This window comes from Parasteatoda tepidariorum, chromosome X1 (genome assembly GCF_043381705.1).
Source record: "Parasteatoda tepidariorum isolate YZ-2023 chromosome X1, CAS_Ptep_4.0, whole genome shotgun sequence".
NCBI classification, from domain to species: domain Eukaryota; kingdom Metazoa; phylum Arthropoda; class Arachnida; order Araneae; family Theridiidae; genus Parasteatoda; species Parasteatoda tepidariorum.
This window is the reverse complement of record NC_092214.1, coordinates 69,964,507-70,036,595: the sequence shown is the minus strand read 5'-3', so window position 1 is coordinate 70,036,595 and position 72,089 is coordinate 69,964,507. Positions and strand designations below refer to the sequence as shown.

At 29.0% G+C, this 72,089-nt stretch overlaps 2 protein-coding genes across 7 annotated transcripts; one reads left to right on the top strand and one right to left on the bottom strand.

The window, feature by feature from the left end:
- Positions 1-17,444: 17,444 nt before the first annotated feature.
- Positions 17,445-43,124, bottom strand: LOC107451028 (tyrosine-protein kinase Src42A). The gene is made up of 8 exons (XM_016066995.4): positions 42,354-43,124; positions 35,488-35,609; positions 34,805-34,968; positions 33,107-33,275; positions 31,948-32,106; positions 31,614-31,792; positions 25,067-25,223; positions 17,445-19,987 (listed from the first exon to the last, which is right to left on the bottom strand). Exons 1-8 carry the CDS (start codon positions 42,770-42,772, stop codon positions 19,776-19,778), a joined length of 1,581 nt encoding a protein of 526 aa, XP_015922481.1. The 5' UTR covers positions 42,773-43,124; the 3' UTR covers positions 17,445-19,775.
- On the top strand, positions 43,080-63,036 carry LOC107451034 (uncharacterized). 6 transcript variants are annotated; one of them, XM_043041102.2, is made up of 5 exons: positions 43,080-43,383; positions 50,102-50,160; positions 51,513-51,671; positions 52,251-52,553; positions 61,608-63,036. In XM_043041102.2, exons 4-5 carry the CDS (start codon positions 52,272-52,274, stop codon positions 61,797-61,799), a joined length of 474 nt encoding a protein of 157 aa, XP_042897036.1. In that variant the 5' UTR covers positions 43,080-43,383; positions 50,102-50,160; positions 51,513-51,671; positions 52,251-52,271; the 3' UTR covers positions 61,800-63,036. The 6 variants fall into 6 exon arrangements, with proteins under 6 accessions (XP_042897036.1, XP_015922489.2, XP_015922488.2 ...); XM_071187243.1 differs by having other exon boundaries at positions 43,354-43,951; XM_016067002.3 differs by lacking the exon at positions 50,102-50,160 and having other exon boundaries at positions 43,270-43,383.
- Positions 63,037-72,089: the final 9,053 nt, after the last annotated feature.

Genomic DNA, 72,089 nt, shown 5'->3' with positions numbered 1-72,089 from the left:
TAATATTTATTATGCACAGTGGTAAGGATAGACATTTTTTAAATAAAAATACGCAAGTCTATGAAAATAAAAAAGAGTAATGTAACTTTGTTTTATAAGCTCTTATTTATTTAATTATATTCAGAAACAATAAAGTTCTATAAATATATTCAATTTCTTCCTTTTAAACCCACATCTTGGAAGATTTCTATCAAAATTTAAAAAAGTGTTTAGTCGGTATTTAATAGTATTTCTGATTAAATTTTACATGCCAAATCGAAATTTTTACATGCCCCGGGCATCTCGGACAACATAATTTCGAGCCTTGGTAGGAATTAAGTTTCATTTTTAGTTGTTTAATTATTTTAGTTAATCAGAAACAAATCACTGTCCTTCACCGGAATGACTTGTTAACGTAATCAACATCCAACAAATCATTATTGAGGGTGAATTAAATTAATTCTTTAGTCAGTGAAGCCGTGGCTTAGAGATGCTAATAACACAGCATTCCCCCACGCGCTTGGTGTAGTGCTATTATTTGCTAATTTAAAAAGTTTATTTTCATTTTAATAAAATACTAGCCGCCTACGGCGACACCTGGTTCACCATCAAAACTCACCGTTTCTTGGCTCCACATTGTTTTTTTACCCGGTATACACTCATGTTGTCAATTCATGGGAACATGTTATTTAATATTACAGTCAATTAGGATAATTATCCCGATAATTGCAAAATATCGAAACGGATCTTTTTTTCATTCTTCATTTCTCATAAAGAACACTTTGCAAATTTGAGACTTTTATCTTGATAAAAACGTGTTATTAAGCAATGCTGTCAGTTACGTTAATTACCCCTCATTACTAAGATTATTATTACAATTACTCAGGTCAGATTACTATCCTGATAATAATAAAATATTGAAATGAAACTATTTTTAGTTTTTCTATTTATTTCATAATGAGCACGTGATTTAATTTGAGACTTCAATTATGGTAAAAACTTTCTATTTAGAGTTGCTGTCAATTAGGCTAATTAACCCGACATTTACAAACATCGAAATGAAACGTTTCAGTTGGTCCATATACACAACCTGGCCGCTTCGCAATTCCACATAATCGCCAACTTACACGAACTCCCCTCTTTCCGAGTCACGTGAACAAGAGCCAGAATGAGTTAAGCTGCAGTAAACGCTTGGTGAGAATGAGGGATTAAAAGAAAAGTCTCATCCTATTCAGAATTGCTTTCTTTCAAATCAAAAATTTAAAAAAAAAAAATTAAGCTGAATATCAAAACAGATAAATTGTTGAAACATTTTTAGTCTTTCGATTTATTCCGAATTTTGATTTCTTTAAAATAATCAGCTTCAAAGCTTATCTAAATTTAAATGATTAATAATCATATATTTTTATCTCTTTAAATATATTTTTAATATATTTTACTAAGAGAAAGAAACTAATTTATTTTTCTTCTTCCTTATTTTTTTTCAATTTTCTTTCTTTTCCAATTTTTGGAACCTTTTACCATAGTAGAGCAGTTTTTAGGTCTGGGCCTATCAGGCACAGACTCATGGCTTGAAGTTCTTAAGGGGTATCAAAAAATCCAAAATTTGTGCCTTAAGCATTAACCCTTTGACGCAAATAGGACACCGGTGTCCCTTTTTTATATACTTTTTTTCTGACGCTCTAATTACAAACAAAAATATATATATTGGTTTTCTTTAATTATAAAAAACAGTCTAATAGATACAAAAGCAAATCTGTTACACTATCGGAATTGTATTTGTACTAAAATATAAAATCCAAAAAAAAGTAGTTGAATGTTTTTTTAAAATTAATATTCAAAAATTTATAAATAATAGATTTTGTAAAATTAAAGAAATTTCAATAATGAATAACAGTTTCTCTTAAACCTAAATAAGTGCAATTTTGAAAAATTATGGTTTGAAAGTGAGCCGTATTTGGAAGGTTTTACCTTTAACGCAGAAAAAGACACCGGTGTTCCGTGCTGTATTTCATAGCTATACATTATTAAAAGGCTACATGTAATATTTCCCCCTTATTTAGACCTAAATTAATGCAACATACTGAAAAAAAATCTGAAAAATATATATAACAAAAATTTTGCGTCAAAAGGTTAAGTAAAATAAAATACGATTGTTAAAAAGTGAGAACAGTAAACAGTAAGCGTGCACTTTACAGAATGAAAATCCAACCAACAGTTCAGAATTTATGCGTAAACTCTTTTTTTCCCCGACTGCACACTTTATGAATACAATATTGAAACGCATTTATTACAAAAAATAGCGTATTATCTATGTTTATTAAAAACCATTTTCAGTTCATGAATACGCTTTACTACGCTCAATTTTTTTAGTGAAATTTTAAATTATTTCTATAGAGCTATATCTATATCTAGTGCTAAATAAAATAAGCACCAGATATAGATGGGTTGATAAAACTGTTTAATAAAGTAAAATCAAGGTAAATTAATATTTTTATTCATTCACTGTCATGTATGATAATAACAAAAAGCAATAGCAATTAGAAATTTTCTGAATCAAATCATTTTGAGTGAAATTCATTTTCTGTTAAAAGTAGAGCCGAAAATATTTCACAAATTTCGTATGTCCTACCAGGCACATTAATCTCTTTAATACATGCCCAAACGAAACTTTTACACAACCAAAAATATTTTTCGAATGCGTATGAACGCGCTACCAACGTTATTAATCTGTAAATAAATTAAAAATTAAGTCAACGACATTCAATAATTAAAAAATTAAATTAACAACATTCAACGCATTTATTTTAAATATAAATCATAAATATTAAGTATTATTAACAAAGAGGTATAAGATACTATTAACAAGTATTAAGCACGAATAACCATTGATGAAGCTATTTTGCATTGCTAATTAATTGTTTAGCATGAATATGCATAGATGGTAAAAACTGCAGAGCACTTATTAGGAACGATTAGTAAAAAATTTAATTTAAAACAAAAAAATCACCTGCTCTGAAATAGTGGGATTTCATTCAATATTAGAAGCAGATGTTCAGAGACAGTTATAAAAACGATGCTTTATGTTTACTTTTACTGTGCTATATCAACATTTATATTTATTAATATTTATTATGCACAGTGGTAAGGATAGACATTTTTTAAATAAAAATACGCAAGTCTATGAAAATAAAAAAGAGTAATGTAACTTTGTTTTATAAGCTCTTATTTATTTAATTATATTCAGAAACAATAAAGTTCTATAAATATATTCAATTTCTTCCTTTTAAACCCACATCTTGGAAGATTTCTATCAAAATTTAAAAAAGTGTTTAGTCGGTATTTAATAGTATTTCTGATTAAATTTTACATGCCAAATCGAAATTTTTATATGCCCCGGGCATCTCGGACAACATAATTTCGAGCCTTGGTAGGAATTAAGTTTCATTTTTAGTTGTTTAATTATTTTAGTTAATCAGAAACAAATCACTGTCCTTCACCGGAATGACTTGTTAACGTAATCAACATCCAACAAATCATTATTGAGGGTGAATTAAATTAATTCTTTAGTCAGTGAAGCCGTGGCTTAGAGATGCTAATAACACAGCATTCCCCCACGCGCTTGGTGTAGTGCTATTATTTGCTAATTTAAAAAGTTTATTTTCATTTTAATAAAATACTAGCCGCCTACGGCGACACCTGGTTCACCATCAAAACTCACCGTTTCTTGGCTCCACATTGTTTTTTTACCCGGTATACACTCATGTTGTCAATTCATGGGAACATGTTATTTAATATTACAGTCAATTAGGATAATTATCCCGATAATTGCAAAATATCGAAACGGATCTTTTTTTCATTCTTCATTTCTCATAAAGAACACTTTGCAAATTTGAGACTTTTATCTTGATAAAAACGTGTTATTAAGCAATGCTGTCAGTTACGTTAATTACCCCTCATTACTAAGATTATTATTACAATTACTCAGGTCAGATTACTATCCTGATAATAATAAAATATTGAAATGAAACTATTTTTAGTTTTTCTATTTATTTCATAATGAGCACGTGATTTAATTTGAGACTTCAATTATGGTAAAAACTTTCTATTTAGAGTTGCTGTCAATTAGGCTAATTAACCCGACATTTACAAACATCGAAATGAAACGTTTCAGTTGGTCCATATACACAACCTGGCCGCTTCGCAATTCCACATAATCGCCAACTTACACGAACTCCCCTCTTTCCGAGTCACGTGAACAAGAGCCAGAATGAGTTAAGCTGCAATAAACGCTTGGTGAGAATGAGTTATTTAGCACCTCCGATAAATACAAAATAGGGAAATGTAACCTTTTTTAAATTTTATCTGGAGCACATAGTCCAAATTTGATACTTCTATCTTGTTAAAAACGGGAAAATTAGCATTACTGTCAATTAGGCTAATTACCCTGATAATTACAAATATTGAAATGAATCTTATTTAGTTTTTTTTTTTATTTATTGAAAACACGTGGTCTTATATGAGATTTTTGTTTTAGTAAAAACTTCCATATCGAGATTCTCTTGGTATTCTATCCTGTTATTTAGCATTTTAGTGCATTACTGTTGAGGGATATCATTTTTTCAACACTTCATGATAAATGACATTTGCCGCAAGTCTGTCTATCCAGTTGATTATCCATCTGGTTGGTGATCCATAAATTGTACGACGAGCTAACTCTGGAATAGGCTGCGTACAACGTCCGTGAAAGAAACTATCTTCTCTCAGCAGATCCATTCTGATTTATAGAAGAGATTGTCCTTGAGCCTTGTTAACCCTTATGAAAATTTAAGGTATATTTAAGGTTGATTTGAGGTATTTTTGAGGTATTAAGGTTGTTTTGAGGTATATTTGAGGTNTTACTGGAAACTAGTTTTTTTAAACTAAAATGACAAATATGGAATCTTAGGAATAAAGGCTGTTTCTCCTTTTCCACAACCGTTAAATATCACAACTTCAACTTTGTTTTTTTTTTTGCAAAATAATAGTAGCATTAACAATCAGAATCTGGTTATGTGGTTGTGGTAGCATGCCAGGTAGATTAAGCGTATCGAATAATTCGATAAGGTAATTTATCGTCTTTTCCAATTCGATTACAAAGTCGATCGACTTATATGTTTCAATTTGGTTTGGTTAACTGTTTCAAAAGTATGTTGTTAATTTCCGCTACCATGTCGTTTTCGGGAGTTAGAATTATTCTTTCGCTGAATCACTTTTTTCCGTTTTGTTCTTAAGATGAGGGTAAAGTAATTCCGAAGGGCTTTTTAAATCTGATACCCCTGAAGATAACCCTCGATAACCCCTTACAAGTACACCCTCGTGTTCACTCGCAAAGACAAAACAATTACCTTCTTGGGACATAAGTAAGAGGATTTCAAACAAGCCTTGCCTCATTAGCTCGAGTACCACGGGCACGAGATACTCTACTGGCCAGAGTTGGACAAAAATGTAATCGATTAAATTTTTTGATTACAGTAATCAATTACTTGTAATCATGATTACAAGATACCTTGATTTTGATTACAACTGTAATCGTGATCACAACAAACAATTACAGTAATCAATTAATTGTAATCGTGATTACAACTTTGATTACAGCTGTAATCGTGATTACAATAGTCGATTACAGTAATCAATTAATTGTAATCGTGATTACAACTTTGATTACAGCTGTAATCGTGATTACAATGGTCGATTACAGTAATCAATTACTTGTAATCGTCATTACAACTTTCAAAAATTTTGATTACAGCTGTAATCATGATTACAATACTGATTACAGTAATCAATTACTTATAATCTTTATTACGTCTGTAATCAAAATTTTGATTACAATTATAATCATGATTCCAAGCAATTGCGATTACAAGTAATCACAACAAAAACGATTACGAGTAATCATGATTACTAGTAATCAAAATATATGATTACATGCAATCATGATTACATGTAATCTTAATTACAAGTAATTGTGATTACTTGTAATCATATTACACTATTACAAGTAATTACAATTGCATACTACATGCAAATACATTATGTAAGTATGTATGGGGATACATATTTTTATGTGCATAGAATGTACGCACTCATGTACGTACAATTTGTGATTCGTATATATAAATATACAATGAATGCGCAAACGTTGTTTGTAAGCACAATATACATAATTATATTGAAATATACATAATACAATAAGTATATGCTTATGCTTAGTACACATAATTATGCATTTATGATGCATGTACGTTTTTTTTGTATGCGAATGCAATATTTTGTATATTTGTATACATAGACAACATATGTATGAAAGTACGCGAAAAAATTTCCATACGTATGCATGCATTTATGTACGTAAGTGTAATAAATTTGCGATAATAGCACGTATATACAATGTATGTATGTAAATACACTGTACGTATTTACGTACAATATGTAAGAATGTTTATAGGTACATAATTTGTACACAGCTGCGTAAATAAAATGCATGCATGTATGCATGTACATTTACATGTACATAGATATATGGTTTGTACACACAACATATGTACTTATATAACTATATACTTTGCTAATATATATGTACATGTAATGTATGGATGCACAAAAAATGGTTGGATGCACAATGTCCGTATGTACATACAACGTATACATAAACGTAATTACATTTAATGTATAAATACATGCGTACATTTAAATATATGTACTTTCAATGTACACATACATTGTGCATGCATTAAAAAAAATTATAACAGTAAAGTTATTAAAGTTCATTTTAAAATTTATTCTAAGACATATACAACTCAAACTCTTGTTTTTTGGAAAGCAAACTATAATCTTATTTTAAATTCCTAAATATTATTTCCACATATAAAATTAACCGTTTTTTTCCCCATCTAAAAACTTTTATGAACTATGTATGCATTATGTTATAACAAAATAAATTCGTAGCATCAAACATTTTAAGAAAATACTTGAAAATTATATTATATTCAAACATTTTTAAAATGATATAGAACAATTAAAGCTGAAACCTAAACTTAAATATCGTTTGATTTTGTCATTGAGCTTGCTTTGAGTCGTTATCAGCTAACTTACATTTTATTTATTGCTTTGCACATATATTTAGACATAAATGTATTGTACATAATGTATGTAAGTATGTACAATGCATGTACATACATTCATACATAGTACATATGAATATGCATAGATGAAACATACATGTATTGTAATATGTGGATACATTTATTGGACACATAAACATTGTACATATTGCATGTATTGGGATAACATGTATGTACACAAGTAAAATTTGTACGAATGATTTATATCCAATATATGTATGCACATATGTACAATATATGTACCCATGTACAATATATTACCCATGTACATATGCACATATGTATAATATATGTACGCACATATATATAATATAGGTACATATGTATGCACATATGTACAATTCGTTCATATGTACATTATAAGAAAATTATATGCATATTGCATCATATGTACATTATATGAATGCACATCTGTACACTATACGAATATACATCTGTACAATATATGCATGTCGAATACATGTATGTGTAAAATATAAATACGCCCAATGTACGTATGTAAATGTATTATGCATATTTGGATACATGCATTGAACATGAACACTTCGTGTATATGTACATGCATACATTATACATACATATTTCGTACGTATNATATATATATATATATATATATATATATATTGTTCATAAATAAATCGTACATGCATGCTTGGGACATACATTGTGCAAACAATATATGTATGTTCGTGCAATCAACAAGTATATACATTCGTACATAAACATGGATATACATTTTCTGTACACAAGTAACATTTGCATAAAATGCATGCATTCATTGTGTATAAATGTGCATGTCTACATTGTTTGCACATGCATACGCAATTATTAGCTATATACATACGTACATATATTTTATACATACAATATAATTGTATGCATACGAGTGTATAACTAAAATGTCTGTACATATATATTTATCTACATATGCATTAGATAAATACATATGTACATACATTTTTGTTATATTCATTCGTACATATGCAGTATGTAAATACGTACAAAATTTATCACTATACGGTACATTATACTATGTAAAATATAATCATGTATAAGTAAACAATAGTCCTGTAATCATAAATTTAGATTACATGCAATCATATATTTTGATTACTTGTAATCACGATTACAAGTAATTGATTACAGTAATTGGTTATGTAATCACGATAACAGTTGTAATCAAAATTAAGAATGTTTGTAATCATCATTACAAGTAATTGATTACTGTAAGTGAAAATGTAATCGATTAAATTTTTGCTCTACTCTGATGTAATAAAAAATTATAAATACTTGTAATCATGATTACATGTAATCGTGATTACAAGTAATTGATTAGATAGCAGTAATTATCTGCAATCAATTGCAGTTGTAATCGATTACTGTAATAGACGGCCAACTCTGCACTGGCAAAGTCTGTCTACAGACTTCTGCGACAAGACTCCGCCCATAAGCCTGTCTCTACTTCTGAGGTCTTGCAGGGCTCTGTCTAAAGCCTCGACTGCCCCTTGCATGAATTCAACCGTTTGTGAATTTACATTGGTACCCGCTGTCTTCGGCAGCATCGCTCTGAATCAGCTGCATTAGAATTTTACGTGCAATAGACAACAAGCCAATTTTCATTTTGTGACGTAGGAATGTTAACTTTTAACAGAGGTTAAAGATAAAACGTAATTATTTTGCTTTATCCAGACCTCATCTGAATGTAAGCACAAAACCCGTTTCTGAAGCGTGCGAAGAGGTTTTTCCTTTTTCTACACAAAAAATATAGCTTGTTATGCTATAGAACCGGTTGAACTTCTGACTTCGAAGATCACTTAAATATTACTATGAGGCAAATATTTATATTGAAAGCCTAATAGTAAAGAGACTCCGCCCAATTCTAGTTGTGTATAGAGCGAATCCCAGTTAGTACGCTTACACAAACTCACCGTTTCGCAGTTGCAAAAAAATTTTTTTTGTATACCTTATTGTATAGTAGTCGTCCATCTGCACGAAATCACTCGTTTAACAACATAAGAATCGACAATGCCGAACCAAATATTGGGCGGAAATTAGAGAGAAAGGGTTATTTAGCATTACTGTCTATTGGATTAATTACCACGATTATTATCAAATATCGAAATAACCTTTTTCAGTTTATCTTTTTAATTTGATACATGGAATATATGATTCAAGTTTGCAGCTTCTATTTTGGTTGGAAAGCGTTACTTTGCATTACTGCCAATAATGGTGATTACTCCGATCTTTGAAAAATATCAAAATTAAATTTTTTCTAGTTTTTTCCTTTATCTGATAAGAAACACAGAGTCGAAATTTAAGATTTCTATCTTTGTAGCAAATTTTTATTTAGCGAAACTATAAATCGAGGTACCTCTATAATTAAAAAATATCGAAATGAAACTTTTTAGTTTTTTTTATTTATCTCATAAAGAACGCACGGTCCATATTGGGATTTAAACAAAATAGCAACGTGTTATTTGGCATCAGTGTCTTAATTGACACTGATTATCCCCAATAACCAGGATAATTAGAAAATATCTAAAGGAAAATTTTCAGTCTTTCCTGCTTTCTAATAAAGAACACTTAGTTAAAATTTGAGGCTTCTATTTTTGTGGCAACCGTTTATTTTGCGTAACTTTTAATTGAGATAATTACAAAATACAGAACAAAAACTTTTTAGTTTTTCTATTTGTTTGATCACGTAGTCGAAATGCGAGATTTCTGTCTTTGTGGCAAACTCTAATTTAGCGTAACTTTTAATTGGGGTGATTATCCAGAAAATTATAAATTAACGTAATGAAACTTCATCCCAGAAAGCATGTAACCTTATGGCAACCTTGTGTCAGAATTTTCTTCTTGCTGTTCCGAAAATGTTTGTACTAAAAACCTTTTTTCAATAAAGCAAAAATATTGTAGTTTTAAACCTTTCATCCCAAAAGGAATAAAAAATATTTTTTAAAGCTTTTTTTTAAAAGTATTGTCACTAAGGTCCATAATGACGTCACACTAGCGATAGATCAAATAGCATTGTCCATTAAAATTTCATGACAAGGTGAATTTTAGCTGAACATGCAAGACTTTGCGAAAAGAAACCTTATAATTACCTAGATTTATAATTATTTTCACCTTGAGACTAGCTTTAGTAAAGGATTTTTTCCACGATTGAAAACCCTAAGTCAACCTCGATTTAAAGTTTCTATATAGAAGGTTGTTTTCCAAGGTTTTAGATTATGGCAATGTGCGTAGAATAAAGTAGATTGTCGCTGATCTCGTTTTAAGGTTAGAAGGTTTACACGTAAACCGTGTTACAACCCTCTTTAGGTTTACATTAAAAGGTTTTTGCTGAGTGAAAATAAACCTTATTTCGCTATCTGAGATAGTTTTTCTATTTCTCTTACGAAGAAGCCGACCTAATTATGAATTCGCTCATGCCTATCAATGTTCAACTCCTAAGCCTTGTAATTTTAAACCCAACCCAGGAGACAAGGGAGCTCCTGGGTTAAGAATTTGGGCAAACAAGCATTCGTGGAAGCTTTCTTAGTGGAACTAACCTTGATTTGCATTACATGGAAAGGAAAACCCCGAAAACCTCCCATGCCCAACAGCAAGGAATTTTGACCCATAATCTGTTTACCACAGAGGACATTTTACGTCAGCACTGTGATCGGTGCGTGCCAGGTGCAGAATTCATATGTACCAGCTATTGCTAGGATTCGAGCCCGGGTCACCCCATTATGAGTCAAACGCTCGCAGAATATTTTTACATTTTGATTTTTAACGCTTTTTTTTTTCTTTCTTTTATTTTCCTTTTTATAAACGTTTCTTTACAAGACCCATTACAATTTTAAAACTGTCATATGCACCCAATATTTTAAAATTCCGCAATGTTTCTAAAAAATCAAAACACTCATTTTAAAATGTCCAAATGCACGTGAAATGCAATTTTTATTTAATCTACTTGCACATTTTTATTTATTAAACACGGTAGTAAAGTAACAAAATAAGATGATATTGGTATGGTAACATTAGTTTTATAAGCTAACAAAAAAATTAGTTTTGGTGCCAAAATTCCCAAAATTGTTAGCGTCTGTTTTTCCCCTACGTTTGCAATGATAAAAAAGTAAACGTTCAGTAAGTTATATATGTAGGAAAAAACCAAAATTTTTTTTTCTTCTTTCTGATAACATTGTTCTATGGACATCAAGAAATACGTATGATAAAAAAATATAAATAATTTTTAAAAAAAAAATATTTAAACTTTTTTCTTCTATTCAGTTGTGAGACGACTTCTGAGCTTTTAATTGTAAAGAAATCTCCTTATATTTTTGAACGAGTAAGATCTTGTAACTATTTTTCTGAGCTTCAAAGTTTTGATACGTTTTTATCAAACACTCTGAATTTTATTGTTATTTTTAGAAAGTGATAATGGATGTTCTAATTTTAAAATAGATGGTACTATTTTAAGTATGGACTCTCATAGAAATGAGTTGCGTCGTGTAATTATGTTATTAAAAAAATAAAAAATTTTTTTTATAGAAATACCTGTAATTTTTAATGTCTTTTAATTTATTTGTGTTAAACTTTAAAAAAGGGTAGAAAATATTTATGTATTAAAAATATAGGTCAGGTGTAGTAAAGTTGGAATATTAAATTCAAAAGTACCCCATAAAATTGATTAATATGATACCTCATTAAAATTAATATGGTAGAAAATAATTTGTTCTAAAAATTTAGATTTCCCAGTACAAATTCATGACATTAATTTTTTAAATTGGCCCTTGTAAAATTTTATACAGGTTTCAATAAAAAAAATAAAATAAAAACTTTATTAGTGCCATTTTCTGTAATTGTAACTTAAATAAAAAATATTAAAATGTATGACATGATTTTAAACATTGATACTCGTACAAAATATTAATATACTACTTGTAACATTAAAATCATTTAAAGTGAAATAACAAAAAACTATTATTATTGTTTGCAAAGTTTAAGTACAAAATAAAAGCCAAAATGTGAAAGAATTACATTTAAACAATTGTAATTTTGTAATGAAAAACTAATAATCAAAATTTTTTTTTCTCAACATAAATTTTAAAAATAGTTATTGACACACAGTGGTCAGAGTCAAAAAATAAAGTTGACCAAAATTGTAAAAATAAATATTTTTTTTCTTAATCATAATTACTTTTTGATGTCCATAGAACAATACAATCACAAAGGAAAAATTTAGTGTTGGTTTCTTTGTACTGAAATAACAGGCTGAACTATCTTTTGACAACAAAAAAAATATATATATATATATATATATTTCTGTACTTAAATATTGTCTTTCGCAAATGCAATAAATGTAAGTACAATAAAAATCGCATTTTATTTGCTCACATAGATTTTTTAAAAACATGTGTATAAATTTCTTATTTTTCAGAAACATATGAATTTGTTGGTCATGTGCAACAGTTTTAAAACTGTCCTTGTAGAGAAACGTTTATACAATGAAAAACAAAATAATTAGCTGAGCGTATTTGCACCAACAAAAGTTAAACATCAAAATATAAATGCAATATTATACGTATGCTTATGTAATACTTTTGTAGAAAATTTCCTTTGTGTTGGTAAACATTGTTACAATTAACCTACAGGGGGCGTACTTAACTCTGAATGGAAAAACAGCTGACCAAATGGAAAAAAGAAGCTAAAAAACGTTATTTAGAACAATATAATCTCTAGGAAAAAAAATATATAGTTTTTTTTTCTTAACAGGATGGTTTATTATTATTAATAACAATAATATCGAAAATTAAATATAATTAACTTATTTGAAAATTTTAACAACTAAAGATTTTTTCACCTTGTTAAAATATTTTGTTTTATGAATGCAAATATCATTTAATTTGTTTGTTTAGACATTTTTTAAAGCATGTATTTCAATTTCTGATTTTTTAGAAACTTCTTTGAAATCAAAAATTTTCCTCCTGTGGGCAAGGTGTCTCTCTTTGTTTAGATTTTTTCATTTTTTAATTAACTTCAATTTTATTAATCCTGCTCCCGTTCTCCTCAGGTATAACTATCTTGCCGACTTCTAAGGGTGGCAGACGTGTAAGCAGGACAAACAAGCACGTGATTTTAAAAAAAGCAAATTAATTTAATTTAACCATCATAATCATAAAATGAATATCTAGGTGACACATAAATCGAAGTACTCCCAGAAAAAATTTAGGGAAAATCTTAGTTCCATCGATTGAATTTTCATTTCATTAGATTTGTCATAAAAAATATACATGAAACAATGCCTCACTTGACTATATAGCAATATCAAACATGTAAATAGGTATAAGTTCAAAATTGTAATTTTGATACGTAAAAACTTCACTAACTTTTTAACTATTAGTCTCAACAGCTTAAACTTTATCTATTCGATTCAGCATAAAAAAATTTATAGAAAATAATACTTCTTTTTGTCTAGATAACAATATCATGTATGCAAATATGTATAAATACAAAATTTTACTTTTTGTACATAAAATCTTGCTACTAAACTTTAGTTCTATCGAATTTAGTTTGATATCATTCAATTTTACAACAGAAATAATGCCTCACTTTTCTATGTAGTAATGGTATAGTTACTCCTTCACTCTAGAATATGTAAAATAGACATTTTTCTCCATATATTCAATCCCAGATAGTGAAAAATCCTTATGTGACTGAAATCAGTTCATAAAATAAAATAAAAATCAGTCATTAGACTGTAATTGCTTTTCATGACTCAAGTTTTGCAGGCCTGTGTTCTTGTGTAAGAATATTTGTCAATAAAAATAATTAATTAAAACTTGCTTACAAATCATCAGAAAGCAAACAAAAAAATTTTATTATTATTTAAGAGGTAGTATAACAATGTCAGTTATTTTAAATTTTCTTCTATGAATAATCCATTCATACAATTTTGAAAAGACCCACAATAAAGATTAAGAAATATGAAACAGATATTACAAAGAACAGATAAACGGTTAATCAAAACTAGATGTTTCTAGAACCTTTTCTTAAAACAATAAGGTCCTTAAAGCTTTTTGAAGATAAACTTTAAACTTTGGTTCACAAAGAATAGTTGAATTACCAAGTAGAACCCGGACTGGCGCTATCTTAAAATTTCATATATTAACTTTTCTTTTTTGCAAGCATGAGTTAGATTTTTTCTTTTGTATAAGTGATTAAATAAGAGTACCTTCACTGATGCTTGTTAAAATCACAAAAGTGAAGTAACAATGCTGAAGTTTAAAAAAATTTAGTAACTTTTGTTATGGACTGTAACCTTGAAGATAAACTAGTGGTAGATGCAAAATGCATAAGTCAACAATACTAAGTCGTTTTCAGTGACAAAATTTATTTATTTTACTTACTAAAATCAATACACAAATTGTTTTATAATTCATGGGTTATATGAACAATGAATAAATTAAAATAATGAAATTGGGAGTTTAAAAATAGAACTATATACATAAAGAAAAGCAACCTACTCACAAAATGACGAACATTAGACAGTAAATTAGCAAACAATACTTATTACTCTAGGAATTAGGATAAATATAAGTAAATCCTGGTAAAAAGGAATGAGTTGTGGATGAAATGACCATTTCTAAATAAGGGAAAACTAATAGCCACTTTTTAAAATGCAATTTAGCTGTAAATTTCAATTATGATTTAGATATAAGTTAAAATATGTGACACTAGATGAGATACTGTAATTCAAAATATGTGAATAGGTATAAATTATTTTACTCTTTATTTATAATTAAACCATAAATACTAGAATATAATTTTACTCTTTAATACGTATAAAATGCCATTTGCATTCTTATTCCTTTTTTTTTCGATTGCAACAACCCCCATATTTTGAGTATGAAGAAACTGAATTTGTCGAAAAAAAGGTATGTTTATTCAGGCAAAACGTTTTTGTATTCGATTTCATAACTTAAAATACTAACTTGTATTAATTTACATTTACTTCAAATATATATTGAGTAACAACTAAATCTTCAAAACTTGAGTCGATAATATCTTGATGTAGTCGAATATTAAAAAAATTCCAGGCAATAAGAAAAATATTTATAGTAGTTTCCACAATTATGTTTAATAAGCAAGTTAGAAGGAAAGTTGTTCTCATATTAACTACATAAATAAATGCAATTTAACAGAGTAATTCCATGATCAAAATACTGTGAATATGAAACAGTAGAGCAGATAAAGAAAAATATAAAATTAGATAATGTATAAAATTAGAACAGGATTAAAGATTTTGAGCATTAAAAAAATTAAGCATCTGTAATAATTGACCAGAATTTATTTTTCATGAGTCAGTACTAAAATGTTCAGATATTACTTAAAAGGAAAAATAAATGTTTCAACATTCACTCTCTAAAATAATTTTAATAAGGAATGTAAAATAAATTTAACTATTGGAACACATTAAAAAGTGGTTAAAAGTTTAACTTCCATATAATTCAAATTGATAGAACAATTAGTTTCTATGTTTATATTAAAAATATCAGTCAAACATAATGAATAATAGACCATTATTATGAAAATTACTAATAAATGCTTGAGGTCTATTATTGAAACACACACAGTAACAAAAATTTAAAGACCACACAAGACAAACATTTAAGCCACTGTGAGAGTAAAAACAATTTTTAAAATGAAAACTATAAAAAATAGTTAATTAAATAGAAAACTGTCAGTTTGTTATAATGGCTATTAAACATACAAGTTAAATAAATAAAAATTCAAATGGGAAGTATGTAAAATGAATTTAATTTCTATCAAGAGGCACAGCAGTATTTGGATATGCACAATGATGAAATTGAATCATAAGGCAATGTGGATGACATGGCCCCTTTATAAATTTACTGCTCTAACCTCCTTGAGTATCTTAAGTATAATTTTAAAGTAATGATACATTCATACAAAGTCTCTACTTACAATATTTATCGAGCTAATGTAAATGAAAGTACGTTTAATTTTTATCTAAACATACAACAGAATGGCATAGTGATGCATACTTATTCATTTAAAGTAGAAAAAAATATTTGCAAAGTAAAATTACTATGGTAAACAAATATGTATATATATATTTGCTGATAAAGTTAAAAATTTGTTCAAATTTAATAAGAGATCGAAATTTGTAAACCTTAGTCAGGACACAATAGAGGGCAAATAGAGTGATAGATTTTATATTCTAAAGTCTACAAAAAAATTAAACAGAAAACTAATTTAGGGTGTTGATCTTGCAGGAAAGTACAAGACCATATAAAATTTCAAATGATTACCTCTTTGCTTATACATCATGTAAAAATTTGGTTGTTAACATGATTCTCATCCTGAAACCTCAGAAAAGAGCAATCACCTTCGTCCTAATTTCTTTTAGAGATATTAATTATAAAGATAATATCTCTAAAATACAGAGAAAAAAAATAAAGAGATAAAATGTATAATAACTCCTCTTCCAATCTGTAAATTGATATTTTGTCAAAATTTGCACAATAGCACCAAAGAAAAATTAAGAGAATTAGAAGCACTGTTAAACGATAGATGCATGTTTAAAAAAAAAAGGAAAGGAGAAACAATGGCTACACAAAATAGTTTGATGTCGACAAGTCTGAGAAAAATATTATACAGGATATATTTAGACGAAAATTAAATAAGTAAAAATAAATATTTCATTTATACATCAAAATTTTGCGGAAGTAACTTACCAAAGTTGAATAATTCATAAACAGAAGATTAAAAACCAAAGAACTACAGAATAGCTAAAACATTTTGAAAGATAGTAGAACAAAGATTCTAAAATGACCCCTAAAATTTAACCAATTGTAAGCATATTATTATAAGGATATTTGGAGAGTAATCCTTTTTCAGGATCAACACCAGCATATAGACATGTGCTTACAAAGGTAAAAATACGTTTAAACATATCAACTGATGAATCCTTAGGATAGCAATATTCAACCAATTTTTTGAGTTGGTCTGAAAAACAAAACATTCACTTTTTTACATGTCTATCTGACATCACGCAACTGAATTATGACTAGACAATTGCTATAATTCATAGTGTTAAAGGAGAAAATAATATGTAATATGTAAGTAAGAAATCTAATAACTAACATATTTATAGATATTTACCAATTTTATAGCATCTTCCCAAGGTAATCATTATTCAATATCCACAAGAAAGCATATGTATCTAATTAATTCCTCAAACTTTGATTCTTTCCTAAGAGTCTTTAAAATTTTCTTTTTATATTCCAGTTTTCAAGGACTTGTTTTTGTTTTAACCAACATTTATGAACATGTAGTGACCAATCAATTAACTATGATGTCATGAAGCTTTAGTTGCTAAATGGCAATGTCAAAATGAAAACAGTTCATATGTCAGCCACAAGCTAAAATGTAGCTCGTTGTTAATAAATATAACATTACTCATTTGAACATGTTCTTTTAATTTTACAGTCCTGAGGACTGATCAATTAAACATTATGTTAGAAATTAGATTACAGCTCAACACTTTTAGCAGAAATTTTTTTTTTTTCCATCTTGCACAGAAAATTTACTGACTTAGCAATTTTTGTGAGCATTCTTAAAGAGTATTTTAAAAAAAATTACTTATTTACATAAGATAAGAAAAAAATACTAAAAAAAAAATAAATATATCTAAATAAAATCATATAAATGAATAACAGATGTGAGTCAAATGTTATATCAAAATTGCACAGAGAATTCATTTTTGCAATTCAAAAATATACCCTTTCACCTTTTTTTAAATTAAGAAAAAAAAAGGTAAAAATATTCATCAATATTTTTACAAACAGATACTACAGGTTTCCAATGTTTTATAAATAGGGTAAAGTAATAGCAGTTCATTTCCCCACTGATGATCAATCAATCATTTTCACAGAAATATCTGACAAAAAGGCAGTATAAAACAATAAACACTGAATGAATAACAAAAAAAAAAAAAGATATAACAAATAAATACTACCATTCTGATAAAGGTGATTGAAAAAAAGTAAGCTGTTAAAAAGAGCTTTGCCATCAATGTTATAAATAATGTCCATAGCAAAATATGTGTCAATACTTGAAATAAGTTTAGTAAAAGTGCATTTCAGCTTTTAAATAAAATATACTTTGATCCAATTTCTTTTTAAATTGGAATTAAGTGATCTAAAAAACCAGTCATGTCAAGAAATGCATGTCTTATTTTTTAAATTAATATAATTGGTTTTTAATAATTAAAATCACCTAAATAAATGCCAAATGTTGATTGTGATTTTAAATGCAGTTCACATATGAATACAATCGATGGCAATGGATTCAAGAAGATATTGAATGAGTTTTCCAATTTTCGGCTGCTTCCAACAGATTGGTGAAAACATATCAACGAAACAAAACTGGATTCATTCTTAAAACTGGGTATGCACCCAGATGATTAAAACTGGTTTGAGGAAAATTAGTGAACTGAAGATGTAGCAGCAATAAACAGTATTCCATTCAAATTTAGATGGTATGAAGAATTTAACCTTCCTGGAGAATATTTGACAAATTTGTTGGTAGCATATAATTTTCTACGAGGATAAAAAAAATATTGGTTTGTAATACGAAAAGAGCAGACAAGGAGAGATTTGCAAAAAAAATAAATAAATAAATAAATAAACTAATATTCAGAAGGTTAACTTACACTTTTTAGGTGTGATCAAATAGGTAGTAGCTATCTTCAATAAAACTGAATTGGTAACTAGTAAATAGCATGCTTAAACTACTTTGAAAAACAATTATTTGATAAGTACATCTATTTAAGCAAATTGTAGACATGCATATAAACAGGCAGGTGTGCCTTATTTTTTCAACCTTAAGGTGTATGTATGTATGTACATATATATACACACATACTTACCTTTAAGTGTCTGTATACAAACACACCACATATATGTATTTGAATATATATACCTTAACACTGATGTAAAACTGTCAGATATTATAAAAAACTTTTGACAATAACACTAAGAATGAATTATACAAGGTCAGTATATAAAATAATATACTATTGAGATTATTAGAAAAGCTAAGTTTAAGAAATTAGTCTAGTAGACATAGATCAGATGTCAAGACTTTACACAAAAGCAGTTAGAAAATATAAAACAGCCACATAATTACATCATCACAGATAAAATTGAATATAATTCATCGATTGTTATTTCATTATTAAATGCTCAAGTAAATTGCTACATACTTGTATAGAATTGAATGGCTTAATCACTAGAACATTAAGGCGGATAGAAATTCCTATCAAATAAACTAAGAGCTCTTAAATTCCACACACTGTAATCATCACATTAAAAATATGTTGAATTAACAGGCATGAAATACTTTTTAATGGAAATAAAAACTGAAGGGAATAAAAGTTCACTTCATTTCAGTGTTTCATTATTTTTGTTACTGGAGTAAACAGCCAATTACTTTAACTGTTACTACTGTCTTGTTTCTACAAGCTTTCTTTTAACCATTGAGATCATAGTGAGGAATCAAGATATTCCTGCTGTACTGTGGCACACCCCATTCATATCTAGGGCGTGGAGGTAGTTGTCAGTAAGCTAAGGATGCTTCTTTATATTCAGACCCTTCCATAGTAAAGAAATCCTCCAGTTTCCACTGCAGTGTTTCAAATGTTGGGCGTTTCATTGGATCTTTATGCCAGCATTCTAGCATAATTTCATATAGTGCAGGAGGGCATCCAGGCGGACATGGCATTCTGTAGCCATGCTCAACTTGATGCAACACTTCAGCATTTGTCATACCTAAAAAGTTCAAATAAAGAAAATTGTCACTTCTTTTAAACACTAGTAATGAATGTGGCATAAAAAACTTTAAAAGCTACCCAAGGAATAAGGCAAAAACTAAAGACCAACAAATTAAGCAAACAAAGTTAAGATATCCTTATCATTAATACAATTATATTAATAAAACAGGTCTCAGTTCATCAAATGTTTAATCATTTACGCCTTAACTGTTTTTTAGATCAAATATTCTTAATGTGGATAAAATAAGAAATTGTTTTTTTAATATTTGTATACTACTTAGAGGAGAAAACAAGTTGATGGTGCTTAACACAAGGCACATCAAACACAAGGCATGTCATACTCAACAAATCAGAAAGTGCAGGACACTACCTGCACCAAAGCATAGTGCATAAAGTAGAAATAAAATAATTAGAAAAATGTTTTAATTCAAAATATTAAATTTACTTTCGTTTCATTATAAAACTTTAATTCCTCTTCAATTTTTTTAAAAATGATAAATTTTAAATATTTATACATTTTTTAACAATATATACTAAAATCTTTTTTTTTTTAATGAAATTATTTTAAATAAAATAATTCAACTGAACCACCAGTTTAGATTTAATCATAACATGGTGTTTATTTTTTTAAAAACAAAAGTCAAAACATTTTTGAAACAGTCTACACATACCAAACTACTTTTAAATATAGCAAATAACTAAAAAAAGACAGGGATGGCAAACTTCACAAGTCCAACAAAAGTCCCCTCAGAAGAAATATGTCTTTTCATATCATATCCATGTAAATAACTCTTTTTCAAAATTAAACAATTATTATTTTTATAATTAAATTGTAAGAAATAAATATAAAAATTAAAACATTTTTTTAAAAACAGTTTATGATTGAAATCTAGTATAAATAATAATTCTAAAGGTATTTAATATATCACTTCTAAATAAGTCTAAAAAACAAAAATTAAAAAGAAAAATAAATTTAACAAATTTCTTAAAAAATTAAAATTGCAATTTTTTAAATATTTTATGTGAATTAGTATAACAAAATCTAATGTTTTAATTGTATAAAAAAAGTTCAATTCTTTAAAACTGCTAAATTGACAGTTGACATACTAAACACATACACTACTACAAATCGAGTATTGAATTCATAATAGCATCATAATTTTTACAACTAAATGATGTCAAAAATTTGAAAAATTGTAATTTTTTGATACAAAAAAACTATTAAATTTTTGATACAGGAACCAATAGTTTGGCAGCATCTATAAACTGGCACAAGCTACAATTTTAGAAAACTTTTGAATTGTCAGTTTGTGCACTTAGTTCATCAAAATATCCTTCCTTAGTAGTAATTTTTGATAGATATGCCATGGCTTATTTTTTACTTAAAACTTAAAAAACATGTGTGGTGTACGCTGCAATTTATCTAGTGATTTCATTTTTTCGTGGACTTATGACAATTCACCAATCAACATGGATTTAATAAAAAATAAATGTTAACAAAAGATATTCTAAGATACCGGACTAATACTAATTTGCTCAGAAAATTGTATATTCAGGGTAGCCACAGAAAAAAATGAACAAAATAGTTGCATTTAGTAGCCGAAAACTATGAAAATAGTTGCCTAAATAAGAACTAAAATTCAGCAAAAACAAGACTAAAATGTTATTAAATGACTTAATTGTCATATACCATGATCCATTTAGTCAAGTTGGTGGCAAATATGATAATTTTTATATAAATGTCAGTGTTCTAGCGCTAAATTTTTATATATAAAAAAAATCAGCATATTTGCAGAAAATTAAATACTTTTAATTACTAGAATTCAAAGAGTACTTTTTCATTAAAAAAAAAAAAAACACTTTTTCTAAGAAATTTTCCCTTTTATCAATAATTGAAACTGATTTACAAATATATTTATATATATATTGTGAAAAGTGATTACGCAGATTCAAAATTCATGCATTGTAATATCGTATTAAAAATTAGGTTTTTTAAAATCATGCAGAATTTCAAAGCAATAACTGTTAAAAAGGCGATCAAGAAACGAAAGACTTACGATAGAATCTGTGCAAATTGAACGCATTAAAAAGTGATGACTCAAATTTGTAATCTAAATTTTTTTATTATTTTTTAATTTTTAAGAAAAGAAATTCAGTGTGTTCAGAAGAATTTGCGGGTCGTATGTTTTCAATCCAGTTTATGCTAAAAAAAATTGCTAGGAGTACAGAAAAGTCTCCTTTTCCTGAAAATAGTCGCTTTTTTAGCCTTTTCAAGAAAAAAAAGTTGCCATAGTCGTCTCATGCTGAAAATAGTTGCATTTTAGTCGCCTGTGGCAACCCTGTATATTTTACTCATTCTCAACTATTATTTTTTTAAAAAAAAATATGGCAGGGTAAAAGAAGTGCTTGATTGATGATAGACTGAACAAATGTGTAACTAATTCCAATTTACAAAATGAGAATAATAACATGCCTGTCTGCATTCTGAGGATTCCGGAGAAATGTTTTTTTTTGGTTAAAACAATCTCACAAAGCAAAAAAACATGAAGCCCGAGTGGAAATTCAAATTTACATCTGCAAGAGACAGTTCTCGGGAATGTATAGGTGGGTGGAGGTTTGTGAAGAAGAGCAAATAAGAAGGAGAAAAAAATTTCTTGCCACGCCTATTGATGAGGTCATCCCATGATCAGCTCATGGTATTTTACTCCAAACTCTCCTCTGTTCGACTACACCCAGTTAGCAGTTTCAACTTTCTTTTTACACCATGATATTTATGAGTCTAATATTGAACAGGAGATTTTGAGTTGACGCATTTTATGATTGAAAGTTTTTTAGTTCATTTTCATTTGCATAGCCGCCAACTCCCGGAAGATTTTATTTTCCTATTTAAAGTGCTAGAGTATTTTGAATTATAATAATTTTGAATTATAACTTTTTGAATTATAATAATTTTAAATGAGTTTGACCACCACTACATATAAAAAATTACAACAAATATATAAAAGCATATTAGTCCATACGATAGCGAATTTCAACTTGATTAAAATATAAATATATTTTTGAGGAAGATAGTTTTTCGGTAATTGTTTTACTACCACTTGAAAAATCCATTCTCGAAAAGAGTGAATGTTGGCAGGTATGCATTTGTGATATGCCACTGCCAAAATTATTTTCTTTCTTTTTGTGCTTAAATTCACAAATAAATAAAATAGCCAAAGGACAGATCGAAGAATGGATGGATGTAGATGCCAATGAACCTTTTGTTCCTCATTTTACAAAGGATAAATTTATTTTCATCCGTGCGAAACTAAAATGATGGTGGCAAAGTATCAGATTCTGAAACACCACTAAAAAATACAATGGATGAATACATAAGGCTCGCTCAGCAGTTTTCAAAGATTTAGAAAAATAAAAATTTCTGAGGAGGGACAAAGGGACAATCAACCAAAAAAAAAAAAAATAAAATAAAAAGAATGACACTGACTAATACTTTAAATAAAATATGCAGTGATTTTTTCGCACACTTATACATTAGCCATTAATTTCTTACTTTTACATTTCCATATCTTGGCCTTTTTTGACCTTTCCAAACTTCATTCATAATCCGGAAAAATTGGTAATTCGAAAACGAGTAAATCCCATCGATATTGGATTATCGATGCTTTCCAGTACTATATTAAATTTGATTTGTTCAAATTTTAGCTATAATATTTATTGCTAAATAATCAAAATACTTATTGCTAAATAATTGTATTGGTCCTTTTTAGTTTAGTCTTTTCAATTGCATCAGCTTTTTTCCACATTCTTCCAGTGTTGTGGAAGAAATGCGTTTTTTTCCCCTTCAAAGTACCAACCTTGACTGGGAAATTTTATTGCAAAAGAATATAATATTTTCAATTCAGAAATATTTTGTTCAGAATAGAAAGTTTTCCCAGTTACTAGTATGATTTTAAGAATGAAGCACTGAAAAACTCATTATAGTTTGAAATCAACATACAGAAAATTTTTATAGTCCTAATGCATTAAAAATTGTCCAGTTTCAATTAATTCTTTTATAAAAATATTTAATTAAAATTTGTACGCTAGTAAGACATACTTAATCGAACAATGTTAATTTAATAGATTACCATTGATTCACAATTAAAAAGAATTCTATAATATGATTGAAATCTATGTTTTTTAAAATTAGATGGAAGGGGCAAATCAATTATTGTAAAACTGCAAAATTCCACCATATAAGATTTGTTACTACATTTGCTAAAAATAATAAAAAAACATGTGACCCTTGAATTCCTCCCCTATAAAATTTGATTATGTAAAATACCCGAATTTGCAAAAATGTTTAAAGCACTGGATCATACAGGTAGGGTTATATGTTAAACCATTATTATTGAATGGTCTCTAAGTTTGAACTATCAAATTTTGTTATTTTTAAGAGCATTATTAAAATAAAAAGTTCCAGCATTAAATATATAAATTGTTTGATACTTGATATTGATTACTTGATCTAATTTGATTAATCTGTATTTGAATTAGTAAAAAAATAGGATGTTTAAAACAAACAAAATTGAGGACTAATAAAGAATACATTTTTATCAGGAAAATCTGGAAATAGAAAAAAATTCTTTCATATAAATTGATTCATTTTAAACTTTTAGCAAAGAACAAATTTATACAATCATATTATAATATTCTACTGAATCCTAAGTTGAATAATTATGTAATAATCAGTGAGTTAACTCTTATTACAGTTTACTTGATGTTATCTTCAGCATACAAATTTTAAATAAGAAATGTTAACTTGCTATTTTAACTTACTAATGTTAACTATTCTGAAAAACAATTTCGAAGGAAAAAAAAAAACCAACATAGTTTTGATTGAATGAAGATAATACCTATAGTTAAGAATAGAAATGCCATAATTAGCTGCAACATATTTTATTAGAGTATTAAAATAAAGTTTTTATATTTTGGTTGACTGTAATTATAAAAAAAGTTTGGTTTAAATTAAAAAAAAAAAAAATGCTTTTTTACACTCATAAAAATTACCTTAACTTCATTGATAAAGATAACTTACCAGGATAAGGAATTCTTCCATAAGTTACCAATTCAGTAAGCATAATACCAAAACTCCAGACATCAGACTTTATTGAAAATTTACTATAATTTGCTGCTTCAGGTGCAGTCCATTTGATTGGAAATCTTGCCCCAACTCTAGCTTCATATTCATCCTCCTAAAGTAACATAATTTCTATTAGTATATCATATCAAAAATAGGAATACTAATTATCATTTTTAACCAACCAAAAATTTAGTTTGTTTTTAGAAAGGACTCTGATAGAAGTTTTATAACATAATTACTTTAATAGGCTATTTTATAAGTACTTCAATAGACAAATTATTAGTTGGGATAATAAGTTGGGATTTAGGCAGAGTATGAATAGCTGAAGTTTGTCCCTTCCCCCAAAATGAACTTTAATGTTGCCATTTTAAATTTTTTGATGAGGGAATTGAACTAAAAAATTGATATCTAGACAAGTGAGGTATTATTTCGCATGTATTTCTCTATGTTTCATGAATCAAATGAAACTAAACACAGGTCTACAAAACTAAGAGGATAGAAGTTATTAGGGTTTTATGCAGAATGAGTACAAATTTTGATGTCTGTCATTATTTAGGCATATCAAAAAATTTTCTTATGCTGAATTGAATATAACTTAAACAAATTTGGTAAGACTAATACCGTATATAATAGGGTATAAGGTGACCATTGAAAAAGTTTACCCGTGGCATAAGTTGATCCCCTAGTTTTGACTAAGTGTTTGCAAATTTTTGGCACGTCTGTCATATAAGTCAACTGCCTAAAACACAATGTAATTCTTATCATTGAAATATTTAAACATAACAAAGTTTTTCTGCTTTTCAGTCTCGAAGTAATTTTATAGTTTGAACTGAACTAATCAAAAATTAGAAAATATTCGTTCAAGTCCAGCTATCAAAAGAGAAGGAATGAATGATTAAATAATTAGAAAAAATATTTTGGTTTTTAACTGATATTCTAAATTATTATTTTCTGCCAATTTAGGGGTTCACTATTCTAAACTTTATTTTTTAACCCAGATTCTTTTAACAAAATGTACGTACAGTAGATGGAGACATGCTCATAGTAAAAATTTTAAAATTAAATGGCGGATATTTTGTTTTAGTCTTTTCAAATACTCATTACTGACATTTTTTTAATCGAAGAACTTCTACATTTTTTATCTAAAAATATATCATAATCATTTTGAAATATAGGACTGCTAACATATACATCCATTGATGTACAGTAGAGAACCAATTATCCGGGATGCTCGGGACCGTCGCTATCCTGAATGTCTGAATTTCCCGGATCGACGAAAAAGGGACGTTAATCAATATTTTATTGAACTCGAATTACAAGGAAAACGTGTAACGCATAAAGTAATAGAAAAAAGAAAGGCACTCCTAAATTTAAAAAGAAAAAAACAAGAGACAACACAGTAGAGAACCAATTATCCGGATGCTCGGGACCATCGCTATCCCGAATGTCTGAATTTCCCGGTTTTCCGGATCGACGAAAAAGGGACGTTAATCAATATTTTATTGAACTCGAATTGCAAGGAAAAAGCGTACCGCATAAAGTAAGAGAAAAAAGAAAGGCACTCCTAAATTTAAAAAGAAAAAAAAATGGTAGAAAAATAACATTTAAAAGAATAAAAAAAAATTGCAAGATTAGACAAGAAAAACAAGTTTAAAAATTACAAAATTCCATATTTAATTTTTAAAAATAATTAAAATTCCTAAATTAACTAATATAAACAAAACCAATGACTAAATAACGCAATATAATTCACACCTAATTATAGGGGGGGGGGAAACGATAATAAAATAAAAGGAAAACTTATTAATTTAAATAAAAACACCTGAAAATTATTGAATCAAAACGATAGTTAAAAAGGGCACTAGCATAAATATTAAAACCCGGGACAAAGCAAGATCAACGGAATTTTAAAAAAAAACCTAATGACAAAATTTATGTATAAAAAGAATTTATTTATTGAGTGTGAAATTTATCATGAAAAGAAAAAAAAATCAAACGTAGTGGAATCAGAAAAACAAAACTGCAATCTGTTTCATAAAATAATCCTATGTCTAAATTACTAAACAATTCTTTTTTTTGTTGTTGTTGATAAAACATGGTTTTTAATTACAGCAGATGTGATTCCACATCAAGAAAAACTTGCAAATGATACCGCACCTCCAAAGAATCAGAATTTATTCAAAAGAAAAAGATTTTATTTTTATTAATCGATGTCAAATAGATAACATATTTTTCTCGTTCATCTTCTGTTCACTGATATGCATGCAATGCAATTTACCCACCTCTCTCGTAAATCAAACAGAAAACGAAATCAGCATGCCACACCCTTGAGTTTGATTGACGGCCTAAAGGAGAAAATAAAACATTCCTCTCTTCCCTGCCTCCTCTCGATTTTCAAGGTCACGAAGGAAATGATTTTTCTTGGGTAAACGGGGAAAAAAATTCTCCACTTCCTTATATTTTCCTCTACTCAACTTCAAGGATGAGTCCAATTTCAGCTTTTTTTTCATAATCGTTCTAGTTTAAAATGACGGGAAAACCGAGCAAAAATTTTTCACGGTTTTCTGGATACCGGATAAATGGTTCTCTACTGTATTTTAGAGCCCTGCAAGCTATACAATCTAAATAAATTATACAATGAGTGCAATGTGAACGCATATAACACAAAGTTTTATAGATAAATAATTTACCATCATTTAGCAATATATATATATATATTAATTGTGTACTTTATTCTTTCATATATTTGTATTTTTCCCCCATTTTTAGCGAAATTCTGATTACTGCAATGTAAATTGTTACGATTTAGTATAAAAGTTACAAAGTTAAATTTATAAAACATTAAGATGATAATTTGAAACAAAAATTATTGGAAATGATATAATGTGAAAAAAAAACTCCATTTGGTGGGCATAAAGATGTGAGAAGTTTTCAAGTGGGACCACCTTGACGAAACCTGTTGAAATATGATACTGAATCATGTAAACACTAAAATAAGCTTCATATTGAATTGTGAAAAGATTATACACTGGTTATCATAAATTAAGGAAAATTCACAAAAATCGCGATAACTCAAGAAATTACACATGGAATTTTATGAAACTTACCCACAATATACAACACATAGTAAGGTATTAAACAACATAAAAAGAAATTATCAGACATTAATAGTAGTATAGAAATTAGCACATGTATAAAATAAACAAATTGGAAGTATCGGTTTGCAATAGAAAAAGTACCTTTAATATGGAATATGATTGCCTCTAGAAGCAATACAGCACAAACAGCGATGTGTGATGCTTTCAATTATGCGGTCTATCAGTTCAATAGGAAGTGAGAGCCATTGCTCTTGTAAAGCAGTTGCAAGCGTGGCAAGGGTCTGAGGGGGCGGATTGATGGCAGATACACGCCTCCCTAGAGCATCCCAAACGTGCTCGATAGGATTCAAGTCCGGGGATCGAGCTGGCCACTCCATGCGAGTAATTGTTTCCTGTTGAAGATAATCATCAACAATGCGAGCTCTGTGTGGTCTTGCATTATCGTCCTGTAACAGGAAGCAATCACCAATTGCCCCGGCATATGGGCGCACATAAGCATCAAGGATGTTGTCTCGATAAACCTGAGCATTCACGGTTCCCCTTGGAAAGACATGGAGGTATGTGCGCCCTCCTAAGGATATGCCTCCCCAAACACAGACACTGCCTCTTCCGTATGCATCTCTTTCACGGATGTTTGATGGATGATAACGGGTCCCAGGTTCTCTCCATATCAAATAACGTCTACTGTCACTTTCTAGACTAAACCTGGACTCATCCGTAAAGAGAACAGGCCTCCATTGATCTGACGTCCAGTGGACATGTTGTCGGGCCCACTGCAAACGGTCTCTCCTATGGCGTGATGTGAGCGGCACGCAAATGGCTGGTCGTCTCGCATACAGACCACCTTCGTGGAGCCTTCTGCGCACAGTTGACGTTGACACCAACCTTCCGGTGGCTGCAGCAAGAGAGGATCTAAGATGTGTCGGAGTAGCGGTTCTATTCCTGCGTGCACTTAATGTCAAATATCGGTCATCGGCACTGGTCGTAACAGTTGGCCGTCCTTGACTGAACCTCCTAGATGCCGAATCTGTGGTTTGAAATTGCCTCCAAAGTCTATGAACCACAGATGGACTCACATTTAGCCATCTGGCCACTTCTGATTGACTCTGCCCTGCCTCTAGTCTCCCGATGGCTCTCCATCGTAGTTCTTCAGGCAAATGATGCCTAGAGGTCATTATTACGAATTGGCTATCTCAGATTTTCAATGTCGCAATCACAGTAAAATTTGTGTGCTTTCTCTCAAACTTGGACTTTTATGCTCCAGGCAGATGACGTAAGCCGAGTGCAGCGCCACTAATTTGCATATTGCAATTTTACTCAGCTACTCTTAGTGGACAACATATGCAAATTTTGCACGGTTTGGCTTACTTTTGAAAGAGTTATCGCTATTTTTGTGATTTTTCCTTAATTTATGATAACCAGTGTATATTAAATAGTGTAGATAAGATAAGACATCGAAATGAATTAATGACATACACATTTATATCAGAACTGAGTAAAAAGAAGAAAAAAAACTACAATAAACATACGACTGTATATTAAATTGAATTCCAAAAATGCTAAAAGTGAGAAGAATAAATTATCATTCTAAATTTAGAGCAACATATAAGAAAAAAATTACGTAGACAAAATAATTAAATACATTTAGTTCAGCTGCTACATATCAAGACCTAAGTGTTTAAGTCTGTAATTTCAGATATTCAGTTTTATAATTTTGTAATCTTATGTAATTTTAACAAATACACTGAAGAGCCAAAAAAACTGGTATACCTGCCTAATATCTTGTAGGGCCCCCGCGAGCACATAGAAGTGCCGCAACACGACATGGCATGGATTCGATCAAAGTGTAAAGTAGTGCTGGAGATAATTGACACCATGAATTCTGCAGGGCTGTCCATAAGCCAGAGGGAGTAAGAGGGGGTGGGGATATCTTCTGAACATCACGTCGCAAGGCACCCCAAATATGTTCATGTTCGGGGATTTTGGTGGCCAGCGGAAGTGTCTAAATACAGAAGAGTGCTCTTGGATCCACTCTGTAGTAATTCTGGACGTGTGGGGTGTCGCATTGTCCTGCTGAAATTGCCCAAGTCCGTCAGAATGCACAATGGGCATGAATGGGTGCAGATGATCAGACAAGATTCTTACGTACCCGTCACCTGTCAGATTCTTATCTAAACGTATCAGGGGTCCCATATCACGCCAACTGCAAACACCCCATACCATCACAGAGCCTCCACTAGCTTGAACAGTCCCCTGTTGACATGTAGGGTCCATGGATTCATGAGGTTGTCTCCATACCCGTACACATCCATCAGCTCGATACAACTGGAAACAAGACTCGTCAGACCAAGCAACGTTTTTCCAATCGTCAACAGTCCAGTGTCTGTATTGACTGGCCCAGGCAAAGTGTAAAGCTTTGGCTCGTGAAGTCAACAAGGGTACACGTGTGGGCCTTCAGCTCCAAAAGCCCATATCGATGATGTTTATTTGAATAGTTTGCACGCTGACACTTGTTGATGGCCCAGCATTGAAATCTGTTGCAATTTGTGGAAGGGTTGCACGTCTGTCACACTTAATGATTCTCGTCAATCGTCGTTGATCCTGTTCTTGCATGATCTTTTTCCAACAGCAGCGATGTCGTAGATTTGATGTTTTACCGGATTTCCGATACTCGCGGTATACTCGTGAAATGGTCGTACGTGAAAATCCGAATTTCATTGCTATCTCGGAGATGCTATGTCCCATCTCCCGTGCGCCAACTATAACACCACATTCAAACTCACTTAAATCTGTATAACCTGGCACTGTAGCAGCAGTAACCGATCTAAGAACTGTGCTAGACACTCGTTGTATTATATACATGTTGCCGATTTCAGCGTTGTACTTTGATTGGCTCCATACCCCTTTATTTGCATACTCATGCCTATACCAGTTTTTTTTTGCTCTTCAGTGTAGTTTTATGATATTGAGAAGTGCATATTTCTTGAAATTTAAATTTAGAATTATCTCTTCATACCATTTGAATAAAAGTTACACAGAAATAAAAAATAAAACTTATTTCTATACATTTATATTAAAATTGTATCCATTTTTCCTGATTAAGGAATTACTTATAATGGTGACACAGAAAAGACCACACCAATCTAACTTTGTATAACTTTACAGTAGGTGTTTAGCCTTAATGCTTTATAAAGAAATTGACTACCAGCTTGAAGCTTCTCTCAATACACATCCTCATTAACATACTTTTTTAGCAACTAAAAATCCTGTATAACATGCATGTATTCTAAATATAAAGTAAACTCCCAGTTCCACTGCAAGACGTTTTTTTTTTTTAAAAAATGAAAAAAATCTTTAACTGTTAAAGACTGCTTAAGTAATGAAATAAAATTACGACATATTACCTTTATTAGTCTAGCAAGTCCAAAATCAGCAATTTTTACCACATTCCCATCACCAACTAATATATTTCTAGCAGCAAGATCTCTATGGATGTAATTTTGAGACTCCAGATATGCCATACCAGCAGCAATTTGTGCAGACATGTCAATTAATTGCGGCAATTTCAGAGGTCGTCCACGACCTAAAATATTTCGATTTAATCCTTACTTTAAAAATATGCAAGATATAAATAACTAAAATTAAAACAAAGAGCAAACTAAATTAATATTTACCATAATTCAAGGACAAATAATATAAAAACATCAATAACTAATATAATTTAAATGTTCAAACTACCTTGCAAATATTCCAACAAACTGCCATTTTTCATCAATTCAGTTATTATATAAATAGGTTCTTCCAGAGTGCAAACAGCATATAACTGCACCAACTTTGGATGACGCAGTTTTTTCATTATCTGGGCTTCTGCTAAGAAATCTTTTGGATCCATTGTTCCTGTAATTAGAAAAATTTATAAAAGTATTAGATAATTATTAATTATAGAAGAGACTCTGACCTTAAGTACAATTTTCATATTAAGATAAATGTTTCTGACATAAGTTTTCAGACATACACTAGAACTTTAGCATACAATTTAACCTCAATACCAGAATTAAACTAAAAAGGTAGGAAAAAATGCAAGGATCAAGAAAAAAGGAGGTACAAAAATTTTTAAAGACAAAAATTATCTCTTAAGTTTAGCGTAAAAAAAGAAATCCATCAACAAATCAAACAGCATGAGAGAGAAATAAATTCTATTATAATTTATCCTCACAATCCTTTTCTAACATTCATTAAATATAGAATTATTGGTCAGCAGAAATTACTTTTTAAAATTTATTCATTTCACAAAGATAACATTTTTGTTCCGAAATACCAATTTCATTTATTGCTATTAAGATTCGAGATATATCTAGATTGAGCTATAACTAGTGTTACTATTAGTACTTCTTACATAAACAATAACTACAATCAGTCACTGAAGTTAGTATGCACCTGCTTTAAATACCTATGAGAATATTATCTCATTACAGTATCTATGGAAAATATTGCAATCAAAATTATGAACATAACTTTATTTTAATGCAATATTTGTTATGCTGAAATTTATGGTAAAAATTATATGCCTAGTTTCTTTTTGAATAACAGAAAACATTTTACCTCCGTCTGACAATAAATGTCTTTGCAAGCTAGTAAGAATACATTACACATTGAATGAAATTAACTATTTTTTTGTTTTGTTTTACATAATAACAATTACATTCAAGTAACTCATTCAAGAAAACAAATATTTTTAAAATTGATATTATTCAATTGTTCTTGGTGGAATATAATGCAGAAGCATAATGACTGGCTGCAATAATAATATTCAATAAAAATCCTAAAAACAAGCACTATTACAAATTTTTAATAGAATTGTGCTAAAAATTATATCAAATGTAACAGCTTTAATCACCTGTTTTTAGAGTCTTAATAGCAACTGGAGTAGTATTATTCCACAAGCCTTCCCACACTTCACCAAACTGCCCTTGGCCAAGTTTTCGAACAAATTTCAGAGAGCTCCGATCAATTTCCCATTGATCCCTTGTGTTATGTGACAAACCACCAGTTGTTGGCTTTTCCACCTGAAAACAAAATGAATCATTAGCTACATAACATTAAACTGAACACAAAAATGTTATCTGTGTAGGCAGTAGAAAAACTTATTTCTACATTATAAAGAAGTCTTTTTACTAAGAAATAATCTAAAAATGTCTTTATATATTATATCACATGAAAAACTGATTAAATAATAATTCACATTTTGCAAATAATATTAAAGCCCAAGCTGATTTACCAGGAGATGCTTCTCTAATTACGGTACTACTATATGTTTTCATTACATTGCAACACAAGCGTTTTTAACAAAATTTTAAATTAAAAAAAACAAAAACAATTAAGCTAATTTAATAATGGAAAATGTATAAAAGTATACAAAGATTTACAACTTAAAACCATGTTTTTTCATCTATTAATTTAAAAAATTAAGAAAATTATTTTGTGAACCAGAATATATATATATTAGAATTGATTTGTTGTACATCTGCACCTGATGTATGGCATCTTCCACGTATCAAAAATAGAATAAAACATTGAAACTTAATTAAATTCAAAGTTCACTTGTACTACGGTCATTTTTTAACACAAAACATGCATTTTATAAATAACAAATGTTATTCCATGGGCAACTGTTATAAGCCTGCACCTGATGTCAAAATTGGAATGAAATATTATATTACTGTGTGTCAAATTTTCAACAAATTCGAATTTTAACTGTTATACAGCCAATTTTAAACAATAAAAAACATACATTTCATAAATAAAAAATAGTAGAACTACATCGAATGTTCCCCCCTCCCCCCCCAGGCAACAGTTTCATTATACGCCTGCAGCAAATTTATGTAGCAAATTATAGCAATTCATAAACACAAAAATATTATTTTTCAAAGTTGAACATGTTTTGGTATACCTCTTTTGCAAGTTTTATAAAAATATAGCTATATATAAACACAAAACTATTATTTAACTATTATTAAACAGGTTATAAAACTATTATTAAACAGGCATCTAAACAGATTTGTCAATCTATTTTTGGCAGTTATAATTATGAATTTTCATGCTATTTTTATAGTCTCGATGTTTTAATACAACATTCTAATGAACATCGAACTTTGAATCACGCATTTAAAAAATGACTTTATGACACACTCGGTTAGCAAAGATCACAGTATAAATCCACATGGTTTTATCGACAAATTTTTAACATTGGATTTTCATTTGGATTTTGAAAGCTTATTGTGATATTTAGTCTGACTAATTTATTTATTAAAGTACCAAAGTTAAAAACACTGAAAGATTTTTGTTAAATTGGTTGGCATTACAATGAACTCAGTTAATATCGATAGCTATGAACAGATGAGCAAAATTTCATCACAAATTAGAATCAGTTTAACTGCAGAGCACAGATTGAAAAACACTGTCTTAGGCACATTTTTGAATCATAAAAAACTGGTCAATGAAATAAAAACTGACATAAGTGATAAATACAATGATTGTACATCATCAAATGATCATGAAATGAATTACTGGGTAAACAATTCACACGAAATAATACCTGAATGCAAGGTTTCCTGAGATTGACACAGAGGCCATCTGCATCTTTACTATAGTGTTCTACTAATTCTTGTAATGTACGGAAAGTAGTTCTTCGAGCAATAAAAAAGCCTCCTTCATCTAGCTGACGAATACGATAATGTTTTACGGTATCACCATCTTTGACTGAAAAACAAAATAAAAATGATCAGTAAGAGAATTTTCACAAATGCATATTTACGTATAGTAATGAACTATGCTGTTGCTTCTAATGCCACTTGCTAATACCAGTAAACCTGCTTTTTGCTTGGTAAAACCAAGTGAATTTAATGACAGAGGGTGCATTTCTTGTTTTTCAGTGGTGCCATCTATGGCCAAGAATACGACTTCAGCCACACACAACACAGCCCGTTTAAAGAGCGGACCCATTCATACATCTACAGATTGTAATATTGACCTGAACCATTTTTGCAAAGAATAAATTAAAAGAAAAGAATTAATCTCATTCAAATCACCAACTATTAACACTAATTTTAACAAATCATTTTCAAAGTTTGTTGTGAAATTTTTTTTAAAGGTTTTGGCAATCTAAGTGTAATATCCTGACTTACATATCCACTTATTTTGTGAGAACCCTGCTTTCTCCTATACATCACACAGATTAAAAACTATTATTCAATTAAACATGAAACAAAATAGACTTACCAGAAAGAGAAAAATCATTACGTCTGCTTTCACTATCCCTGATCAAAAATGCACCATGTTCATTTTCAGCTAATAAAAGCTTTTTTTCTGCTTCTATCCTTTTTATCTTTCCAAAATACCATCTACATAAAAATAGTACAATTAGTGATTAGCTCTAAAGATCTCTAATGTAAAAACCAACTAAGCCATTCTCAATGTTTCTGATTAGTTGATGCAGTCAGCATTTTCAGTGGCTTATAAATATCACAAGTCACTTGGCTCATCTGCTGGGAAAAACCAAACTCAAATGATAAAACATTTTATCAAAATTAATATCCCCCTCCCACCTCAAGTGATAGTTGATCTAAATTTAATTAACGGCTTTATGAAGAAAAAAATTTTTTTAATTAAACTTTTTCATTTTGGTAAGTACAATTGTTTCTTTTGCTGAAGCAGTTATTGGGCTGGTAATTGGCAAATGAAACAAGGGGAAGGGAGGTTACTCACAACAAAAAAAAAAATTATTCTGTAATTCATTATTTATCATAAATTTCAAGCATCTCTAAGGCTACAACTAGGGACCCATGCTTTTTCTTGTCTCCCTAGCAAGGCACAAGAAAAAGCCAGTAAATAAAAGTAAAAGGTAAATTGATTAATATCGCCTGCCATAATACATCAAATACAATGGATTGTAAAAACTGTATGCAATGATTATTTCATTTTATGCAGGCGATTAATAAAGCAATGAAATTATCAATTTATCTGCACCAAACATCTTTTTTTCGTAGAAAAAAATGTTTAATATCGAAATTGTTAATTAAATGATAATATTGTAAAAAATTGATTCCGTAACATATTTCTTCAATAAATTTTTCTGACTGTATTTAAAAACTGTAAAACTTCTTAGCATTTTTTCCTTGTTATTAAGATAATAGAAAATTTTTTAGCGACTGTCAATATTTTTTAAATTCCAGGATTTTTGAAATTTTATTACATTTAAGGTAATAGTTGCTTAAATATGAGTATCTACATTATTGATAAGATACACAGCACAGGTAAAGTTAGTGGTTTTCCGACTAACTTTAATAAGATGGAAAACATTATAGAACTTATTGATCCACCTATTCCAACAATTTAAATTTAAAGAAACTATTTAATGGAAAAAAAAGCTTAAAATATTAAGATAAAAATTAAAGTATTTTCACTTATCATTAACTTAAAATTATATCCAAAATGAAGAATTTACGTCGGACACCAGAATAAAAAATTTCAAATTAATTATACATCATATTGTTAAGAACTGAACTGAATTCTTTATTCAAATGTCAGCTTCAAAATTCAATCTTGACTTTTAAATTATAAACAATTTCACAAAGTTTAGACTATTTATAAATGAGTAATCATATTTAACTTTCCTGTGATTTATGTTCGACACCAACAATCAATTTAACTTCATTATTATTAGTTTTTATAAAATAAATTATCTTTTGATAGGTAATGATGTACATAATATTTCATATAAATACCACCTGTTTTTTGGGATTATCTTTTTATCACCAAGTTCTGGTGTTTGTTAGAATGCAATCAACACAGAGATGTACATGGAATAATGGGATAATCATATGTATAGTGTATGTAGGTGAGATTGTATTGGAGGTAGAGATTTGCGATTTTGATAATATTTATGACAGTTTTGAAATTGTACACATCAAGGTGTCTAAAACTAGCATAAAAAATTTACACTATTTCTTAGTTAACACTTCTTTGATTGTCCTTTTAAACTTTTACAGTAGGGAACCGATTATCCGGAACGATCGGGACCATCGCTATTCCGGATAACTGATTTTTCCGGTTTTCTGAATCGCTACAAAAAGCCGTTTTTTTTATTGTTAAACCCAACTAAAAAAATTTTTTTTTGGAAATAATCTTAAAAAGAAGAAAAAAACAATGGAGTAATACACTAATGATTATTTCCAAAATGATGGTAAGGTAAACAAAAAAGAAAGAAAAATCCTAAAATCTTATGAGGGAATTTTTTTTTTTTTTTTTAAAAATGGCGGGAAATTGTAGCGAATTTCGTTCCGGTTTTTTGGTTTTCTGATTTCCGGATAACGGGTTCTGTACTGTACTTTGTTTCGTAGAAAGGTGGCTTGTCTTTCAATTTATAATTTAAAAAAATTCCAAAAACAAAAAATTTGAAGACTTTAAAAATTTTTTTGCTTTAATTTTCCTTCCTGACTGTTAACTATTATTTGTCCATAAAATATGTCCCGATAGAATCAATTTGATTGATATAAGACAGTCTTGATATCGTTAATGAGTGAGTCAAATGCAGTAAAATTAAATTGAGCATGACATTATTACCACACACGAATTTTGAATCAAGCCAATTCTGTCTTATACACCTTTTTTTTAATGGAAATTCAGATTTTTTAATACTATTTTATTACGCACGAATTTCGAATCGTGTAGATTCTTTCATAAACCCATGTGACTTTTTAATCGTTTTATGATATGTTTTTATCATCATCGTTTTATCATATATTTCAACCAAGTAGTAATATTTTTTAATATCTTATAGAGAGACCTGAATTTCAATTGTACATTTGTGTAATTATTTTTGGATCACCTCAAATTGTGCTGAGTATTTTACATTGTCTTGCATTTTTGGCAGCTATTGCTAGAAATTTCTAAAAGGTATTTAAAATAAAATTTTTATTTCCAATTTTATTACAAGAAAATTTAGAAATGCACACTTAATTCTATCAGGACACGTTTCTCATGATTTGTTTTTCGTTTCTCGGGAATTGTAGTAGATTTCTATTAGGGATGTAATGAATATCCGGCCCTTTTGCGAAATATTCAGTAGGCGGAATATTTGGCAAGTACCTACTATTTGTAAAATTACTTAAAAAAATTTTTTTGGGGGAAAATTTTAATAGATTTAATAAAGAATACTTTAAAATCATTATTTTTACGGTACATTATTAGAAATAAGTTTTACACACATTAAGTTCTAAAACTTGCTAATTTATGTTCTGAAAGACACATGGGAAAGTGAAATTTGAATCCAGAGTACTTGATACTGAACCATGAGTTTTGTAACACTGATTTTTTTTGCTTTTTTTCATTATATTCAAGCAAGTTAATTTCATTATTTTTTCAACACTTTTAAAAATTGAGAACTCTTTTTTGTTTGTTTTATATTTTCTTGTTTTAACTAAAGTGAGGCGTGTTAACGGAGCAGTTCTAATAGACTTTATTCTTTTATCGTTCCTTTTTTCATGATGGTAAGACAGATAACTAGTAACATAGAAAACTATGATTTTCGAGGTTAAAGTTGTGTTTCAGAACAATTTATTTTTCTGTTTCTTTTTTGATTTTCTTTTATCACTGTTTTTATTATGACGGCATTTTTTAAGGAGCGTTTCTAATAACGTTATTCGTTCATGGTTACTTTTTCTAAAAATACAGCAATGAGGAAATGTTATAAATTAAGATTTTTAGCTTTAAATCCTTTGTTAAAAATTAAGAACGATTCTTTTTTGTTTTTATCTGGCTCTTTCTTTTTCAAGAAACTTATGATTTTATAGACATTTTAATGTAACTAAGAAATTAAGAGGGTTTCTATTAGACTTTAATCTTCACTTTTTCTTAAAAATACGGTAATTAAAAAACTGAAAGGCTTAGCTTTTGTACGTAATCTATGTTTTCTATAGACATTTTTATGATAGCACTGTAGTATTTCTGATAGACACTATCTCTTTTAATGTTTTATAGATATTTCTTTTCCCAGGAAATATTATTTTTAGCATTAAAGTTTTGTTTTAAAAATTAAGAAGTTTTTTTTTTTCTATATTTTTTTAAACTTCAGAACTTAAGTTTTTTTTTTATCTTAAATATTTCTAATTATCTTATTTATACATTTCTATTAACATTTTTTTCCCCTTCACTCTATATGAATAAATACAGCTAAGTTCTGATTATATTTCATTAATGACTAAACTTATTTCTATATAAAAATAATTATGAACGATTTTTTTGAAAAGAAAAATGTTGCTGAATTCGGTTTTATTATTCGGCCGAATTTTTGGTATTTTGCCAAATCACTATTCTAACATCCCTAATTTCTATTTGATTTTTTAAAATCTTGTTATTTTTAATACTATGAGGTGCATAAGAATTTCCAATAGGGCAGTGAGTTTTCAACACATCTGATACATGCCTATTCGTATCCTGCACTCTCTTGTCTATCATTTTTTGGGTAATTATCAACTACTGATTTCTACATAGTTATTAAAATCCCGTTTTTTATCTAATTTTTTTACAATAAACAAATTTCAAATAGCAAATTTTTATATGTTTGATTCGGTGTGATTCCAACTTAATTCACTTTTTACAACAGCCATTTTTGTTGCAATTACTATATGATTTTTAAAATCCTGTAATAAATTCGTCTACCATATTTCATTGACTCTATATTAAATTCACGTGAATCTTTACAAGTTCAATTTGTGCAAATTCTCTCGTAAATTCACTGTCCTGGCGATCGTTTTCTTAACAAGTCAGTGTTCTGGATTTGTTATTTGTGCTCGGAATTTTAAAATCCAGATTTTTTCTTTTAGTTAAAATATTATTAAAACAACATTTTTCTAATACAATATAACATACATTTGAGTAATCTTAAAAAAGGAAGGAAGAGTTTAACAGATTTCAACATGAAAAAGATATGAATCTCAACACGGAATGGCAGAAAACAGGACAAAAATACAGAACAGTTGGCAGCTATATGAAACAGTAACTTAAAGGAGGAAAAATTTCATCCTTGTAATAAGAAGTTTTCTATGGTAAAAAATTAATTATATAAAGTTGTTATAATTATCCTTTGGCTAAGACGTTTGAAATTTGGTTGATACTTTTGAGATTTGGCTGATTCATTGGCTAATAATTTGAAGTCCTTTGAGTGGACCCTGCTTCTGAAGGGCTTTAACCCAAATCAAGCCATAAACTTATGATGATCAGATGTAATTAGATCTAGAGGTTAGAATGTTAAAAATTGATAAAAGAAATTATAAAATTATTTTTCTTTTTCTAATTCAGATGTTTTAATAATTAGGAGATGACTTATACATTAAAAATTAAATGAGTGAATAGATAACCTTTAATGTGCGAAAGAAGCTTATATGTTTTTCTGTTAGAATAGAATAGCATATTTATATTTGAAAGCAAGCTTAAATTTTAGTTTCTTGGATTTAAAGATTCCTTACAGAAAATTCATTGCCATACAACTTATCAAACATTTAATTAAAAAATAAATAGAACTAAGAAGTTGTGAGGCTGGTGTTAAATGACAAAAAGAGGCAGTGGCAATTACTGCAACTGCTACTCTTAACTTTATTTATCTTTGTATTTTTTTATTGCTCATTCTTTAATTTTTTTTTCTATCTTTAACATGATTTGCATTTTTAAATTTCTATTTTATCATTATAATCTTATCCTTCAATCATTGCCACCTTTTTCTAAAAGATATTTATAATTAAACTTTCCTTTGGAAATAATTCTTTTAGGGATTTGTTTTCTATTTTTGTTATTCCTCTACCCGTTTCATAGCAAATTGATAAGGTGTGTCAAAGACGAAATACTGCATCTGTTCTTTCCAGCAGCAAAATAAATAAATAAATAAAAAATCAAATATCTGCCTATAGTTAGAGGAGTTCCTTTTCATCAATAATTAAATCTACTTTACGGCCTCAATAATTTATGAGTTATTAATTTATTTATGGTTTATATTAAAGAATTATTAATTTATGGTTTTGATTTTGTAAAATTTAATGTCCTTACCAAATTAATTTATGTTTTTCATAATTATTGAAGTCACAATCTCTAAAACTTAAATGTTTTTGAAAATTTCAAAATATACTGAATATATATTAATAAAAATTTTCCTTAAAAAATAATAGTATTAATTACAGAAATAAGTCAATTTTTTGCCCACTGTTCAATTTTGACATTTGTATCAGTTTTTGCCTTTAAGTCGTTTTTATTTTTTCAGAAATTTTCAAATATATGTAAATTAAAAAAGTTCAGAAGAACCCAATAGTTTGATGATTTTTAATTAAACTATACACAATAAAAGTCTACAAATGTTACATCCGAAATGGTGGAATTGCCGTTAACTAAATATTTATAAACACTTGTCAAAGTGTTCATTTTGGTACTCTTGAGGGAAAATTTTCTCAATGGTACTTACTTCAAAATAATCATCAACAATCATTATTTAAGTAACTTCTAGGCAGTAAGTAGAATGCAAGAAATTAAAAAAATAAATAAATAAAACTTATAAAAAGAAACAAATTGAAAGGGTATACATAAAGCCACACCCAGCAGAACCATTACATATCTTTTCGGTTTAATTTTTATAAATTCAAAAACCTTTTGGTGCTTTGGCAATTGTAGTTGTTACATAATACTGACATGGAAATTTTCCTACTCTTTTGGAATTTACCTCAAATAAAAATATTTACTGTATACAAAGTCCATTTAATTTTTCTTTATCTGTAAAATTCAAAACTGCAAAACCTCCCCTTTTAACATCAGTTTATATTCATCTTTAAAGAGTAAATACATATTGTAAGGACTTTAGCAGAAGAATTTAGAAAGAATATCCACTTAGATATTAAAGAGCAAAAATTTTCATGATTCAATTTAAACATTTGACTCAGGTCACATGGCTACCAACCATTGTGTCAATTTTCATAATTTTTTTAAACCTTTTAGTTAAATAAAAACAAACATAACTGAAAATTTATATTTTGTAACAATATATTGTTTGCATCAGCAAAACAGGTGTGATTTTATGCAAATAAGTATACAGTTTATATACTCACGGTTCAGCTTCAATTGATTTTAATTTAGCTACATAATTAGAAGGTATGTAACCTTCCTTTTTAGTAGCTTTAGATCGGGCAAACCACCAGTCTCCTTGAGTGTCATTTAAAATTTCTAAATGTTCTCCTTTTTTAAAACTCAAATCTTCGTCTGTTCGAGCATCATAGTCATACAAGGCAACAAATACTTTGGCACTATGGCCTAGTAGATTGTCAGAATCAATCGGAACAGGTGGTAAGATTGGTCCACTCCTAGCTATTGCATCTGGATGTCTGATACTTGTAGGTTCATGAGACTGAACAGGCACAAGCATACTTATCTGTACTGGTCCGTTATCATTGTTTCTTTCAGACAAGTTCGGACCGCTCTGTTCTCCTTTTTTAACAGTTTTGTTGGTTCGGCTAAAACAATTTCCCATTTTTTTTTTTTTTTTATATTATAAAACAGAAACTGTTTCAAACTATTCAATGTAAGGAGTTTGTTGTGACGATTAGATTTATAAAAACAAAACAATACTCATAATTATCAACACAAACAATCAATCCGACACACAAACTCGTCTATTAGTTCAGTCTGAAGTGTAAAAGAATTGGACATTATTTTTTACATTATATTAGTTAACCTTAAAAGTTCATTAATTATTATAAATATCCCTATTAATTCGGACACGGAAAATTTTTTTTGTGGCAACAACATAAGATTTTTGTTGCCAGATCTGAAGCATCGATATATCTAAACACACCCACTAAAGAACTGTTCCCTTTGCGTATAATAAATTCGTGGATGCGAGTTCAGAGATGCAAATGAAAATCTGAAACCAATCGCAATTCACGCTCTCGTTTGCATCTCCTCAAATGCATGTTTGCGAATTTCTTACTTGCAGTGAAAAATTCATGCAAGTAAAAAAAGTGATACATTTCTGATCATCTTTCAAGTACTTTCTTCTCAGGTGTAAAAGTTAACAAAAATAGGTATCTGTAAACGTATTTATGAAATAGCGGGACAGAGCGGGACATTTTAATGTACTAGGTAGAAATTTATGCTTTCTTTTTATTTAAGTTAAGTGAATTATATTGTTTGTCAGTTTACAAATTTATATTGATATTTTTCATATTTAAGATCAGTTTTTTTTGTAATTTCTCATAAATAACGTGATGATATTTTTAAATGTTACTTTTGATTTCACGAATTACTTGATTATTAGTACAATATACTGCCTGCTAATTATTTCCAAAGAACAGAATTTATATTTTATTATTAATATTTTTTTGGTGGAAAATTGTGAAGAAAGTAATTTTCCTTATTCGCTTTTTCATTTTAAATTTTCAGAAATAGCGAAATTCTTCAAAAAGAAATCAAACGACTATTAGAAAAAGTTCTTATCAAAATTAATTGTTTGACAATAAACAAAAGAGGATTAATTCTCTCCAGAATGGCGCTTCATGCTTCGTTTTCTTAATTTCATTCTTTATCTTTCTCATTGAGATTAATACATAGTTCTACAAAATTCATAATAGATTAAATTAATGTTCTACAATGCTGAAGTAATTATACAAAAACACTGTATAACAACACTGAAATAATTAATATATACAAGGTAGAGTAATCTATGGTTTATTATTGCTATGTCTCTTATCTGATATAAAAATCTTTCTTGCACCTGTTAGATTTGATTTGATTCCCCCATTACCAAAAAAAAAAATCAAATTTTAAATTAAGCTCTTTTCTGGTTAAGTACTAAATTATGGAAAGCATAACGGAACTGAAACCACTTCAACAAGTACCACAGTTGATGCTTACAAGTGGCATTTTCGATTTAGAAAGTTCATTTTCTTTATTTAATCAGTCACTTTCAAATAATGTTTAGTTCCAAAGAAAAGATATAAACCATATTCTACAGGCTTCTGTTTAGAAGAAATTTGGGTCCGTTCACAAAATATCTTTCCATAAAAATGGACCCACAAAATAATTCATCTTTTAATCGGACCCTTCACAAATTTGTTTATCTTCATTATTGTTTTGTCAATCGAATAAACCAGGGATAGGCAAACTTTTTGGTTGCGGGCAAACAATCGAGAGAAAAAGTTTGGTGGGCCAATTAGAAACACTCTTAATAAACCAATTAAAAAAAAGTATATAGGTAAAAAAAGTACAAATTTTAATTTAAATATTTAATGAGATGAATGAAATTGCAATTTCATTTTTAAAAGTTCCTTATATTAAGATGTGCTTATTTTAAGGAATGACGCAAAATGCTTGTCTGTTAGTCTAGTTTTGAAAGGATTTTTTCTAAGGTTCATAGTTGAAAACACTTGTTCACATATATAAGATGTAGCAAACATAGCAATGATTTTCTGGGCATGAGATATTAAATTTTGGAAACTAGTTTTTGGTAATGATTTGTAGAACTCAAACTTTGGCTTATTTAGAAACAACTGCTTCGGATGCTTGTTATTGCAAGTCAATTAATTCAAGCTGCAAATCCGACCTTACTGTTTCACAATTTACGTTAAAAGTCAAGGTAATTCTGTTTGAATTGCACTGAAATCTGCGTTAAAATTCAAAATGGAGTTTTTTCAAGCCATCTTGATAATTCTTAATCTTTTCCTTATTTACTGAGGGTATTGACTTTAACCCCGAGAAATAACTCATTCTTAGCTAGCTGCCCAGCAAACAGTTTCAGCTTCAGTTTAAAAGCTTTGAGATGGGCCCAGATATCATTGATAAATTGATTTTTCCCTTGCATCTTAATATTCAAGTTGTTTATATGACGAAGAAGATCTGTGAGAAATGCAAAGTCTGAAAGCCATTCTGTATCTTCTAATATTTCACACTTTACTGAAGACTGTTTCTCATAGAAAAACGACACAATGTCGTCTTTCAGCAGTCAAACTCGCTCGAAAATACACCCGGCACTAAGCCATCTTACTTTCGTGTAATACAGTACATCAGAATATTCAGATTGCACGGACTGAAGAAAATATCGGAATTGCCTGCGATTTTGTATGCCCACAAAATCGAATAGTATTAACAAGATTTACTACTGCTTCAAGCATAGGTTTCATATTTAATACCGATTTACACAGAGCATCTTCGTGTATAACGTAATGTAGAAAACTAACATTATTCCCGGTATAGTTCTGATTAAAGAGTCCAACAAATACAGATTATCTTTTTTTTCTATCATATTTTGTACCCCATCAGTCGAAATATTACATATTTTTGTTATGCCCACTTTCAAAGTTAAAAATCCTTCCTGAAACTCACGAAAAATATTACATCTCGTGGTAGTTCCCTTTAAAGAATGCATGCGCGCCAGTTATTCCATAATTTCAAAGTTCTCATCAACACCTCTTATAATTAATACTAAGCAGTATCAATTATATCAGTGCTTTCATCCATTGCTATTGCGCAAAATTTAAATTGTGCAATTTTTGATATCAAGATTGTGACGTAAAATTTTTATAGATGACTTCGATTCTAGAAGTCACTGTTTTTCGCAACAAGCTTACAGCCTCAAAATTATTGTTCATGTCTGGACATAAATCATCACAAACTTGGAGCACACACTGTTTAACAAACTCCCCACCCCATCACCAAGAGATTTATTATTTTTAGCAATATTATATGCTACTATGTAACTTGCATGCATAACTGCTTCTTGGACACTGTTCATCATGAAAATATTTTGTCGGCCTGCAGACATTGCTTCGTAGTTGGCATTCTTGTGCTTGGCTGTAAAATGTCGGTTAGGGTTGTATTCATTAAGATCAGCTACAGCTTTATTGCAGATAAGACATACTGGTTTATCTTTTACAACTGTAAAAAAACGTTTCCAAGTCCATTCATCATTGAACGCATGGTACTCTGAATCAACTTAGTGTTTTTTGGTAGCTATTTTAGGGTCAACAATTTTTTCAAATAACTCAAAAAAGCACTGGCCATTTTATGCATTTAATAATTTTACTATTATTTACAATGATGTTATATGTGTGCAATATTTCCATACGCAATAAATAATGTTAGAACTCACGCTGACAGAAAAATCCGCTCATTGTAGCCTAAAATGCGCAGTCTGCCACGTGTGAAGTACAATTCACCTATATTAAATTCCATATGTCCTCGAGAAAGACAAGTGCTCATTGGAGCCAATGTACGGCTATTCTGTAAAGAGCTTTTGCTTTCAACATTTTACCAATTGAAGTTGTCTGTGCTAACTATTTCCATCAATTTATGTTTTGTAGAAGAAAAATAGAGAAAGTAAAAAGGTCATCAGTACTTTGTTAAAAAAGAAAAAGCAAAAATAGCTTTAAACAAAGTGGGCAAGAAAATGGATGTACAGTACAGAACCCGTTATCCGGAAATCAGAAAACCGGAAAACCAAAAAACCGGAACGAAATTCGATAAATTTTCCCGCCATTTTTTTAAAAAAAAAATGTTTTTTTCCTCATAAGATTTTAGGATTTTTCTTTCTTTTTGAAAGATGTTTACCTTACCATCGTTTTGGAAATAATCATTAGTGTATTACTTCATCGTTTTCTCTTCTTTTTAAGATTATTTCCAAATATATTTTTTTTACTTGGGTTTACAATAAAGAAACGGCTTTTTGTGGCGATTCAGAAAACCGGAAAAATCAATTATCCGGAATAGCGATGGTCCCGATCGTTCCGGATAATCGGTTCCCTACTGTATGATGTATATTGTTTATATTTGCCACTGATCGGCTAGTTAAAATTCTGTCCGCGGGCTGAATAAAGCCGTAGTTTGCCCATCCCTGGGATAATTCCTTCCCGAAGGGGGGGAACGGTTCGAAACGAACTAAGTTTCCTTAAGTTTAAATTCCAAATGTAGTATTCTAGGAAAATATTTCTACTTTTGCAAACATCGTGTGCACATTCTTATTGATATTAAATGAAATTTTTTTTTGAAATAAATAATTGATCAATTTATAATTATAATAAATAAAATTAATTAATAGAATGTTATCTAAATAAAAATTAATTTCTGGCAATTTTTTAAATAAAATATTATAAATTTAAGAATTATTTAAATGTGCTTAATGCATAACACATTAAAAGTGATACATAACTAAGTTGTGTTTTTAAAATGTTTTTAAAATATATCATGTTATTTAATATATGTAAGTGTTATTTAAAATATTTCAATTGTAATTATTAAAAATGTGAGTGATTTTGTTACCGCTATTCATCTAAAATGAATATTCTCTGTTGAGCAGTATAGGCTAAATACCAAATATTCGTATGTTGCATCTCTAATTTATTAGCAGAAATTGTTGAGCAGAGTTTTGTATCTATTTACAATTTAAAAACTTCCTGAAAAGAGTTTTAGCAATTTTTGCAATAACAGGACCCTATTTGCTCAAATTCGCAGAGGCAGGATCCTGGTTGAAAGAATGTGACTTAACTCTTTATTTTATATTCACAAATTATGAGTAGTTTTTTTTTTGACAATTTTACAAAAACTGAACCTTTCACAAAATGTCTGGACAGACCCCTGTTCTATAATACTTCAATATTTATTCATACTGTTTAAGGACTGAAATAATTATGAATAATTTACATTGGATGATGTTTTGAGACTGCACAATTTTCGATTGAATATCAAATAGTTTTATAGTTTCTGAGAAACTGTCATTATCAGTCTCCTTATCCCTCTTTGTAAATCCTTTTCTCATACTATATAAGTTCTAGGAGTATGGTTAGTCCAACAATGCATCATTCGAACTCTAGTATCGAATTTGATTGCTTTTGTAAGATGAATTGTTAAGATTGGAGTTTTCCCTTTAATTTGTTCAAAAATAAGGGTGTGTCTGCTTGTAATGTTTAAGGTTATATTGTTCTTTAGTAATCTGGAATATCAGGTAGCCAGAAAGTCTGCTTGTATTGTTCTTTTTAGTAATCTAGAAATATCAGGTAACCAGAAGAATATCCGTCACTAGGATCTGAATAGTTGGAACCTTACTATATAATTAAATATTACTAACAATTTTTTTATTATTTTAGAAATTCGAATTAATAAGTAACAGTAAAAGGAAACAGTCTGTTAATGTTACTACTTAAAGTTTTCAAAACATTTTAAGAACATCATTTGACACAATATTAGTTGGTATAGATAATAATTTTAGAAAATTATTATTTGAGTTTTTGACATTGCTGGGGTACTCTCAAGATTGAATAAACATCCCCTTCAAATTTAAAAAATCTTTCTATTTTCAAAAACTACAAAAATATATATATAAAATTTGTATTTAAATGATAAATTTTTAGCTATATCTGAACTATCTCTTACTGTTAGGAATATTTTGTACAACAATATTTTCAAAAGACAAAATTGACTTTCTGTAAAAAAAATTAACATTAATGAGGGGGAAATAAAACACTGAAAAATTATAGCCTCTTTAAGATCACAATGCAAAACTGACAAAAGTTCTGCTTTTGTGTTCTTTTTAACCTCAGAATCACTCACACCATATAAAGGAGATCAGCAAGCAAGTTTCTGTCTTGAGTAAAAAATAGTAGTCACCACCCAAAAATCTGAGGCTGGCCCTAGAATTGAATATCAAATCCATTGCTCCTCTCTGGCTTGCTGATTTCTTTGGTCAGTTCGTGTTGTCAGCTTCGTTTGGTTTTGATTTCTAATAAAAGAAAAATGAATGATCATTGTGATGCATCATATTTGGATGAAATAAATTATCTTATTTAATATAAATAAGGCTAAATACTTTTTTTTAATTTTCATTCATAATTTATATGATTACATTTGATCAAATAAAATGGGAAATTCCTCCCCTTTCTCTCTCCTTTTTTTTTTTTTTTTTTTTTTTTTTTTTTTTTTTTNTTTTTTTTTTGAAATAAGAAAAAAAAAAATATCTTTTCATGACATGAAAAAATTACTTTTTCTTTGTACTATTATATCAGATGATGCATAAATTAAAAGAAGAAATATTTTTTAAAAATAGAAATGAAGGATTAAAAGTTACCACAAATACATAGTGTAAACAATCTCTTTATAAATACTCAGTAAAATTTTAAATCAATATTACTTTTTTTTAATCAAGCTGATTTATGTCAACATACTCTGCATAAAATGGCATAAAAAGTTTATTCATAGTAACTTATAAGCTTTTTATTTTAATTCTTGAAATTGTTACCTGCAACTTTAAATCTTTGTAATAAGCTATATGAAATGCCTTGAAAATTTTGACTCATAATTTGAAACAATTTCGTTGTCACTGGCCTAGTTCTTGGCTACACTTGAAAAGTACTCGTTTAGTTAATATGATTGATTTAAGCCGTGATGGCGCTGGGGATAATTCACTCATTTCCCAATAAGGTGACCCGGGTTCAAATCCAAAAAATGGCTGGTCGATACGAATTTGGCACTTGTCACACTATGACCAAAGTGCTGGCGTAAAATATCCTCAGTTGTAGATGGAATCGTGGGTTAGAGTGCCCTTGCCAACAGACTAACTGTAAGAGGTTTTCGTGTTTGCCTCCAAGTAATGCAAATGCGGGTTAGTTCCATTAAAAAGTCCTTCACAAAGGCAAATTTCTCTCAATACTTGATCCAGAAATTCTGTTGTCTTTTGGATTGGGTTCTAAATTACAAGGCTAAAGAGTTGACATTGATTGTCAAAAAACTCAAATTGTGTCGGATGTTTAACGATGATTTTAAGAAATAAAGTATGATTGGTTTCCTAAACTTTATATATTTTTTCCTCCCACAGTAATCACAATGAGTGAAAAAAAGGAAATTCCTCCTAAAGTTTTTCAAGAAATGGTGAAGGTAATTTTGAACATATTTATTTTTATTTGATAATAATCATCGTAAACGCTGGGAAAATGTCATGGCTACACCTAATAGCTTCTCTATTTTTTGTAGTCAGTAAGTCTTTTCTTGAACTTTTCTGTCCTTCAAGAATTTTTATCTGTTCACACTATAATACATAGCCTACATACACATAAATTTATTATCACTTATATATTTACAAGAACAAGACCTAGGCAGAATTAATCCTATTAAAAACATTATGAATAAATTTTTCACAAGATAAGGACCATTCCCAAAAAAATCTGCCCGAACTCTGATTTTTGTATTTTTCTATGAAATCGTGAAAAAATTATTTCCTTTTTAAAAAGAAGTGAGGTTTGAGCCTAAATGGTCAAATATGTAGAGCCTAAAGCTTGCAACATTTGACTATAGATAAGGAATCATCATATTATTTGTATAAAAATAAGTCTTATTTTTAAAAATAAAATTAATTATAAATGGATTTTTTTTTCAATTTCAAGAAAACAGGACCCTTTACAAAAAGTCTGGAATAACCCCCATTTATGCCACATGGACAAAAACTTTATTTCTTGTCTAAATATGAAATATGCATTTGTGAAGAAAAATTACTCTAGAATTTAAATTTCTGTGATGGGTCTAAAAATGGATATAATTTCTTTATGTCCATTTTGGTCTAAGCAAAACAAATGCCAACCTTTATTCTTAAAATGCACTTAATAAATTCAACAAAATTGAGCTTGATGCTTTTTGAACTATTTATTCCAAACATTTAAATGTTATGTTTTTTAAACATCATAAATAAGAAAAAATTTATTTTTCAAGTGAAAGTACTTACAATTTAAGAGAGAAGGATCCTGTATCTATAGTCAAATTTTAAAATTCTCTACTTATGATATTGAACCATTTAGGTTTGAAAACACCTTTTTTTATTATTAATTTAAAGACTTGAATACATGATTTAACTTCAGAAAAAAATTATATATGTTATTTCCTTTTCAAATAGAAACTTTTTAATAAATAATAATTTGTGAAATACAAAAAATTTTAGAGTCTGCAACAAGAATTTAATTTCTGAAATTCTCAATACCTCCTAAATAATAATAAAAACTGAAAACAAATAGCGTTTTCTCCTAGTTTTAACATTTAACCTGTGATATTTATTTAAAAAAAAACATTTATGAGATAAGTGGAATAGCACCTTCTCATTAAATAATCAAGAAAATTGTCATTTCTCCTTTTTAATTCTTATATTATATTGTGGTTGTTATCACATTTTTTTACTGTTTTCTGACCGACACAATATGACAAGAGGCACTTTAACTTGACTGTATTCTTTTTTATGGTAGGAACATTTGCCCAATCTGGATTGACTGTTCCGACTAGCTTGGACTACTGGTATTCCACTATGCATAAATTTGCAATCTGCTCTAACCTAATCCTCTCATTTGAAAAGCTGAACTTGTCAAGAATGCATTGTACTCAGATGGGTATAATAAAAAAGCAAGGTATAACTACCCATAATGGTTATTGAAAATTTAAATAAATTCTTGATAGATCTATCAAGATGTATCTATACAACTAGTTTCAGTGAAGTAAAGAAAATTTTTAAGGAATTGATTTGTTACTTGTCTGTCGGAATTTTGTTGAAATTTTTTTTGCATTGCTATGCATTTTTGATAAAGTTTCATTAACTCACATTTCTGATAAAGTTCACAAAAGTAATTATAAAAATAGATTTTTAAAATTAAAAATATTGCAACTAAGTATTGTTTTTCTCTGGCCACTAAAGTATGTGATTTTCATGATCATAAATAAATACTGTTCAACTTAAACTAAAACCTCCTAACTTAACTAACATTTGCTAACTTTTAAAAAAAATAATCTATGTTTGTACATCAAACATTTGTCCTACCGCCAGATTTAAGAATAGGTCATTTTTAAGCTTACAAAATTCAAATACACTCAAATGCACATTTCATAATTCTGTCATTTAATTATTATTTATTTGAACCTAAATAAAATTTGTGACCAGCTTCCAATTTCAATACTATCATGGTTCTTAAGTCTGTTTGTTTTTATTTTAGAGAAGGTCTAGTGATACAAGAATGATGTTTACTTCTTTCTCACCTACGAGTAGCATTTCTCAATCCACACCCACATCTGGTAAAAAAAGACCCATTTGTGATGATAATTTCAGGGTTTCTAAACTTAAAACACCTAGTTGCTCTGATTCATTGGAAAAAGACACCATCTATACAAAAGAAATGATTGAAAAATGTGATAATAAAGAAGAACTGCTGAAAATGTATGGAAATTTAAAGAGAAACAACCTGGAGCTAGAGAAAAAGCTGCAGAAATTGCAACTAGTCAAAAAGCATCATTCTAAAGTAAGTTATCTATGCTTTATATTTTTACACATTATTAATATTGAAGTACTTTGTGGAAGAAGGTTCTAAGCAACATTTTTGAAAAAAATTTAGATTTATGTAGAGAAATTCTTGTTTTAATATTATTATCTAACAGTACAGCATTATAATTTATTTTGCTCAGTCTTGATAATTTACTTTGCTCAGGATGAAAGGACTAAGTGAGAGTTATAAAATATTTTTGGTTCAGTTCATTTTTAAGCTATAATTGTCTCCCATTTTTGGAACCTCTGATTAAGATTGCTTTTTTCTTTGTATGTTATATGTTATTTCTATGAATATCTTTTGCATTTTGATTTTTCTTAGCAAATATTTTAAATACTATGCATAGTTAAAATTTTTACTTAGTTTGTACTGTAATTCTTATTTATTAAACGGTTAAAATTCACTATGAAGAAATGTCAAATGAAGGAACAGAGAAAACTATTTATACATGCTAGGGAATTTATAGATTTGGTAGTTGTCTTCATCTTCCTGATAAAAAAATATTTTATCCTTATTTGTCCTGGTTTTTAGCTTTTTATCTTTTATTCCTAGTTCTTGTGTGTGTTCAGAACACCTCATTTTCTATGGATATACTAATTAAATACATGGTTCAGACATATAGCCTTACCAGCTGAATTCATAGCTTTTACCTTTTTGGAAATTCTGTCATTTTATGAAAAGGAAACTCTATTAACAATTTTACATTATCAAATTTTAATGATGATGAATTCAGGAGTCGTATGCGTTATTTATTGTTTTCAGCAGAGACAGTAAAAAATCTTGTCAATTGTGTTATAGATTTATTTCTCTTTCATGGATTTTAAAATATATATAGGTAAAATGGAATATTTAATATTTTTTTTCAATGCAAAATTATATAAAATTTTTGCATGTATTTATTTTAAACTATTATAAGTTATTTAGTATTGATAAAATTATACTAGTAACTGTTACAACTTTCTGTTCTAAACAAAGTAATTCTGAAATTAAAAATCGTATATTTTATTATTCTTTCGCTTAACATTTGCTTTTTTTTACAATTAAGCAGAGCAAATTATACTTTTTAGCTTGCTGTTATCAAGGTCAAGAAAATAATTTTAAAGTAGTTTATTTAGGAAGTTCCCAAAATGGGAAACTTGGTGTTATCAGGAAATCCGACAATAACTGCTGAAAACATAGTTGGAAAGTCACTGTCATATCAGAATAATATCACATTAAAACTATTAAGATTTTTATAGTATGTGGAAATCAGATATCAATAACCACCAAAAAAGCTCTTTAAAGCTACATAAATTTACTGTGGAATATGTGCAATTTGAGCATGTTTGAAAGTAATGACTTGAATGCATGATTTAAAATTTCCAACTTATTATTTTTTTCTTTTCGAGAAAGAAAAAAAAAATTCAAATTATTTTCATCATATTCATGTGTTAGTAAACTACATGTTGTGCACTCCTAAACTAAATTATTAAAAAATATTATTAAAATTCTATAATATGCCTGAAAAGTATGAAAGTACCAACATAAATAATCTAAAAGATTGACAAAATGTTTCTCTCACCAGTTTTATAATAATCTACAAAAATTAATAGTTTGTAATGTATTATGTTCATATAATTAAGAAGAATAGCATAGAAAATATTTTCATGCGGAAAATTTCTGTGTTACCTCATTTTGTTTATTTTTATTATTGTTATTGAAAAAGGTAAATTTAACTGAATTCAAACAGTTAAATAACTACAATTATTATTTCAAAAGAATTTTTACAAAACACAAGACAATTAAGTTTAAAATAATTTGTAATATTTTATTTCAATAACTGTAAAAGTTTACCGTAAAACTACCTCACAAAATGTATTAACAAAAGAAAAAAAATAATGATTAAGGTAATTTTGGTAATCCTTGAAATTAATTGATGAATAAAAAATTGAATTGAAAATTGATGAATAAAAAATTGAAATATATTTCATCAAAAATACATGAAGAAAGGTATTCCTAATAATTTAAGTACACCCTAATTTCTACTTGGGCAATTCCACAGTAAGTAAGATGTTATGGAAGGGACATTTTGGTCTTTATCTTATTATTTTATAAAAATTACTTTTTAAGCTTTTTTCCATGTTCTTTTTAGTAGGTTCAATACATACATACAGTCAATTTGAAATATCATGAGGCAGTGGTATCATTATCACATCTGTGTAGAGGTACTTTATTTGCTCGCAGAAGCTTGTAGCATAAGGACGTTTTGAAACATTGTAACTTAGTCCAATCCTTGTTTTCTTAATTTCTTTGTTAACCAATCGTTACTATGGCCAGTCTTCATCATCTTGACAACGCCACAAGATGACGAATAGTTGGAATACTCGAGACAGACCAATCATAGGTTACCTGTTGTAGACACCTCAGGATTTAGAGAAATGTGGTGTCCACTTGGAAATAGTTAATAAAGACAGGAACAGTAGTCTGCTAGACCTGGTCAAGGCCGCAAAAGAGCAACAACGCTGGCTCAAGACTGATTAGAGGCTTCAAAGATCACTATGGTCTGGTGGTCTAGGTAAGCATCATGACATGTGGTCATATTGACCATCATGTGTTCGATCGAGGTACTTTGACAGGTGCGTGGTACCGGGACACGAGATTCTTGATCCTATGTGACACTTTTCCGCAGAGCATATGGACTAAATTTCACTTTTATGATGATAATAACCATCCATACAGGGCTCAGTTTGTGAATGAATACCTCCGATCGGAGGATCCTCCTTCTGTGGCAAAGAACGCAATAGCTCAGTGCCAGTAATAAATTGATCCAGGATTTAATTCAACTTGAGGAAATAAATTCTAATTCAAAAATTATTTAAACAGAAATATTTTGTGATTGCAAATTCTTATTTTATTAGGAACTTGAGTCTTGCTTTTTGTCACACGTGCAAAGAATATACAGTGACTTTCATTTTATATTTATTTTACTAGTTTTAGCATGCACAATCGAGAAAGAAAAAAAAAATAAAAAAGAAAAAAAATTTAAATATATATATATGTATNTTATATATATACACAGTGAAACCTCCTTCCATGAATAAGCCCTTATGTATGGTCTCCGCAATGCGGACACTCCCTTAACAGGACGTGGACAGTCATTTTTGCTCTGAAACGTTATTTTCTACCTCTTCAAACCGGACACTACTTTTTCTAAATTTTAAAAAAATAAATTTTACAAGAAAAAAATGCCACTCTCCACCATTTTTTGAAACATGTAAATTTTTTGCCTTATATATAACTAAGAACATTAAGCTATTTCAGTTCTAAAGACTATCATTCTCCTGTCACCTTTCTTTATCTTTTTGATTTCATCTTTGGCTAGAAAGAAAGGAGAATGATTCAGCTCATGTAAAATATTTCGAACGTCGGCATCTTTTGATCTTTTTATCTGGACTACACAGTTGTGACCCCACATCAATTCCTCTTCCCCACTGAAATTTCCTTTCTACTTCTAATCAGTTTGTACCCTGCACTCATCCCATCTGGGTTAAAAGAATAGAATAGAAATCTTAGTCATGGAGGTATTCATATAAATCAAACACTTATTCAAACTCTTGACAAATGATTGATTGTGAATACAAATCCGTAAACCTGGTTTCTTACAGGTAAGCATTGTCTTGTTCCTTTTTCTATGCATTACTGGAGGTTTACATTCAGGGAGGTATTACGTTTCTTATCAAGTGATGGGGGAATAATCATATTGATTGAAACCGAGTGTGGTCGTGACGTAGAAATATAAGTGTCCATTCCGTATCATATGACTGATTTGAATATCTGTGTAATTATGAAAAACATTTTCATTTCTTTGTAACTACATCTGTTGAAAGTGTATTTGAGATAAAACTTTTGAAAGATCTTCATTCTTGAGAAAGTCTTCTTGTTCAACTATGCCTCCCAAAATTTTAACTTTGAAGGAAAGAATTGAACTTTTAGAGTATCAAAAAAGCAATGTCTGAAAATTGGCCAAACACTTTAAAATTGGAAAGACTCAGGCAGCAGACATCATTAAAAATAGAGAAAAACTTATGAAACTTTGGTGCGAAAATGGAAATAAGAACCAAATTAGAATATCTTTGGAAAACGGACCTGGATTTAAAATTGATAGATGCGTTTTCAAACGGTTTTCTCAAGTTAGAAGCAAGAAATATCCAGTATTTGGACCAATGTTACAGGAAAAGGCTAGAGAGACAGCTGAGAAATTGGGAATAAAGGATTTTAAAGCCTCTAATGGATAGTAAGAAAAGTTCAGAAAGAGGCATATGATTTCTTTTAAATCAATAAGTGGAGACTCTTCTGTGGATGCTGACATGGTTAAAGAATGGTTGGAGAAGCTGCCTTCCTTATTGAGGGACTATGCACCCGATGACGTATTAAATGCTGATGAAACTGGTCTTTTTTTTTGGGCATTACCGGAAAAAACTTTGTGTTTAAAAGGTGAAAAGTGTGAAGGAGGTAAAATGTCAAAAGAAAGATTGACAATTTTACTTTTCACAAGTATGACCGGAGAACAAGAGCCTGTTGATTATAGGGAAATCAAATAAGCCCAGGTGTTTTAAAGGAATGGATTTATTTAGGCTTGGAATACAATGGAAAGCAAATCAACGAGCATGGATGACCCAGGATTTAATGACTGAGTGGTTGCTTGAACTTGATAGAAAAATGGGCCGCAAAGACAGGAAAGTTATTCTTTTTCTTGATAATGCAGCGTCTCTTCCCAACATTAATCTAAAGAATGTAAAAAATGCATTCTTTCCTCCAAATGTAACATCTGTTTGCCAGCCACTTGATCAAGGTGTTATTAAAAACTTCAAAGTATTTTATAGGCAACTAATTTTAAATCACTTGATTACGAGCTTAGATGGGCCAAATAAAGAAAACATAAAAATTTATGTTTTACTATCTTTGTGGATAATAGCAGCCTGGAATAAAGTAAAAAGCTCAACCAGTTTAAACTGTTTCACTAAGGCAGGCTTCAAAAAAGATACATCAGAATGCAATATCCTTACAGATGTCGTGGATGACACAAATTCTGATGATTCCTTTTCTGAATTAACAAATTTGATTCGCATGACTGGAGAAAGTGTTGTCAACGGTAATGATTTTGTAAACATGATGAAAATATTGAATGTCAAAAGAATGATTTAAATATGGTCGAAATTGTTGAAATATTAACAAATATTGATGCCGAGAGTGAAAATGAAGACACTGATACTCAACTGCTTTCAGAATACGAACCAAAAGTGAAAACTTTAAGTGATGCTCAAACTTGTATTGAGGAACTGAGACAGTTTTATTTATTGAAAAATGATGAAATTGGTGTAACGATGCTAAATAATTTAAAAATGTACCATGAAGATATGGTGAGTCGCAGTCACTTAAAACAAACTTCTATCACATCTTTCTTTTCAACTGGATAATAGTATAACAAAGGCATGCATTAGATTTCTTAATCTTCTCTTTTTGTATCATAAGTATTATAATTTTGTTATGTTTAAATAAATGTCAATGTGAATAGTTCTTATATATTATTTAATTATTTCTAAATCATAGCAATTATTCTAAAAACAATTTATGGCTTGAGTATTCTTTATTAATGTATATCCTTCGCCTAAACGGACAATTTTTTTGGTCCCGAGAGTGTCCGCTTAACAGAGGTTTCACTGTATATACAGTCGTCCCCACTTAATCGCCCCTTGGATATTTGAATACCCGCTTATACGAATAAAATTTAATGGAACCAAATCATTTTATATTAAACTAATGTTAAACTTTCCCGTTTAAATGGTTATTTGTTGTTTTTTGCCCCCTCTTAATTGCATAAAGAAGTGGTACTGAAATGAAAAAAAATTGTTTATTTTTGAGAAATGTTTCACCTGCTAAAATGGAATTTACTTTTTTCAGTTAAGATAATGATACAAGGTGGTCATTTCAATAGGGATTTCATATTCATTAGTAGGTGTTTGAGATGAGGTTGAAAAATTAATCAAATCTCGCTGCCAGTTATACATTGAAGTAAACGAAGGGGGTTTTACCGCTCTTTGACTTACTTCACTCACACATCATTTAGTATGTAAAAAAGGGATAGAGTTATTTGTTTTTAGGTCAAGACTTGTGGTCCCCTCTTGATGTACTATTAGCTTTGATAAGAAAAAGTTTTAAAAACCTAATATAGTAGTGAAAAGAGTGTCTTTCTCTTAAGTAGAATAATTGCTTAATCCAGTGAATAATTTTGAGTTGGTTGCAAGTTGAGTGCGAAAAAGAATGATTTAAATTAATCGGAAAAAAAAAACAATGACTCTTTTAAACAATAAATTTTATTAAAAATCCCCAACTAAAATAGAGCATTAATTAGGAATTTCACAAGATTAGAAGGTTTTAAAAAAAAATATTGAATGCGTTTGAAAGGAATACGCACAAGTCATGAAAATTTTAGTAGAAACTTAAAGGGAATATCTCATTTTGATAAATTGACGAATTAAATGGGCGGAAAAAAAAAACAATTCAAAACAAAACGTCTTCTGTTATAGAATTTTTCGGATGGGATCAAATAATATTTTAGTTCCTACATGATACTTTTCACTAACGTTGATTTATTTTTATGCAACTTTAAATGACATTTTTTTATGATTCTAAGGCAGAAAGGTTTAATTATAATTATTTATTGATCATAAAACTGAGTTTATTTAATCAAAACGCTGTATTATGCATTAAATACCATTAAAAATTAAAATTTCGCAAAAATTTAGAATTTAAGATGGAATATTGCACTCCCCATTTAATTGAATAACCCGCTTAGTTGCATAGATTTGACTGGAACCGATGATATTCCTTTAAGCGGGGTTGACAGTGTGTGTGTGTATATACAGGGTTCCCACGGTCCTTGAGAGTCCTTGAAAGTCCTTGAATTTTTTTGGTGCTAAATTTAGGTCCTTGAAAGTGCTTGAAAAACGTCTTAGGTCCTTGAAAAACTTGATAGGTCCTTGAATTTGTCCAATACTGCCGGCGGCCCTTTTTATAAAACACCCGCGGATCTTTCTCGTTCTTTCTGTTTTGTTCCCGAGCTCTCTCACGTGGTTTTTAACGCCACCGTTTCTAACCGGGCCTAGCGTCTTGGTGTCTGCCAAGCGCGCGGAGCACAGCAGACAATCAATGCGTTCGGGGCGAGACTCCACTTCATCTTCTGTCGCATATGCTTAGATCTTCTTTTTTCTTATCGAAACTGGAATACTCTCGAATTTCGTAACAATATGTACCTTGTAGTTTTCAATAAATTTGCCGTTTTACCATCCGCACTTGTCCTTACGTTTGCGTCATTTCAAAACTTTATTGTAAAGCGTATTCGCAAAGGCACGGCTTCGTATTTGTGTTATGTAGTTTAGACTAGTTATGCCTGGGAAGTGCTATTTTAATCCCCAATGGATGGATAATCAAGCTTATAAAGAATGGATTTTATCGATGCCCGAAAAGAAGTTCAGAGCCAAGTGCCGATTATGCATGAAGGAGATCGATATCGCGAAAATGGAAGAATCTGCTCTGAAATCACACATGAAAGAAAGGTAAAACAAAAAAGCAGTCTCATGCCCTGAGTTCTCTTTTTCCAAAGACATCAACATCTAATTCATCTGGTGTAAATACTCCTTCAACATCGTGTGCCCCATGTGAAACAGAAACTTTAGTGGCCGAGGTAACATTGTCTTCTTATCTGGTCAAAAGGAATGTGCTTGATGCTGAAATTCTCTGGAGTCTGAAGTGCATCACTAGTAATTATTCATGTAACTCCTGTGAAGGGATTAGTAAATTGTTCTCCAAAATGTTTGCTGATAGCTGTATAGCGAGACAATTTTTTTGTAGTGCCACAAAGTGAGCCTATTTGGGCTCCTTTGGATTGGCACTATACTTCAAAGGGATTCTTATAAATGAGCTGAAGAATGTTGATTGCTACACTGTACTCTTTGATGAGACGTTAAATCAGTCTCTACAATCTAAGCAGATGGACATTATGGTAAGGAATTGATAATAAAGTTTGCACTAAGTATCTTACCTCCCAATTTATGGGTCATGGAACTGCAGAAAATATTTTGTCCTCTTTTTACAAATGCATGGATGATGGTTAAAAGCTCTCTAAAATACTTCAATTATCCATGGATGGACCCTATGTCAATTGGAAATTCTATTAGAAGCTTCAGTGTGAATTAAAAGAGAAATATTCCCACCAGGTCATATTCATTGGCAGTTGTGGATTACACATAACGAATAATGCTTTTAAACATGGTGAAAATGGGATATGTTCCTTCTAATTTTTATTTTCAGAAAGAATTGTTGCTGCATAACATTTAGAGAAGGTTGTGTAAATTATGGATGAATAATTTCAGAAACGATGTTTAATAGAGGAGAGGAGGGGGTTATGGAATAGTCATGGAATATGGAATACCTAAGATTTAGCTCTGTCTTTCATGCAGCCTTCACATGGAAATACACAGGATTAAAGGATTTCACCATTAACACCTCATTACCATTAGTTATAGATTGTGCTGAAAATGATTTTGTGAATTAATATGTAAAACCAGTAGGGTTGTTTTTAAAAAAATATAAATTTTAGTCCATAATACATATACTCTCTTCTCTCTATATAGGCAAAGCATTTAGGTATTATATTTGAAATTAATTATTGCCACAACAAGCATTGTTGCTTCTAGTAAAATAGAAGAGAATAATTTTTAAAATTGGTCTTAGATTAAGGTCCTTGAAAATTTTGTTGAGGTCCTTGAAAAGTCCTGGAAAGTCCTTGAATTTCAATCTCATTATAGAGTGGGAACCCTGATATATATATATAATAATTTTTAAAAACTATACCTAATTATCAATTTTCACAGAATGAGATGCTATTTCAATGGTTTGAAGGGCACATCTCATGCATTATAAATACATTAGTGCTGATGATTAATTAGGTTATAAAATAATTCAAATGTAATGCTTTTTATTTTATTTTAGATTGTGCCTGAAAATTTGATTTCGTTGACTGAAAAATGGTTAACTACTGCACAGTCTGCACTTGTGAAATTGTATGAAGAGTTACCTGAACCTAAACCCAATGATCTTCTATGCCTTATGAATAATTTGCGAATCGATCCTGCAATTGTAAAATATGATCCTGATCATCCAACATTTTCTCTTGCAGATTAGTTTTCATTATCAATCATTAATTTTTGTTTATTTGGTCACTAGTCTTTTTTTTCTGTAGTACTTATTTTCTTTACATTCTGTCAGCACTTTTTCTTATGAAAAATGTGCATTCTGGAAATTCTTTTTCACTTAATCACCAATAAAGTGATAGTATGAGGAAGAATTGCTTTATTTTGTTTAAAATGGAAATATTTTATAAATTGTTTGCTTTGCCTTTTCTCTTTTTGTAAATGTTTATGACTGTTCATTTCATTTTGTGCTACTGTAAATCTTTATTACTTTTTTAATATACATTATTATCGCACAATTGTTTTCTTTATTGTAAGGAGTTAAAACTAGTGAGGTTGTGTAATGATTGATTTAATTATTTTGCATTATTAACATATCAAATATTTATTTTCATTTTACTGCTAGTTATTTTTGTGATGTTCTAATGATGGTTCTTTATATTCTGTGTGTACATTTTTTTAATGGAAAGAGTTTCTTATAAAATATTTTGATAATCATCAAGAATGTGATAGCTTAATATTGTAAAAAATAGAAATATTTTATTATTAGTTATTATAAATTGTTACAGACATTAAAACTAGTTGTTCCAGTAAGCATTATTCTTAAGAGTTATTTTTCGAAATTATTAGTACTACTGTCATTAGCATAATTACTTTATTTAGTTTAGTTTCTTGAAACTAGATCTCTCCCAAGAGTAATTTAATGTAAAATTTTTTTTATTGATTTATGTTTGGCGAAAAAAATTGTAAAAAAGTTATGGTTTTTGCTGTTAGAATAGAAAGAATGGTTTACTCTTACCATTGTCTGTAAATATATGAGAGGTCTGTGAAACTGATAAAAATTTAATTATAAACTGATAAAAAATTTTCAAGGTTATATTGAATAGAAAGGCAATAAAAAAAAATTAAGCTAGTGTTTTATACTTAAAGCTTTTCTCAAAATTTTTCAGAATGATTGGTTTTTTAAATATCTGGATAAATTATCTGGATTAGATCTGGTAGATTATATTTAACACCATTTAGGCAATAAACTCAATATAAATTTAAAATATTTTGGTTTTATAGTTATTACTAAATATTTTTGAATGTTGATTTCTTCTAATTTATTGTAAGCAGTGTATGATTGATCAGATAAACTTTTTGAATTTCATTGCCTTACATGCAAGTACTTTGTCTTCCATAATATTATGTGTATGTTAATGAAATAAAATCTAATAAAAAATTTCAAACTTTTTTCCCCTATTTAAAACTTTTAGTAACATTATTTCTCCAAAGTGAATCCAATTTTAAGACAAAAGATTTAATTTTTATCTCTTAATTAGCAATGGGAATCATGTGAATGATTTATTATCGAAGCAAGTTATTATATCATCCCCTAAAAGGGGAGTCACAGGTTTACTTATATAAATATGTATGTATATACAGTGCCCACACTAAGCATTTGCTACCTCGCCAATTGATAAAATCGTAAATTTGGCAAATAAAGTTGTGTTTTGGTGAATGATTTTTTCCACTGGAAAGAAAAATCTATATTTAACTTGAATCTCAAATGAATTTTTCTAAACAAATCAGTATTTTTAATTTGATTACAAGAATTTTCGGTAGATGTGCCGCATAACCAGTTAGAATGGGTTCCTATTAATATAAGCCTGAAACAAACTACCTTAAAGTTGTTTTCTATTGGAAAAATATTAATCATAAAAAATGTTAAGATTTGCATTTGGCGAAGACTCTCGAAAATCGGCAAATACTTTTGATGTTTGGTTAATTTACTGGCTAATGATTTGAAATCCTTAACACAGAACTTGTATATATATAAATTTACTGTTTTACATTCTTAAAATTAAGAAAACCATGGCCAAAGACTTCAAATTTATAATCAATTTTTCAAGAAGTTGGTGTTGATTCCAAATTCAAAAAGGAATTTATGAAAATGTGATTTTCCTGGATTTCTAAAGATAATTTTTAACATTCTATTTATTTCATTTTATTTGTTAACCATAATTTTTCTAATAGGAATTTTTATTTACAAACTTAGTTGTGATTGAAAATAGTGGGAAATGTAATACAATCTTGATAATTTCTTGATTTGTTTTTAAAAATGTCCCAATTATTTTGGTGGAAAGGGTATATAAGACCTAAATGGCGTGCAGAATATATTATAATGGTTAATAACTTTTGGACATAAATTTCAATAAATTATATTTTAAAATTAGCAAGAAGTTATATATTAGGTTCCATTGATTTAAAAAAAAGAAAAGAAAAAACAATTTAAGCACTTGTACTTTATATGTTTTGACCAATATTTTTTTTAAAAACACTGCTGTTTTTTTAATTTTATGTGCTTCAAAATAAAATTGGCCATCATTTCATTTTAAAGAAACGAAAAAAAATTGCCTTAGTTACAATTAGTTATTGATTTCCAACATTGATATTGTCAAAAATCTCCCCATGTACTTAAAAATCAAAGAAATTTTAGTTAAAAAAAAATTCTTAGAAATATTAAGCGAGAAGGTAACTTATCAAAATTATTTTTACAAACTTCAACTTGCTTTTGAAAATATCCTATCTTTTTAACATTAATAGGATTGCATTGAAAAAAATTCATTGTTCAAAGAAAAACATTTGTTAAGTGGCGAAGAGAAAAAATCCAACACTTTTTTAATGATTATATAACTAATAAATACATTTATAATATATTATGACTAATAAAATGTGTAGGCATAGCAAATCTTTTTGTTTGTACATTCTTCCAAGCTATTTATAATTTATTGCCATTTTATTTAAATATCAAGTAACAAGACTTAGTGATGAAACTATGTATTTAAATTTTTGTACTAGATCAATTGTGGAGTAAAAGGGTTGTCTAAAAGCTTATGAGCCACAATTTTAAAAGATTGCATTATAAATTTATATTTATAAAAAAAACAGTTCTTAAAATATGAATGATAAGTTTGCCAGATATATTTTGTAGGAAAAAAAATAATGTCATAAAACTGACCACCCATAAGCCTTTAGTTAGTTATTAAGATTTTGGCTTTACACTATAAACCATATGCAGATAAATTTTATTTACACAGAATTCCCATGGGTTTGCGATAACAAAAAACCTGCAATTTTCAGGAAATTTGTTTTTGGTACTAAAAGTCAGTGAGAATTTTATTTTTTAGAAATATTTTGAAAATTCCTACAATATAACTGAAAAATAACAAATTTTTGAATTGATAGTAACTGAATTTAGTTATTGAGGTTCAAGATCAGTCTGAAACAATTTTTTTAAATGAAAATTTGCAGTCAGGGTGCATAGCCAAATTATTCAACAAAAAATAAGCACTTTTCAAGCACTCAAAAAATATTTTTAAGCACTTAAAAAAAATATAATTAGGCAGGGTTGGAAAGTTTTTGACAATTGACAGTTTTATCTTGTTTTAACCAACTTTTGGCATTGTTTTAGACAATTGTCAAAAAATCATGTAAAACAAATGGCGTTTTCATACACTACGGATTGACAATATGCCGAAATAGATTGGGGTTGAATTAATTGTGAAAACATTGAATAGAACAATGTGAACTGTGTCTTTTTACATCATTCGAAGGTAGAATCAACATATTAAAGGAAAAATCTCATTTTGAAAAAGGATAAATTAAGCACTTTTTAAAAACACCCAATGAAAAAAGCACCTTAAGGGCTTTTAAAAAATGAAAATAAGTACTTTTTAAAAAAGCTACGCACCCTGGCAGTGTATATATTAATTAAATATGGTTTCAAATTGCATTTAAGCATCTAGAAAAGTCTGGGAATTTCATTTTGGCAATTCAGTAGGAACCTTTAACATGATGTACTTAGAAAAGAAAATGTATGAAAATTCAAAATAAGATTCCATGTTTTTACAAATATTTAGAGGGGAATAACTAGTTTAAGAACAAGGTATTTAATTTTAGATATTTTTTTACTGTTTATATTTCAGCCCATTTTTTAAAAGATATGCGATCCTTTACGTTAGAAGTTTTTTTTTTTTTGTAAGAAAGTTAAAGAAATATATATTTGTTCTAGTCATACGTTCCAAAATTGGATGCTAAGGTAGGGCATTTGGACGTATTAGAACATCAGTAACAACTTCCAAAAAATCTTATTAACACTAGAAAGATTTATTAACTGCTGTACACCTAAAAAGTCTGAAACCTTCCAAGCATTCAACAATTCATTTTAGTGCAGATCTAAAAATATAGTAAAAAATAATTTATTTAAGATATAGTATAGGCTTGACCATTAGAATGCCATTGGATTTTCTTTAATAATTTGGATAATGTAAACATCTGTCTTAATGGAACATTGTGACTTTTTTCAATTATGCATACATTTTCATTGTTCAGATAAATTAGTTTCTATTTTATAAATGATAATAATTATAGATATAAAATATTATTTTTCAATTAATGGAACTGAAAACTTACTCACTGATCTGATTTATTTTAATTTTTTAGTTTTCATAACACTACACTTCTTTTTAAACATATTAGCTGTAGTACAGGCTTGTGTACCATGTATGATTTCTTTTATGTTACTTTGCATTCTCTTCCCTTTTTCAGAATTCTTTTTGAGAGGATGTCATATCTGCTTCTCCACATATTTCATTGTTCAGATTCTTACAAGACATGGGAATTTTAACAGCTACTTGTTTCAATTTAATTAAGGGAATTGTAATTTTTGCTCTTGTGGTTAGGATGCAGAAATTGTGTTAAACACATTATATTTTATTGTAATTTATATTCAAGTCACAGGGAAAGCTTAAAAAAGGAACTGAGACACTCAGGTATTTCTTTCCCACTTATTATGTATATACAAATTTTGTTTTTTAAATACACTGAAAACCTGAATATTTTACGCAATTTTGTTAACAACTTACTTTTAATTTTGTTTCTTTTAAATTTACAATTGTAGTTTGCTTACGTACATCTGTAAGCCTCATGTTAATACTTTGTGGAGCTTGAGGAGTTGTGTAATAAATTTAATTAAAAAAAGTTTAATACGATAACATTTTTTAAAAATTAATATTTTAATTATCAGCTGGCCAGGTACAAAATGTATTCATTTTTTTAGTCAACTGTTTGATTTTTAAAATATGTGAGTATAATCGCGTAACTCTAATTTTAAACGCGTGAATATGAATCACACTGTTTGATTTTCTTTCTCTAATCGTGATAAAACGGATCTTGATGTTGGAATTCTAAATCGCAATGTGTGACGTCTGAATCACAGGAATATGATTCGTTATTGTTTATAAACATCGATCGATGCTGGAGATCGCGAATATTATATGATAAAATGAGTCTTGATACATGAATCGTAATTCGCGGAGAATAAAAGCGAATCTGAAGAAAATTTTATTTCTTTTATTAATAAACGTTACACAACAAATTAATCCTCTTATCAAAAAATTTTAATTAAAGTACGGTTAAGCTGAGGATAATAAAATAAATACAATGAGGATAATAAAAAAAATGTTTATCTAGCAAAAACGAAAACTTTCGACAAAAACGATTATTAGCGAGAAATTTCACCAAGTATGACAATATAATACGAAAGTTATCAGCATTTCCAACTAAAATCTGTCAGGTGACAGATCGCATTGCAGCAACCCATAGGATAAAATTCCCTTTTTCCTTAGCCTTTTCACCCTCATACATTAACAGGGATGAATAATTTATTTTTTTGTGAATTAGAAAAAGCAGGAAGTGACAAAAACCTATTGCTGATTATTTAATACCACAATAAATGGAAATATAGGTGCCTAAGTCTTCAGAGAGTCACCAGTCATTTTAATAATAGTAGCATCTGGATGCTTCGTTGCTCAAAAAAGTTGCATTTTAATTGCAAGTGGCACCCCTAAAATAGCAAGAATATTGTAATTAATCTGATCATTAAAAAAAAAAACAACTTGAGATTGAGTTGAAAGGCGAAGTTTAAACGTACGTCATCAAAAGTGACATTTAGACCTCTAAAAATAATCTAAGTAAATAATAAAATATCTTTACACCTATTTGATAAAAATTCAAGTTTAAATGCACTATAAATCAAGAACAATGTAAGAAATATGTTGCCTGCAACAAAATTGTATGGGTTTGTTTTAAGTTTTGCTAGAGACAGTCACAGATGTTTTATATGTGACCCCTTAGTCACATGACACACATCCAGCCAGTAATCTATTGCCACCTAAACTCGTGTTAAGATATCTGAATAAAGTCCATCAATAGTAATCATTCCTACTTAGTTTTCAACGACACAACATACTACATCAGTAGGAAGGTAAACAAGCAAAATGTTCGCTTTTGGGGAACAGAGAATTCCAAATTCACAGAGCAACATTTCCCTAAGGTAAATGCTGTCTATGTACTAACTGAATACACAAGTGGGCGACCTTTGTGCTAAAATACAAACTAAGGTAGACAACGTTAAAGAGCACAAAATATTATTAAAAGCAGACAGCTGTTTCGGATGCTCAAAGGGCAACCTTCATCAGTGCAACGGAAAACAATGAGAGAACAGAGTAAATATCATATTTACTCTGTTCTCTCATTGTTTTCTGTTGCACTGATGAAGGTTGCCCTTTGAGCATCCGAAACAGCTGTCTGCTTTTAATAATATTTTTGTGCTCTTTAACGTTGTCTACCTTAGTTTGTATGTACTAACTGGTCAATGTGCTGTCAGTGTCCAGAAAGAAAGTTTTCAGTCCTTTTTTTTTTCCAAGAGCAAACAGTCACAAGAGCCACTTTTTTGGTAACATTAACTCTTGGTTGATGCTGTAGTTGCAGGATGACATTAACAACTTTATTCTACAATTGAATGATGCACCACCACATTGGTTAACCTATGTGCGAGATTATCTCCCTCACTGAGCTGCAGACTATATAATGCTTCTAACCCAGAAGTCCTGACCACCCCCGTGGGGTTATAAAAAGGACAAGATCTTCATTCCTCCCCTTTCCATTTATTTAGTGGAGCTGAAACAGCGTATCATTGCCAATAAGAATGGATTTGATTAAAATAACTCAACATGTGTTTCAGCAGAAATGGATTACCAGCTAGATGTCTGACATGACACTAAGGGGTCACACATAGAACATCTGTGACAGTTCCAAACATAACTTAAAATAATTCCATACAATGCTCTTAGAGATAACATATATTTTACATTGTATATTTCTTAATGAATCACCTTGCATTTTTATTAATACCTTCAATGCTAGCTTCCTGCCAGCCCAGTTTGCTTCTCTCATGATTATCACACATTAGCATGAGACAGGCTGCGAATGTGTAAAATAGTCATATTAAAATCCTCTTTATACTGTTTTATTTTTTTTCTTTGACTTTCAATTATTATGATTTGTTTAAGTTTAAATGAATTCATTATTTCTAATTATATACTTATTAAGACATTACATTAATTTAGTAAAATAAGTTTAAAGAATTAAAGTTCTTAATTAGCAGAGCCTTCTCAGCAGGCATTTTTCTTTTCCCCATGGATGTCCGCTTTATCAAAATTGTTCAATTATATATATACATAATATGAGTATATAGTTTAGAAGCTCAAACGCAATTTAGCATTTTTTATTAGTAACAACAGAAAACTAAATACAATGTTGAGCTGATAATGACTGAATTTGAATTCATAAAATATTCTTAATTATGTCACTAAAAGTCATTACATAAATTATTAAACAAGAATAGTACATAAATCAAGGAAGCATAAAATCAAGAAAATAAATATAAAACCGAAGTTAAGAAATGCATTTTCTATCACAATTTGTTTTGTACAAAGTATGAAGATGAAAATCATCATCAGTATATAAGTATTTTAAATAACAGGTCAACTTTAAATGTTTGCATAGCATCCAATACAATTCAGTTGCACTTCTTTATCACAAAATTAGAAACATTACACAAAAAATCTAGTTAGCATGCTCCCATAGAGTTCAGTTACAAGGCAAGGGAAACAAAATATTTTTGCACATGGATTAATATTTCGAAAGTTTGTTTAAGCCATGTCATCAATTTACCTGTAGGTCTAAATTAGTATATATTCTAGTCTGATTTTATCAAACATTATAGGCAGGGCATTGAATAAAAGATGCCCTTAGTAAAAGTTACAGGTATTTATATTAAATTCATTGTAACAGGGCTGGTAAAAAAAGTGGGACCTGGTGCAGAGGTCTTGTGCAGGGCCTCATTAATATTATACTATATATACATTTGTAAGTTTCAAAGATACATTATATAGAAAATAAACAGTATAATAGAATAGAGACATAATACTTTAAGATAATAAATGTCAATCACAATAACCTGCCTTTGAACCAATTAAGAAGCTTACTAATATAAAATATTGCTAATTTTTCAGAAAGCAAATTTAAATAATTGTGACAACAATTATTTTTATAGTTTATTGCAACAGGCCAAATTTTACAAAAATAACTTCAAAAAATATTAACATAATACATACTGAAGGTTATTCTCTCACTTGGGAATTATTGCTTTGGACAGACATCTCAATGAATTATTGACCCAGTATTCCAGGAATGTCAGGAGGAGGAGGGAAAGACATTCTGACATCAATTCTGTGGGGAAATATTGAAGGCATTTCTTGTTTTTTTATAACTTGTGTAATGACTTTGAAAATTCAATCAAAATATTCTTATATTGTAATTAACCTATTCAAAAGAATTACGAATCTTATTTTTGTTCCATAAGTGTACTTCTTAAAAGGTTGGAACAATAACATAAACAGCAGTTAATTCACGATTCTGTTGATATTTATGTTATAAGCACAAAATATTCACTACTTATGCAAAATACTTTTCTATTCAAATAAAATTAACATTACAATAACTTTTTATTGACTTTTAGGATATCAGATTATCTTAAACAATAAATTTAAAGGAAAAACTATTGGTGTTGTGCACTTCAAAAATATAGTAAGGATGGATAAATAGTATGAAGTTATTAAATTAATCTAATTTTGGTTAAAATAATAGCATGGCTCCGTATGTTTTTTTGGGGACAAGCATCAAAATATTTAATTTTTTAAAAAACTTTTCACACAATTATAGAACTTATCTATTGCCACCATTAGTTAAAGAAAGATACTATTAAGTAGCCATCCTATATAAACTTAATTCTCTTTTCATTTGTAAACATCAAGACATTAAGTAAAAAAAAAAAAAAATTGGGGTGACTATATTGGTTCAGTAACACCATTGAAGTCCAAATGTGGCCTTTTTGTAGGAAATTTTTATTTTAAAGGTATTTATAGAATTCTTTTGTGATAACTTATGTTAATTTCTGTCACTAAAACTAAACTGCAAATTTATTCTAAAATTTTTACTGTGAATTAAATTTAAACTTAATTTTTGCTAAAACTTAAAATTTAGATCTGCATTATGCTCCCACCTTATGAAAACTGCAAAATGACTTAATGAGAAATACCTTCTTAAAAATGTAATTTTTATTGATTACCTTGATTACAAATACCTCTCATTTTTATTTTTTTCTGATCCTTTAGAAATTCAGGATATTGAAGTTGTATTAATAGTTAAAAATATAGGGAGAAAAAAAACCCTTCAAACATGACAATTGACTTCAATTAATAAACTCTAAAAATCCATTAGAAGTTTTATTATTCTAGTTGTGTGATGTTTACAAATTTTAATAAAAGAGTTAATAGAAAAACACTGCCCATTTTATAAATTTTTTTAAAAAAAAAGTCCTAATTTAATCCAGCTGTAAAACATTTTTTGAATTAACCCACAGAGGAACAAACTTTACTTTGTTTATAAAATTTAAATGCATCTAATAGGTGCCTAGATGCAAGTCTAACTTACTTAACATAAAACCATAGTAATGCACTAAAATGAAATTTATTAATAATTTACACTCCCTACCTTTCATGTATGCTTCTAATTTATATTAGAAATTTGAAAATAGTAGTAAATTTTTTTTTGCATTTGGGTAGCTTACAAAATTTTAATCTTTGTGGTTTCTCATACTAATGTGCAATAAAAATTAAATAACTATAAGGTCAAGAATATTAACCATTATTAGGTATAATTATCAGCTAATTTAAGCAAATATTTCAATTATGTCTGCAGAGATTTAACAAAAATAAAAAATACAAATAAGTAAACCAGTAATAAATATCTATACACAAAACAATACCGGGAATACTTTTCCTACTTCAATTTTTATAATTAATTTAGTCTAACAATTTTAACATTAAAATTAAAT

Excerpts from the sequence above, each read along its gene's own strand:
- LOC107451028 (XM_016066995.4), bottom strand. The coding sequence starts at position 42,772 with ATGGGAAATTGTTTTAGCCGAACCAACAAAACTGTTAAAAAAGGAGAA. Across the intron at positions 35,610-42,353 it reads AAATCAATTGAAGCTGAACC|ATGGTATTTTGGAAAGATAA; the intron begins GTGAGTATATAA and ends ATTTTTATGTAG. Across the intron at positions 32,107-33,106 it reads TATTAAGACTCTAAAAACAG|GAACAATGGATCCAAAAGAT; the intron begins GTGATTAAAGCT and ends TTCTAATTACAG.
- LOC107451034 (XM_016067000.3), top strand. The coding sequence starts at position 50,110 with ATGAGTGAAAAAAAGGAAATTCCTCCTAAAGTTTTTCAAGAAATGGTG. Across the intron at positions 50,161-52,250 it reads TTTTTCAAGAAATGGTGAAG|AGAAGGTCTAGTGATACAAG; the intron begins GTAATTTTGAAC and ends TTTTTATTTTAG. Across the intron at positions 52,554-61,607 it reads TCAAAAAGCATCATTCTAAA|ATTGTGCCTGAAAATTTGAT; the intron begins GTAAGTTATCTA and ends ATTTTATTTTAG.